This window comes from Hemiscyllium ocellatum, chromosome 13 (genome assembly GCF_020745735.1).
Source record: "Hemiscyllium ocellatum isolate sHemOce1 chromosome 13, sHemOce1.pat.X.cur, whole genome shotgun sequence".
In the NCBI taxonomy this organism is placed as follows: domain Eukaryota; kingdom Metazoa; phylum Chordata; class Chondrichthyes; order Orectolobiformes; family Hemiscylliidae; genus Hemiscyllium; species Hemiscyllium ocellatum.
Window position 1 is genome coordinate 52,410,780 of NC_083413.1, and position 72,089 is coordinate 52,482,868.

Here is a 72,089-nt window from a genome sequence, read left to right on the forward strand (position 1 = left end):
GTTGAATGGCTGAATAATGGAACCATCAAGGCAGTGGTCAAGAATCTTGAGCAAACCTGCAGAAACACCAATTTGTGGGTATACATTAAATGGAGTAGAAGCCCTTGCAGTTTACGACTATTCCATTTGGGTTTCTATTGTATCTCGACCATCATTTAGTGTGCAGTTGATGATGTCTTGCTTGAGAATCCACAGTTACAAACTGAAGCATTCACTTGCTCTAATTGACATCATCACAGGCAGAGTTAATGTAATTATTAACTTTGGCAAACAAACTATCAGTCACCATACAAAAGAAAAAAAATGTATTGCATTCAGTTTGCACCATTCCTGATCTCAAAGTGCTTTATAGCCATCAAGTATTTATGAACAGTTGTTACAGCTGTAATGTAAGAACTACAGCAGTCAATTTGCACAGCAAGTTTCCAGAAAAAGCAATTAGAATGTGACTAGATAATTGTGGATAACTACTCTAAGCATTGTTTTCATGTCTTTGATTTACTCGCTTTCTTACTGAGGCTGGTTTTATACTAAGAATGAGATGTGGTTTACAGTGAGGCTTGGTTTATTATTGTTGAAACACACATATAGTCATGCAAATCTATTAAACCATCTTTCCTTCTAATTTGCTAAATAACCTTACAATCCTTAAATTACTGTGTTCTCAGGCTGGTTTAACATGTGTTTTGAAAGCAGAAGATGGTTAAGAGGTTTTTAAGATCCCGGTTATAGCTGGCTGAACCAAAGCTGAGGCTATTCCCCTCATTCCCAAGGTTCCTTCTTCTTGAGCTGATGTGGTCTCAGGAGCACTATGTCCTTACAATATTGTAAATGCATCTGAGCAGACCCTCGGCAATACCCTCAGCCTCAGCTCTTGAATTCTAGCCTCTCAAACTTAATGCTAACATTACATTTACTTTCCTAACTGCCAACTGAGCTTGCACATTAAACTTAACAGAATCTTGAACTAAGACTCCGAAAGTCCCTTTAAAGTTCAGATTTTCAAAGCCTTTCCCCACTAAGTCTATGCCTCTATTCTTCCGATAATATCGCACCTTCCCACATTGTCTTCCATCTGCTGTTTCTTTGCCAACTCACTAAGCCTGTCCAAGTCCCTCGGCAGCTTCCCTGCTTCTGCATCACGACCTTCCCTCCATCTGTCTTTGTGCATCTGCAGGCTTAGTCACAATGCCGTCAGTTCATTAGCACTGAAGCTCCCCAACAATGTAACTGCACAAGCTGTAGCCAGCTGTGGCCACATGGTCAGCTACCCTAGAAAGTATCCCCATCTGCAGATACACATGTGTCTCTGCAACAGTTTAACTGACTTCCTGCTTCTGTGGAAAGCTAAAGGATTCATCTCAGTAGATGGGAGATCACTACCATCTACACCCCCCGCAAATTTAGTATCAAAATTGATCAAGCCTGTGAATACAGTATGATAAGGTTTAGAAACCTCAACTTAAACATCAGGGTAGACAAATTGGTTAAGGAGAGTGCCCTAGAAGGAGAACCATGACAGTCCTCTATTTAGAAACTAATTGGCACTGTGAGCCAAACCAAGGCTGAAGTTCTGGTCCAGGCTCAGAGCAGCAATGCCCAGGAAGGAATGACGTCTCCTCGTATAGCAAATGGGAGGACAAGTACAGAGGAATACAAGTTCTCAAAAGATGGACAATATGTGGTACCGGTCCAAGATCAAAGTCAAGAAATTTATCAATGCCATAATGCCCAGGACCATCAAGAGGCAAAAGGCAGAATTGACAGAATTAAGGGATTGCTGGTCAAAGCACAGCAGGTTAGGCAGCATCTCAGGAATAGAGAATTCGACGTTTCGAGCATAAGCCCTTCATCAGGAATAAGAGAGAGAGAGCCAAGCCGGCTGAGATAAAAGGTAGGGAGGAGGGACTAGGGGGAGGGGCGATGGAGGTGGGATAGGTGGAAGGAGGTCAAGGTGAGGGTGATAGGCCGGAGTGGGGTGGGGGCGGAGAGGTCAGGAAGAGGATTGCAGGTTAGGAGGGCGGTGCTGAGTTGAGGGAACCGACTGAGACAAGGTGGGGGGAGGGGAAATGAGGAAGCTGGAGAAATCTGAATTCATACCTTGTGGTTGGAGGGTTCCCAGGCGGAAGATGAGGCGCTCCTCCTCCAGCCGTCGTGTAGTTGTGTTCTGCCGGTGGAGGAGTCCAAGGACCTGCATGTCCTCGGTGGAGTGGGAGGGGGAGTTAAAGTGTTGAGCCACGGGGTGATTGGGTTGGTTGGTTCGGGCGGCCCGGAGGTGTTCTCTGAAGCGTTCCGCAAGTAAGCGGCCTGTCTTTCTCTGAAGCGTTCCGCAAGTAAGCGGCCTGTCTCTGAAGTTGATGTGGTTTGATGGTGAGGTTGGGATTGGAGCGGAGGGACATCAACCGACTCAACCTGTCCACCCCTCTCACCCACTCCAACCTCTCACCCTCAGAACGTGCAGCCCTCCACTCCCTCCGCTCCAATCCCAACCTCACCATCAAACCCGCAGACAAGGGAGGCGCGGTGGTAGTTTGGCGCACTGACCTGTACACCGCTGAAGCCAAACGCCAGCTCGCGGACGCCTCCTCTTATCGCCCCCTTGACCACGACCCCACCTCCCACCACCAAACCATCATCTCACAGACCATCCAGGACCTCATCACCTCAGGGGATCTCCCATCCACCGCCTCCAACCTCATAGTCCCACAACCCCGCACCGCCCGTTTCTACCTCCTGCCCAAAATCCACAAACCTGCCTGCCCCGGCCGACCCATTGTCTCAGCCTGCTCCTGCCCCACCGAACTCATCTCCCAATACCTCGACACGGTCCTGTCCCCTTTAGTCCAAGAACTCCCCACCTACGTTCGGGACACCACCCACGCCCTCCACCTCCTCCAGGATTTTCGCTTCCCCGGTCCCCAACGCCTTATTTTCACTATGGACATCCAGTCCCTGTACACCTCCATCCCCCATCACGAAGGACTCAAAGCCCTCCGCTTCTTCCTTTCCCGCCGCACTAACCAGTACCCTTCCACTGACACCCTCCTTCGACTGACTGAACTGGTCCTCACCCTGAATAACTTCTCTTTTCAATCCTCCCACTTCCTCCAAACTAAAGGAGTTGCCATGGGCACCCGCATGGGCCCCAGCTATGCCTGCCTCTTTGTAGGATATGTGGAACAGTCCATCTTCCGCAACTACACTGGCACCACCCCCCACCTTTTCCTCCGCTACATCGATGACTGTATCGGCGCTGCCTCGTGCTCCCACGAGGAGGTTGAACAGTTCATCAACTTTACTAACACCTTCCATCCCGACCTGAAATTCACCTGGACTGTCTCAGACTCCTCCCTCCCCTTCCTAGACCTTTCCATTTCTATCTCGGGCGACCGACTCAACACAGACATCTATTATAAACCGACTGACTCCCACAGCTACCTGGACTACACCTCCTCCCACCCTGCCCCCTGTAAAAACGCCATCCCATATTCCCAATTCCTTCGTCTCCGCCGCATCTGCTCCCAGGAGGACCAATTCCAACACCGCACAACCCAGATGGCCTCCTTCTTCAAGGACCGCAGATTCCCCCCAGACGTGATCGACGATGCCCTCCACCGCATCTCCTCCACTTCCCGCTCCTCCGCCCTTGAGCCCCGCTCCTCCAACCGCCACCAAGACAGAACCCCACTGGTTCTCACCTACCACCCCACCAACCTGCGCATACAACGTATTATCCGCCGCCATTTCCGCCACCTCCAAACGGACCCCACCACCAAGGATATATTTCCCTCCCCTCCCCTATCAGCGTTCCGCAAGGACCACTCCCTTCGTGACTCCCTTGTCAGATCCACACCCCCCACCAACCCAACCTCCACCCCCGGCACCTTCCCCTGCAACCGCAGGAAATGTAAAACTTGCGCCCACACCTCCACACTCACTTCCCTCCAAGGCCCCAAGGGATCCTTCCATATCCGCCACAAGTTCACCTGTACCTCCACACACATCATCTATTGCATCCGCTGCACCCGATGTGGCCTCCTCTATATTGGTGAGACAGGCCGCTTACTTGCGGAACGCTTCAGAGAACACCTCTGGGCCGCCCGAACCAACCAACCCAATCACCCCGTGGCTCAACACTTTAACTCCCCCTCCCACTCCACCGAGGACATGCAGGTCCTTGGACTCCTCCACCGGCAGAACACAACTACACGACGGCTGGAGGAGGAGCGCCTCATCTTCCGCCTGGGAACCCTCCAACCACAAGGTATGAATTCAGATTTCTCCAGCTTCCTCATTTCCCCTCCCCCCACCTTGTCTCAGTCGGTTCCCTCAACTCAGCACCGCCCTCCTAACCTGCAATCCTCTTCCTGACCTCTCCGCCCCCACCCCACTCCGGCCTATCACCCTCACCTTGACCTCCTTCCACCTATCCCACCTCCATCGCCCCTCCCCCTAGTCCCTCCTCCCTACCTTTTATCTCAGCCGGCTTGGCTCTCTCTCTCTTATTCCTGATGAAGGGCTTATGCTCGAAACGTCGAATTCTCTATTCCTGAGATGCTGCCTAACCTGCTGTGCTTTGACCAGCAACACATTTGCAGCTGTGATCTCCAGCATCTGCAGACCTCATTTTTTACTCCAGAATTAAGGGATTGTGTTGGTGCCCAAAAGGGGAAAAACATATTAATCAGTATGTCAAGAATTGTATCATCTGTATCCAGAACAATCCAGACATCTATGCCAATAGAGTTAAAGCTCACTAGGCAAATAGTAGGACTGTGGACTGACCTTCAAATAGACTATGTTGGCCCCCCTACCATCCCATAAAAGGGTGATTTCAGAACACCTTGGCCATCATGTACATTTTTTTCGCAAATGTATAGAGGCATTCCTCACTCAAGCACACTCTATTAAAGTTGCATTAAACATCATAATTTAGCAGTTGTTACTGGATGGGATCTTCCATGCAGTATACAGGTTGTTCTGCTATAACACGACGGTTGTATTCCTCTGCAATCCTGTTCTATAGAAAATTGCGTGATGGAAAACCGCAGTAGAAAATCGCAGTAAAGAAGATCACCGTTGAAAATCGTTATACCTGTTCAATAGAAAGTTTACATTATCAAAACATCATCCACAATTTGTCAATCACATTATATCTGATAAACGTGTGCTATATCAGAATGACCTGTAGAATAGGGTCAGGGAACACATTGCACAGTCAAGGTCACGTTGGTATATTTAGTGTCCGGCAAAGGTTCCACATTACCTATCATCCTCAATTCAGCTAGATTGTAGAGCAGGTGAATCACACCCTCAAGGGAAATCTGTAAGAAGGTCATCCAGCAAATCAACTTGACCCAGAACATAGTTTTACCCTTTGTCTTCACAGTCATAAAATAACTCCCTTTCCAATTCATCTGGATTCACACCTCACGTGGTAATGTCCGGACCCTGCATGAGAGATATCAAACTCTTAACAAGACTGAACTTGACAGAGCCTGAGTTTGAATACATCCCCCATCTGAAAATTCTGTCAGAAAATGTCCAGACTGCACATGAAGCAGCATCCAACAGAATGACGAAAAGAAAAGTGCCGGAGTAAATCAAACTTTGATGGTAGGGCGAACCCCATGTACGAGGTAAGCATAATTACATTCATGAATATATAAACATTAACAGTGGTGGGAAACAGAGTCAGCCTTTCGGACATTAGCCCTTCATCAGGAATGTTCATTACATTCCTGATGAAGGGCTTATGCCCGAAACATCAACTCTCCTGCTCCTCGGATGCTGCTTGACCTGTTGTGCTTTTCCAGAACCACACTATCAACTCTGACCTCCACTTTCTCCTACATTTCATTTCAGATGACAGCCTTTTCCCATTAAGACCCAGTTGGTGGCTGTAACAACCATGGACAGCTTGTGGTTGAGGTTGTTTATGCTCAAACCAATTGCAAAATCCAGGTTTAGTTTCCTTTATACTCTATGTCCACCCTGACTCTCTCTGTTGAGCACCTGCAATTGCCTCTTTGAGGAGATATTAGTTTTGGAATAGCACACCATAATGTGGGACACTCTATCCAAGGAAAACGTTTGATAAAAAATTTCCTGTAATGTATCAGCTTATAAAATCTCTTGCTGGATCACTTAATATTAGCTACCAATCTATTTCACAACTCTTCTTTACATTAATTAATACTGTTTTTGCTTCTTTTTTATATTTCTCATTTATTGGTTCATATCAAAGTTGGTTGCTCAAACTTTTATAAGATTCTGGTAAAAGCCAATTTATTTTCTCCCTTAAGTTTGTCTTCCCTGCTATTCAATTGACACTTAAACTGTGTCATATGTTGGTTTAATGTTGTCCAGTGCCGATCTACTGTTTAATTAACATTTTTCCAAGGAAAATATGCTCTTCATTTTTCTTCAATCTCATCAAGTTAGCTCATTTGCAATTCAACTCATTTTGCCTTTCACAATCCATTTCCAATATGAATGTAATCTAGTTATAATAACAAATGTCTAAAATCTACTCCATTTACTTATTCTGCACGACTACACAAGAATAAAGTTAACAATGAATCTTCCCTTATAGTATCCGAGGATGACAGAAACCTCAATTCTTAAAATCCATCCTCAATTTTGCCCTCAAATTTATACCTTCTCACATTCTATTTGAGAATTAAAGATCACCATTACTACAGATCTAAAAGGCTCACAAATGTCACTTGCAATTTTGTGGTGATCTTCAAGTTAATGGCAAAACAAATTACACATACACTGGTCAAAAGTAACAAAAATTAACTAGACATAAGGAAAATATTCATTTTTCATTCTATAGCAATATTACACAAAACAGGAAAACCCAATAAAATAGGTTTAATAAAAACACAAGTACATCTTTATAAAGCAGGCTACAGGCATGTCATCACCACATCCAGGTAATGTGTGATTTTCTTTCTATTCATTTTGACCAACAGTCAGACAACTATAAAATTTGGCAACATTTTCTCAATTTACATTGCCTATAGATGAAACACTCATGTGGTAACAACGTTGTGAAAACCAATGCTTCTGGATACATAACCCAATGAAAACAAAAGATACTTTTGTCACGAAGAGGCCACTTGGTCTTTTACAGAGTTCAGAATTTAGACCACTGTCAGGGTGAAACCAGTTATTTTTCTCTCTCATGATATTTTATATCAAACATAACTTGGTTTGCACATCTATCATGAAGCTTGTTTTCTTTTAGTTCTGATAAAGCACTTTCATACAAGCCCACCCATCTTCAGTTCAATTGAAACAGCTAATCAAATATTGAATAACTTCTAGGATGGGTTGAAATTAAATAATTTGAATTAGGCTCTTACACAGTACCTTTGCAAATTGAGAACCATATGGTATCAATAGCGATCAATTATATAGCATATATTGTCCTCTGTAATGGTACCCAATCTGTAACCTCCTTCAATATCATGTCCATCATGCATCTTGGTAGGTATCAGACTTGGCTCTGGAGTCAGGTTCCAATTCAGAGACTAACACACGATATTGGCTGATACCTCAGTGCAGATATTAAACCAATTTTGTGGTGATCTTCAAGTTAATGGCAAATAGTATGTTTTCCTGGATCAGTTTGAAAGATCCCATTGCCTTTTTTGATAAAGATGAAGGAAAGGTACCTGTTGTTACTGCACTAAACACAGATTAAAGTCATTATGTCATGGTTGTTTATGAAGTCTTATTAGATGTGCACATTGGCTGCTGCAATTTCTGACATTACAATTGCTAGGCTTCAAAGAATACTTCATTGGCTGTGAAATGCTTGGGCTGTCCTGAAGTTCTATCTAAATGCAAATCCTCCCTTTCAAAGGAGGGCTTGCAAGCTTAGCATTCATGCAGTGCCATCATTCTCCTTCTCCCACTCTCCCTGTTCAACTGAGATGGCTGGTAATTTTCCAACATTTTTCTCAATTCTGGGAAATTGGCAAGCTACAATACCTTGCTTTTGCCATGTGCATGTTTAAACATTGCCTGACATTTCAGTCTTATTTTCAAGCAATTAGTTTCTTATTTAATATAAAATTCTGTCCTTTACTCCAGGTTAAACTTGAACCTACAACATAGTTCTTCTGTTGAATTTCCAATTGTTTCAGTATTCTTCCACAGAATAATAACAGTGCGAGAACCAGCCTGTATGGATTTATTCTGCAATATTCAAAAAGTAAGTATGCAAAAGTGGAGAACAAAAACAAATTCACTTGGAAATCCCATCCTCGGAAATAGTTTCCCAATTTATTCTCTCACTTTCCTTCTGGTAACCGCACTATAGGAACGATGTGTCTGCCCTGGAGCATGTGCATGGTAGATTGACCAGAATGTTGGCTTGGAATGGAATACCTTAGGTAAGAAGAGAGGCTGGATATGCTTGGGTTGTTTTCTTTGGAGAAGACAAGGTTGGCAGTGGCATGTAAGAAGAGTATGAGGGCATGGCCGGGTTGGCTAGAAAGCACTTGTTCCACTTAGTTGAAAGGTCAATAATAAGGGGATACACTTGTGAAGGGGAAAGACAGGAGGTTCAGAGTAGACTTGAGGAAACATTTTTTCACCCAGCAGTATTAGGGGTTTAAAATGAACTGCCTGGGAGGGTGGTTAAGGGGGGGTAACCTTACAACTGTACAGATGAGCACTTGAAGTGTCATAAACATTCAGGATTGTGGGTCCAGTGTAGACTTAGTGTGTTTTTGGCAGTACAGACTCAGATTCACAGAATCCCTGCAGTGTGAAAACAGACCTTTCAACCCATCAAGTCCACACTGACCCTTCAAAGAGCAGATCCAGCTCCCCTACCCTGCAACCTGCATTTCCCAAAACCAATCCCGTACACCTTTGGACTATGGGAGGGAACCAGAGCACCCGAATGAAAGTCACAGAGATACAGGGAGAATATGCAAACTCCACACAGACAGTCATCTGAGGCTGGAATCACATCCAGGTTCCTGTGAGGCAGCAGTGCTAACCACTGAGCCATCATGCCATTCAGTGATCTCAATGCGGCAAAAAGGCATTGTCTAAACTTTACAATTCTATGTTTCCTTGTAAAACTTTTCTCCCAGCACAATGCAAAAAAAAGTATTTTCTTTATATTTTAATCTTCGTTTTCAGTTCAAATGGAACTTATTTTTTGCCACAATGATGAAAATGACAGACCAAGAATTTTACTCTTCTCCAGTTTCAATTATATTACTCTCCTTCCCATTCCTTTTATTTATGCTGGACTGAAACTGTGCACACAAAGGTATACTACGACTTTCTAGGTTCAAACATCCCAGTGTTTCTTGCTGTGGGCCAGGACTGCAGCTGTTTCAGGTCTCAAAAAATTAGGTCTTCCCAGTCATCAAATTCAAAAATTGGAAATTACAAGCCTGATAGTCCTGATTAGATAAAGCATTGACCATGCATCAGCAAATTTCTGGGCCTCTGATTTGAAATACCCACATCTTTTAGATAAGAGCACTGTTTTTTTTTACTTTTCCTTTCAGCATCATGTTTCATCTTAACTATTTCTCAAAAGCTTTTGCAAGTAGTAGTTACACACAATATGTCCCGACTCTGATACTCAAAGGTTTGAGCAGTGAAGGCCAGCATGGTAAATGCCTTCTTAACCACCTATCGGCCTGAGATGCAAATTTCAAACAATTATGTCCCTGAACCCCATTGTCTCTCTGTTCTCCAACACTATCCAGGGCCCTGCTATTAATTGTATATGTCCTATCCTCATTTGTTTTACCAAAATGCAATACCTCACATTTATCAAACTAAATTCTACCTGCCACTCTTTGACCCATCGATCCAATCAATCTTTGTAGTCTGACCTAATATTCATCTCTGTACACTATACCACCAATTTTGGTGTCATCCGCAACCTTACTAACCATGCCTCCTATATTCTCATCCAAATCATTTATATAAATGACAAACAAAATTGGACCCAGCACCGATCCCTGAACAGCACCTTTTGTCACAAGCCTCCAGTCCAAAACCCACCACTACCACCCTCTGTCATCTACCGTAAAGCAGATTTTGTATCCAATTTGCAAGCTCATCTTTCATCCCATGTGACCTAACTTTGCTCACTAATCTACCGTGCAGAACCTTATCAAAGGCTTTACTTAAGTCCATGTAAACAACATCTACTGCTCTGCCCTCATCAATCTATTTGGCTACTTCATTAGAAAACTCAATCAAGTTTGTGAGATATTATTTCCCTCACACAAAACTATGCTGACTATCCCTAATCATCCCTTGCCCATTCAGATTATATAAATTCAGTCTTTCAGAATCACTTACAACAACTTACCCACTAGCAATGTCAGAAGTCCCCAAGCTTCTCCTTACAGCCTTTCTTAAACAAAGGGATAACATTAACCACCCTCCAATACTCTGGCACCTCACCCATGGTTATGGATGATACAAATACTTCTGCTGGAGGCCCCGCAATTTCCTCTCTAATTTCCCACAATGTCCTGGGATACATTTGATCAGGTCCCAGAGATTTATCCAATTTAAGTTTTCTAAGACCTCTTCTGTAATGTGAACTGCTTCAAAACTGTTTCACAATATTTATTTCCCTGAGTTTTCAGCCTCCATTTCTTTCTCCACAGTAAAAACTGACAAAATATTTATTTAATACTTCTCTGGTCTCATGAGGTTCAACACAAAGCCAACCTAATTGATCTTTAAGGGGCCCTACTCTCTCTCTCTCGTTGTTCTTTTACTATATGCACTTGTAGAATCTCTTTGGATTATCCTTATCTGCCAAGGCTATCGCATATCCCTTCTTTGTCTTCCTGATTTCCTTCTTAAGAATACCCTTCACTCTTTGCACTCTTTAAGAGAATCATTTAATCCCAGTTAGTTACACCTAATTTTTTTTATTCTTGTTTAAAATCATAATATCTTTATTCATCCATTGCTTCCTCATCTTACCAGCTTTAACTTTCATTCTGGGAGGAACATAATGCCTCTGAACTCTTGTTATCATTCTTTTAGAACCGTCCACATGTCAGTTGTCCCTTTACCTGCAAACAGTCTATTCCAAGTAACTTTTGAAAATTCATGACTCATAACATTCAAATTTATCTTACTCCAATTAAGAACTTTAACATTTTTGGAAGGCTTATCATTTTCATAACTATTTTAAAACTAATAGAATTACGATCACTATTTCCGATGCATTCTCCTACTTACACTTCAGTCTCTTGCCCTGGCTTATTTCACAAGAGAAAGACAAGTTTTGCTCCTTCTTTAGTAAGAATATTTACATGTTAATAAAGAAAATGTTCTTGAATGCATTTAACAAATTTCTCACCATCCAAACCTTTAGCATGATGGTAGTCTCAGTCAATGTTTAGAAGATTAAAATCCTCTATTACAACTCTATTATTCTTACATATATTGGAGATCTCTCCACATATTTGCTCCTCAATTTCTCTCTGACTATTGGGGGGGAGGGGACTATGGGACAATCCCATCAGCGTAATAATCTCTTTCTTATTTCTAATTTCAACCCATATATTTTGACTGGATGAACCCACAGAAATATCCTCTCTCAGAAGTGCCTCATTAAGAAGGGTACAATTTCTCTATTAAGTTATCTGAATAACTGTGATAAAATGTTCATCAGAAGTCCATCCGATCCCAGAGTTTCTTTTTTCAACAACAGCATGACACCTTGCTGTTAAAAAAGGATGTTCCCATACTAATTGTGATGACAAGTCAACAGATTTGAAATGCTAAATCTACTTTCTTCCCACAGACACTGCCAGACCTATTGAGTTTCTCCAGCAATTTCTGTTTTGTTACCATGTTTATTCTTTCATTCTTAAATTAAATTCTCCACTTCCTGCAAACCACCTCTAATTTGAATCTTCTGCATTGCACATTTCAAAATTAAAAAAAAACAAGTCTGACTTTTCATACCAACAATGAACCTCTCTGTGGTTGTTAAAAAAAAGACAAAAAGTGAAGATAAAATAGAGGGTACGAGGGGTCATACGGGGTGGTGGAGGACATGAGGTTGAATAGATTAGCATGGTTGGGGCATGGGAAATATGTAGGGGCGTGCAATGAGTGCTGGAGGGCAGTTTTTGTGTTGGAAGCTAAGAACAGTAACATATGAGGGAACTGGGATGGCTGGGAGCTGGGATTGATAACGTTCATCTCCTTACTCCATTCAAAGAGAGGATGTCTGAGCTCACGGGAGAGGATCAAGGCCAGTCCTGTAGGTTTGCTTTTCAGCTCACGTCCCAGCAACCAATTCGGATTGATTATACTTAATGACTACAATGAAGTGGGCCTGAACGTACTCAGTGCAAGTCATTCCCTCTCACCTTCTGCAGACACCAGTGACATCCAAACATCCTCGTCATAGAAGAGACCAGCCCCTCCAGCCAACACCTCTGCATGATGAAAAAGGCACAGGCCTCTCACTGGATACAGCTGCAAGATTGTCTCCTGCACCGGTTCAGCTACTCGCACCTTGCTGGGTACTTTATCTAGATTAGAGTCGAGAACACATTCTGTTGAGTGTGTCTTCTTACGGCTGGCTGAGGAAGAAACATCCCTGGTCACTGGCTCAGGGAATAGCCACAGACCCGGCACCTGTTTATCTCCAGACATAAGAGAACCTCATGGTGTCATGCATTCATAACTTTGTTAAAATTCATTTACAAGCACAGAATTATTTATTTGATTTATCATTGGAGGCACTGGGCAAACTGATGAGAATGTTTAATGAGTCAATGAGTTCATTGAACTTTGTCTGTGCTGACTCTGGCAGGTGTGCATCTTGCATCCCACATGGAAGGACTTATGATTGCCATGGAGAGCCAGGTTCATCAGAATGTTCACTGGCTCCCAGAGATGTATGTAGCTTGCATGACAGTGCTGTAATCACTGTTGGTCAACACCAAAGGTAAATCAAAAGGGATGGAGGTATCTCAGCCATCTTCCAGGTTTACTTTGCTTTCAAAGAGACAGGTGGTTACACCAAGCTGGAAAAAACAACATCCAGGGTTCATCAGAGATTAGATTAGATTAGATTAGACTTACAGTGTGGAAACAGGCCCTTTGGCCCAACAAGTCCACACCGACCCGCCGAAGCGCAACCCACCCATACCCCTGCATTTACCCCTTACCTAACACTACGGGCAATTTAGCTTGGCCAATTCACCTGACCCGCACATCTTTGGACTGTGGGAGGAAACCGGAGCACCCGGAGGAAACCCACGCAGACACGGGGAGAACGTGCAAACTCCACACAGTCAGTCGCCTGAGTCGGGAATTGAACCCGGGTCTACAGGCGCTGTGAGGCAGCAGTGCTAACCACTGTGCCACCGTGCCGCCCACAAATCTCCCCTCAGGACACTCCAGAGGTCCCCAGGCCCTGCACCTCCACCCTTCATTCCTGTGGATGCCAAGGAGGGTGAGCCTTTATCTGGCCCAGACATTCTCATGCATGTCTGGGCCCTCTAGTTGGGGAATAGCAGTAATAAAAGCAGCTCCCTTGTGAGGTGATCAGTTAGCAATTGCTGCACACACGTACACAACACTTTACTGTAATCCTAGATACTTTGGGACATGAAGGCCTCTGTAAGAGAGGGACATGGGATGCCTCTAATGGATGTTTTACACAGGAGACTTTATTCAGGTTCATGCTAAACAATCAGGTTGCTCAGATCCAGTAGGATGACATGAATCTTTTCACCCCATGTCTCACATGACCCAAGACAGAAAGGAATGCATTTAAAATCATGGCATGAATTACTTACAGTGCAATGTGTGATCTAAAGCAATTCCATGTCCTGGTGTAGCCTATGAGAGCTGATAGCGTTTTTATGAATTGTAACCCAGGTGACACTGTTAAGGTCATCAGTAACTACTTCTGCTTCACAAAGATTCCACGGATTATTCTAAAAGCATCAATGTTATGGTCAGGATTTCTGCTGCCCAGGACTAATACTCCACTTTGTTGGTCAATGCATGAGGTTGACATACAAAAGTTTGCGATTCTGAGACTTGAATCTAAAATCTGAGAGTGTTTGATCAAAGCAGTTGTGCATTGAAAGGACTCAGCATGAAAAAGTGAATCGTACTCCTGCAGGATGAAGAAAACTAACTTATCTACCAATCTGGGTCTGTTGGCAATCATTGTTCATGTTTGATGTGTATTGGAAATTGGACGGAGATGGAATTAATTAGTGATGGTTCACAGAGAAACAGTTGCAGGCTCTGACTGGTTTTCTAAATGTACAACCCCTAACCTTCACTTTCCCCTCTGCGTTGCACTGCCTGCCATTGCCAATAGGTTTGGACTTCCACTTGTTTCTACCCAATCCTTTTTTCAAAAACGTCAGCTGTCCGCTTTACTTGAAGGCCCATGCCTAATATTTACTAATGTCCAAAATGGCCATGCACTGTCCCCCATCAGAGTGAGGGTGATGGTGATCGCTAACTCCCCACCTTCCAACAATAACCTACATATTCCTGTGCATTATCATCTCCTATCCTTATGTGTTGAGCTGCAATTTGGGGTAAATGTCCCCTCTGCAATCCAACATGCTTCCTCCAGTCTCCACACTTGGCTTCTCCAACACAGCACTGGTCCCTGATGGACATCCCTTCCCTCTTACAGCAGCTCACACTCCTGAGTGACTTGGAATGCCAGCCCTGCTTGATGAGTGACCAGACTATGACTAATCTTTGTGCAACTCCCTGACTGAATAAGTCCCAGAATGGTTGCACTGACCTGCAGAAGTGACAGTGGTCCACTCCCTGTTTTGTAATGAGATGGATGCCCAGACCCTGATAGTACTACACACCCAACTGGCCCTGTCAAATCTCTGTACTGAGATCAAACATTACCTTTGACTGACTGTGATAGGACCCTTTGATTCTCTAAAGAACTACCCTCCCCTCACACTTTCAGAGATTTGGTGGAAGCACTTTGCACTTTTGTCATACAAGCTGCCGGCGCATTGATGAAGGATCATTGACTGATCAGTCTTGTCAAACATGACAAGCTGCTTGCGCTAAAGGCAAAACTAGACAGGACTATGGTTAGCCTCTATTTTTTGAATGAGGCGGGACTGTTTAAAAATGCAGAGATATGAGCACTTTGAGAGCAAGCCAGGAACCCAGACTCCTGAAGGAGGTGTATGCCTGTCTCAGTGTGTAAAGTGGCCTGGCAGAAACATTGCAATGCAAGCTATTGGTGAGCTTCGATGTGCAATATTTGCAGCTGTGCTGTGTTACAAGTGAGTCTGAGATGTCCCGTGATGTGATGAGGCTGATGATTTGCTGATGCCAACCTCTGTGGACAGAGGTTGCAGATCGTTGCTACCAATGGAGTTAGCCCAGAGATGTTGGGAATGTTGGTCAAGACAGAAACTTGAAGAATGTGTAAGTGAGTTGCAGCCACCAGACAACCACTGACATTTCTGGTTGGAACTTGTGCCATATAATTTTTCTCCACTACCTGGGAAAATAGCTACCTCTGTATAAACACAACAAGATTAGGAATAATGAGATATTAATGTATACAAATAAGCCCCTCACTACTCACTCATGATATTCTTATCTAATCTTTAAAACCTTCTGCAGAAAAAAATTGACTTTTCTTTTCTGGCTTTCATTCTTGCTGTATTACCTCACATCCACCATTACCTACATCTTTCTGAAGCTGGGAAAGTTCAGCACAATCGTTCCTCCAGTTTTCGGCATTATTGAGTTGGAAGTGATTGACTCATATCTAATAGTGAGTTGGAGTGACTGTGAAGGTCTCAGTAAAGACGAAGATTCAATTTGCTGCTGATGAGAATTATTTATCTGCCTGTTGGAGGGGGCTGGCTGGACTGTGTGGAGTATATGGATTTCACATGTTCAAACCTTTAGGTCTGGAACCTCATTCTGAAAATTGGAGCATCAAACCTAGCAGAGGCCCACAAGCAAGTGAAAATGCTGGCAAACTACTGACCAATTCAAAGAGATCTGTCAACAAAAGCCACAAAACAGGAGGTAAAGAAACAACTTGAAATGCAATGGTGAGCCATTCAAAGCTGTGGCCATTGTCAGAGTTTTCTCTCATGGAATTGGATGCTGTCTAGGAACCATACCTGAAAGATACAGAGAGATGTGGAAACTGTAAATTAATACTAGATTTTCTTTTCTGCTGCTCCCTGTTACTGCATTTATGGAAATGGCACAGCATACCAGAGGTGATGATGGATGGAACTGCCTTGGCAGAAAAGTTATCTGTCACCTGCTGGATGCCGTGACGAATGCCAACTGGCTTATAAATCGATGTCCCCTGAACCCTTCAGTGATGTAGAAATGAATGCAGTTATTATCTTCACTGAGACAGACATTACAGTAGAGTCACAGGGCTGTGTTTAAAAGGACTTCTCACAGCAGGTAAAGCAACTCTTTGATGACCTCCTGACTAAACCTGAACCATCAGAGAAATGTCACTTCGCACAAAGGTCCATGAATATCCTTCAGGCTCCTCGAATTCACAGATAACTGTGCTGTTAACTTCCTGCTTATATACAGTAACAGGGTGTGAGGTGATTCTGTCCCTTCTTCAGATAGCAAATGCCACAGTGAGATTCCAGTAAGCAGTTTTCCAAGGGAGCCCCACGACAAACAAATCTCATGGGCAAAGTATGAAAGAGTAAACATGTGCAGGCAGAAAGGACAGCTCAGAAAGAAGCCCCTTAGAGAATGCCATGGCCCTACTGCCACAGGGGGAGAGAGTGAGAGAGAGAGAGAGAGAGAGAGAGATAAACTTTACAACAGCCAAGTATTTAAATAACAGATTACTTTGGAGCTCCATCTGTAGTTCAGGCTGCTTTCAGGGACAATCCAAAGTTTATACGATTATAAGTGCAGTTGCATAAAGTCAGCATTTTGCAATCTGTCCTAATAATAGAAAATACAGATTGTTAACCTTTGAATTCCATAAAGCATTTTAATATTTGGGACGTTTACGGGCTGAAAGACTTTGAAAGAGAAACCAAACCATTGGCTTAAAAACCGCAACAGGAATCATCTGACTGATCCAGGTTGATCAAATTTTATGAAACTGATGTGGATTTAACAAAAGACAATCTAAGCTGAAATCTCACTTTATCTAAGCGAATGGAAACCAGCGAAGTCCCCCCAAAGGCGGCATGAAAAAGGTATTTATCTATTTGATTGACACTGTTATTGGAATCATCGCATGGAGGAGAGGAGTCAACTACAATCATTAAACCTGGAAAAATAAACTTCAGCAAATGGAATATGCAAACAAGCTGCCATTTCAAGGTGCTCTGCTTTTGGCAGACAAGGAAAGTTGGGTTTCAGTTTGCAGATTAGGATACAGGCCAGAGAAGCAACCCCCTTGCTCTGTCTCTCAAGAGGAAAATGCCTAAGTGACGGTACAGACTGTATGGAAATACCCAAAAACTGAACTGAAAAAATAACGGCAGTATTTATACTGCTGACAGTCCAAGGAAATCAACTGTTATCTTATGTTAAAACCCTTACCCTCAGACCCCAATGGATATTTATATTCTGTGCTATGCTTATCTTCCTTTTGGGAACTATCCACTTTTAACTTCCTACCGGTGTGAAAATCCCAGAAAGTGCAAGAAGTTTGCAAACGAGATATCTTTTCTTTTTTTTCTCTAGGATTTAGCAGTATTAAATTTGTTCTTTATAAACTCAAAAATGATAACTCTTTTATTGACTATGGTAAAAACAATCAATAATATTTTAATTATGGAGATGGACAGTGTACTGCAGAAAATAACAAACTTTTAAGTGTCATCAATTGAGTTTACAAAGGTGGGAGCATGACCCCTTGCTACCTGGTCGTGACAACTCATCTATAATGTGTGTGGTAACCATAGTGAGAAATGACCACAGGTGCTCTGTGCAGGAGTTCATCGTGCCAGGTATAACATCTTTTAGGCATAGCAGCATGGAGGGACAGACAGCCACTCAGGTTCTGGGCTAGGCCCAAAACCAGAATGGCCAAGTTTTGAACAGTCAGATCAAAGTATCCATTCATAATAAAGACAGGCAAGGACAAGGCCAGAATTGCCATTGGAAATGAGGTAGTTTGTGTAGTGGAGTACAGCAAGCAGATGTGCTGGTGCTGTGTTCTCATCATGACAATGTATGGAAACACACTGGAATATGGACACCAAGGGTAGCCCTAATGCTTTCTATATATGGCATTGATGATCCCTTTGGACACTATGGTCTTAACCTGGAAGGTTGACTGGCTCTGGTTCAGAGAACATTCTGGAAAGATGTAGGAGGGAGGATAAGAAGGAACACTTCATCGTCATTCCCTCAGCCTGGCCCAGCAACAGAGTTCCAACTATCTGGAATTGAGAGAGAGAGAGAGACAAAGTGAGAGCAAGAGTGAGACAGCAGGAGAGACAGTGAACATGCCAATGAGACATCAACCTTCACCAAGTTCATCTGAGCCAATTACACAGTCTAGCCATGTTTAAATGCACAGGTAGTAGCTCATCCTAATCTGGTAGCCATTAATCATTTGGATAAGGATTGCGATTATGGCTTAATATGGTGACTGGTAGAGTAATTAATGTAAGAATCGAGCGTTTTTCACAAAACAGTAGAGTTTTAGGTAATATTTGACTATTTGATCCTTTTCTGTGTCTTCAGTGTACTTTGTAAATAAAATTGTGTTGAACTGCAATTTGACTCTGACCTTTTCATTCATTTCGCGTGCAGAGTACCTGAGTTAAACAGGTTTACATAGAAACTGGTTGAAGTGTCATTTGCATGGACAGCGATGGTCTCTATCACACTTGTATTAGTGGGGAGACCAAAATCACAGAATCTCAAATATTTGCTGCAGTGCATACACAGGCACACACACAGAATGCTTGTCCCTAATCGTTAAGACAGCGGTAGTGATGGTTGAGAGTTGAACAGGTTTTACTCTCTCACAACTGTGCCACAACTGTTCTTTCACTATTCCCTCAAAGCATAGTCTGGATGGAGGATGCCAGGAGAGAGAGACACAGTCTGTTTCAGCAGCTGCTGCAGTCTGCAGCTGGGTCCGCTCAGTTATCCCAATTTCCATCTTCGGGGAAATAATTTACTCTTCTCATAATTCTTTCAAATCCTTTTCAAGTCATATACTCACCTCTATGTCTTAATTCTTTCCTAGTCATTTCCTTGTCTTTAGTTACTCTTCAGTCCCAGTGAAAAATAATTTATGGATTTCCCAAGAGTAATTCGATTGAAAATGTATTGCAGAAGTTAAATGAATATATTTTATCATTGGCATAACTTCAAGCTTGTTCTCACTCTGCTGTGAAACGTTTAGCCTCCAATTGATTGCATTTACATTGCCTGCAGTTCATGTGTGAAACTTGCACTGTCGGGGTTTTACTTCTGCAATGTGTGATAGACAATCGATTGTTGCTGCAGTCTTCGTTTACAACCAGCTTCTGCATTGCAATGAAACAAAACTGCTCACCATGTTATCACAGCTGAGTGGCAAATGTACTTATTGCACAAGGTCAACAATTTGAAGAAACTTGGTGCACTCTGATCAAGAGTAATAGATGCTGCAGGCCTCTGGCACCTATAGTAATGCAGTGGGGCTGACTGTTTACAGTGCAATTTGAAAAAAAAGGATGTGAAGATTGCTGAGTTTATGCAGCTTCTTAAATTAGATTTTCAAAATTTCAATTTTCTTCTCTATGGGTATTGCGAGAGTCCAATGTGATTGCAGGAACATTACAAAATGTGACTGCTTAAGTCACACTCCAAGTGCACATTTAATGTCCGTTGTCATTTCGAATGAATGATGCATAAAGTGACAATGAAAGCAGATTAGAGGAACTGGTTCACAAGTTTCCGGCAGAAATGGGCTTGCTCTGCAGCTATTTATAGTCCACATGGGAATAGCATGAGACTGCTTAGACCATCAAAGACTAACTTGAGTGCTATCCTTCCATTGTTCGATGCATGGAAATGGGCAGTATATGTGGGTTATACACACACAACCAAGTAAAAAGTGGCCTTACTGGGTGATCTCTAAAAGGATCTACTGGGGTTGATCTCAAAAAGGCTATAGATTATCTACTGGAATTTTCATAAGGGTAGGAAGTTCAACAATGCTTCTGGATGGGTCTGCATCCACCAACTTGGTCTTCTCTCTCTCTCTCTGATGTTCGCTAGTCAGCAGTTGAGCCAAAGTTTACTGATAAAGTGTCCTGATATACTGAACGACAAGAGGATGTTGTGCAAGTGACATGATTACTGCACTTGCTTGGTAGCACTTTAAGAGCATTTTTTAAAAAAAATGTTTGACAAAATTGTTCAAAAGTTATTTTATTCCACTTGACCTGCAATTTGAATTATTATTAAAGTTTCCATGAGTTTTGGCTAGAAATATTTAACTTTGCAGTAAACACAGATTTCTCTTTTTGTATATTCAGAATCTGATAGTATAATTTTTTTTGTCTGAGGTATATGATAATGGAAACTCCAAAATAGGAGGTAAAATCGGTCAATGAATCTGATATTATATCCCTACTGAAATAACTCCACAGAGGCTGGTATTTCGTCACCATGTCGCTCTTTATTTACACATGAGAATTCTTGACACTGATTTAGCTCTCTCAGAGCCAGCTCTCAGGCTGAACACTATGTCTGACACTCCTATTCTTATTTATCAGCTAAGCCTCCCTGATTGGGGCAGTTAATATTATCCAATCAGGGAGCTCATATCCTATGAGTTCTGCCAGGCTGATCTTGTTACAATCACTACTCCTACAGTAAGGAATACATTCAGTCCTTTTCATTATACTTTATAAGCTGGGCTAATATATTAAAATTATAGTTATGCTGCTTGCCTCCTGGGTAGTATTTTCATAAAATATATTAATGCATTTTTTATGGAGGTGACTTTTAATAGGAGGGTTAAAGTAATTCTGGGCTAACATTCTGAGTGCAATAATGTTTTGAATTTACTTTTGGAATATTACTGGAGTATAATATGATTATTTTTTCATGTTAATTTATTTAAAATGATGTATCAAAGCTATTATTTCATTAAAACCTATCTTTGTGAGATGATAGTATAATTTTTTTTGTCTGAGATATATGATAATGGAAACTCCAAAATAGGAGGTAAAATCGGTCAATGAAACTTTATTCATAATTCTTAGACTCAATATTGAGCAAATTGTTTTACAACAGTATCATTTTTTGTATTTCTGAAAATCAAGGGTTTGGGGTCTTAAAACAATGGCTCACTTTCAAATGGGAAGCCTGATGCTAGTCTGAAAATACGTCTGGGGTCTTTGCATTTCCTAAACAGGTTACCTTTGCTCTTTGTGTCTTCATTGACAATGCATGTGTATTTCACTGGCTGTAGTAACTGCTGAAGAATCCTAAGTGGAGCAGGTCTTTTTCTCTTTTCAATCTGAACTACTGTAGACTGCAAAATAAAAAATTGCAAATGTTTTGAGCCTAGATTTTCAAAAGACATTTGACAATATTCTGAAAAGGCTGCTTACATAGCTGAACATTTTTGGAAGTCACAGCAAATCCGGAGAGTAGAAAGAAACAGGCAGAAATATAGAAAACAATGAGCCCATGCTAGGATGTTGAGTTGGATAGGCCAAGTATTAGGATTGGAACCAAGATCAGTTATATGGATCAGAAATTCAGTGCCTTCCAGATTCCCACCGCCTATGAAATTCTTCAGTTCCCTCTGAACTTCCGATCTTCACCTTGAATTTATACCCACTTTTAATTGCCCCTTCAAGCAAGAGAAACATCTGCTCCTATCCACTCTGTCTACACTCCTCAATCTTATACATCGCAGTCAGGTCCCCTTTAGCCTTCTCTGCTCTAAAGAAAAAGACGTGAGCCTTTCCAACCTCTCTCCTTTGCTAAAAAGCTCCATTGTAGTCAGCATTCCAGTGGATCACTTCTGCAGCCCCTCCAGTGCAATCACATTCTTCCTATCGTGATCTGACCAGAACTGCACACAGTACTCCAGCTAAGGCTTACCCAAAGTTTAGTCCAACATAAGTTCTCAGGACTGACAGCTGTTTCTGTATGTTGTAATGGCCTACCAAATATAGAACTTAGAACATTACAGCAGAGTACAGGCCCTACGGCTCTCGATGTTATGCCAACCTGTGAAACCAACCTGAAGCCCATCTAACCTATACAATTCCATTATCATCCATATGTTTACCCTATGACCATTTAAATGCCTTTAAAGTTTGTGAGTCCCATACTGTTGCAGGCAGTATATTCCGTGCTCCTACTACTTTCTGGGTAAAGAAACTAACTCTAAAATCTGTCCTATATCTATCACCCCTCAATTTAAAGTTATGTCTCTTCGTGTTAGCCATCACCATCTGAGGAAAAAGGGTCTGACTGTCCACCCTATCTAATCCACTGAACATCATTATGTCTCTATTAGGTTACCTCTCAGCCTTTTTCTCTCTAATGAAAACAGCCTCAAGTCCCTCAGCCTTTCCCCATAAGGCCTTCACTCTATACTAGATAACATTCTGGTATATCGCCTCTGCATCCTTCCATATGCTGCAACATCCTTCCCATAATGCGGCGACCAGAACTGTACACAATACTCTAAGTGTGGCCACATCAGAGTTTTGTACGGCTGACCTCATGGCTCCAAAACTCAATCCCTCTACCAATAAACGTGAACACACCTTCTTAACAACCCTTTCAACCGGAGTGGGAACTTTCAGGGTTTTATGTACATGGACATCAAGTTCTCTCTGCTCATTGACACTATCAAGAATCTTGCCATTAACTCAGTACTCTGTATTCCTGTTGTCCTTCCAAAGTGAATCACCTTCTACATTAAATTCCATTTGCCACCTCTTGGCCCAGCTCTGCAGCTTATCTATACTCCTCTGTAACCTGCAACGTTCTTCCGCACTTTCCACAACTCCACCAACCTTAGTGTCATCTGCAAATTTACTAGCCCATCCTTCGACGTCCTCATCCAAGTCATTTATAAAAACAGTAGTGACCCCAAAACAGATCCTTGAGGTACACCACTAGTAATTTAACTCCAAGATGAACATTTCCCATCAATCACTACCCTCTGTCTTCTTTCAACTAGCAAATTTGTGATCCAACCCGCTAAATCACCCTCAAACCCATGCCTCCATATTTTCTGCAATAGCCTACCATGGGGAATCTTATTAAATTCTCTACTGAAATCTATATACACCATTTCAACTGTTTTACCCTCATCCATCTGTTTGGTCACCTTCTCAAAGAACTCAATAAGGTTCATGAGTCACAACCTACCCTTCACAAAACTGTGTTGACTATCCCTAATCAAGTCATTTCTTTCTAGATGATTGTAAATCCTATCTCTTCTAATCCTTTCCAACACTTTACCCACAACTCAAATAAGGCTCATTGGTCAATAATTATCAGGGTACTCTCACTTCCAGCAGCTACGTTCTGACTCTTTTAGTTGGTACTTGAAACAATGTGAAATAGGCAAGCCTGGATTTTGACCCTGGGTCAGAAATGTTTGAAGTGCGATGAGTCAGCTTGTCTAATCTTGTGATAAAAGGATTCTGTGATTCTAACACAGATAGAGGCCATTCGACCCATCGTATATGTACCAACCCCCCCAGAGAGTATCCCACCCAGATGTTTGGCGTTATACTGGTTGAACATTACATTATTGAAATAAAAAACACTGGTCAGCTGGAGACACATTCCAAGAAATAAAGTTTGAAGGATGTGGAATATTTTAACTAATAAATGCTGCCATTTTGTTTGAAAAATAATTTGGGGCAATTATTTAAAAATAAAAAACAATTAAAACATTTGATGTGCTCAAGGTTAAAGTGTTGGTGAGATATACATTCCATCAGCAAGGGACCAGAAATATGGAAAAACTTTGGGCAAACCAAATTAGTCATTATCAGCAAAATTTGGTTGTGATTAATTTTTTGGTATTTCAACATTTCTGTGAATTCTTTAAAACAAACAACTCCTTTCCTAAATTGTATGTAGGAAACAAAAATCAATGTACTTTGTAGATAGAGTAACAAAACAGAATAGTGTGTTATTTAGGATTTAATTGATAGAATCTTTCCTGCCGATGAGTATTTGAATATATAAAAAATGCTTATATTTTCAAAATATCATTAATCTCTAGTTTCAGAACACTCAATGATCTTCAGGCCCTTCAAATTAAGTGTTTGCTATGCATTTTAGCTCCTTCTGAAAAGTAGCTTTTATATTACAATTTATGCATTTTACAAAAGCAAAATTCACTGGAGATTTGGGCATTTATCTTTTACAGTACTGTATTTAGAAATTGTTTTTCCAATGGTATTCCCCAGTCACCAATGAAAAAACTCAACTCTACTGCATTTGTCATTATGATGCTCTATGGATAATGTATTTAATTATGCAATGTCAAAAGGCTAAACTACACCAAAATTTTATTTTTCTTGGCTCTACACCCAGAACCATCTGGGCATAGAAGTGCAATGGACCAAAATTAATGTTCAATGACTTCCTGGGATACTGTCCATCCCCAAAATTCAGTGCAAAATTCTATTACTATTGACACAAGCACTTGAAAATGCTGCGAACACTTCTGTAAGAGTCATCCTTTAATAATTTGCTTCTCGAGGGTAGGGGGAAGAAAAAGATGGAAAGGTGTTAGAGGTGAAGTGTGCCAAGAGAGGCAAGGAAAAAGAAGGTAGAGACAGCAGCAGAAAGTGTGAAAGTGAAGGAAGAAATTAAAAGGGAGAAATGACAGAAAGAATGGGATGGATTTAGGACTCGAAGAGGACAAGAGAGAAAGAAGGGAGAATTGAGAAATCATAATGCTATAGAGAATATAAGCACATAAGACATACAAGTAAAATAGAATATTATAGAAACCGCCAAAGCTGGGTTGCAGGTGCAGGAAACCTAGAGGCAAGTCAGCAAGAAGCACCGCAAATGTGCAGTGAGAAAGCCTGAAGGTATAAAGAATTCAAATTGTAAATGCACATCCAAAGACTTGAAATGTACATTTAAAGTCTGGACTTTAAGTGCTGAAAAATAACATCTTATAGCAGAATCAGCAGAATTTGATGCCTGATGTGTGAACGCTGTTATAATGGTATGAGGCCTGCAAGTGGGTCAGCATGGGAACCATGGAAGCACAGCAGGATAGCATGAAGCTAGAAAATCAAACCTTCAAAACTAAAAATAGCACAAAGCAAACTAAACATTGCAGCTACGGGAATAGACAGCAACACAGCTCAAGATTTTAAAAACTGCTTAATGCTTTACATTAGCTTTTTTTTGAAAAAAGGAGGGCGAGGGACTAAAGCAGAACAAATGGAAGCTGAACTAAGCAACTCTAATAGGTCCCCGATTTACCAACGACTGACTCATGAATGTTCGTACTTACGAATATGATCCAACACAGGGGTTTAATTTTACATGTCAGCCATACTAACAATTCATGTATTTATGACTGGCTGCTTTATATTGTCTTGCATTATGTTCTGAATTGCATACAAAAATCAACTTACAAGTAGACTTAGGAATGGAACCTGTTCACAAGTAAGCAACTGCCTGTAATTTAACATTAAAGAAATTCCTTTCTGAAATATTTACATTGTAACTTGTGGTGTGCTAGTATTTCTGTTTTGGTCACTGTCGACAACTGCATCAGTGAAATGAAGTGAGTCGTAGGCCTGCAGTAAATGTTTCTCTTTTTTATGAGATTGAAAATGCTGTTGTAAAAGTGAAAAGAAGGCCTAGGTACCAGTTACATGAGATAAGATTAGATTAGATTCCCTACAGTGTGAAAACAGGTCCTTTGGCCCAACCAGTCCACACCAACCCTCCAAAGAGCAACCCACCCAGACCCATTTCCTTCTGACTAATGCACCTACCACTATGGGCAATTTAGCATGGCCGATTAGGGAGGAATGTTGTCACCCAACATTCTTCTTACGCTCACTTAATAGTTTTCTAGCAGTCCAGAGCAAGAGGATGATCCATAAAGTTGTGTCACTAGAATAGGCTCTTTCTTCAGATAACAGGATGCAGTTTATTATCTGTCAGTAACTAGATATAGATTATACTAGCTCTTAGGCATATTAACGATGATTAACAAGTGATTCATAAGACTATGTCTCCTTGGGAAGACCAGGGCATGTTCCTGTCTGCCCAAATCATACCCAACTGCTAAATGTCTGAACTGCTTTCAACTGACCAATGCCCCATCCAGTGACTGTGTTATATAGACTAGCTTGAGCTTCAGTTTAGCACATTAATTCATATCCATTACCTTTCACAACAAAATATGTAGCCTCCAATGAGATGGTGGCAGAGTGGAAGTCTGGAAGCCTCCTTGGGAAGAGACCCAGAGTTTTTGAACAGTTGGCAAAAGGTAAAGAGGTGACCAATAATGGGGTCTATACAATCAAACATGCAGAGGTGGAACAGGTCTTTCCTCCTGGAGTTGACACTCCTCATATGGGTTTTGTTGCTGGATTTCCCCAAGTACCAGGAAACACAACCCAACTTTGATGTTGTTCAATGAATTTTCTGAAAACTTCAAGCAATAAATTTCCTGTTAATTCTTGCTAACTGTTTGCATGAAAAACATATTACTAAGACTATATGGGACTGGTTCTCTCACTTCAGATGCTTAGAGGGACAACTGTAAAAATGTTCCTGACTGAAACATTCCACTCTGACATATGTTTTAGCTCCTATTCCAATATACAAACATATTTGTTAGAGAAAATAATAATGCATCGACTAATGCATCTTCCAAATCATTGACAATTTTCTTCAATTACCCATTTTAGTTATAAATTTCATGCCGATCTTTTATTTTGTGTATTTTTTAAAATGTTCATCTTATCATTCTGATGGTAAGATCCATCTGGAAATTTGGCCTTTCTTGTTTAATGGTTAGTTGGCACATTGCACAGGTAATACTGCTTCAGATGTTGCAGGAGGCAAATTACTGTTGTGAACTGTGTGTCCTTTGACATTGATGTTTTCTGGCGATTTTAGTCTTTTTTTATGGGCCAAAAGGCCTCTGTTTTGTGCTATGTAATTAAGATTGAAACCATCACAAAAGCACATGATCTTGGTGTCCTGGCTTCAACAAGGACTTTTACTCGGGTCCATGTTTTAGTATTGGATTCTGTACATGAACAGGCCATTTGTGGATCAGTGTCAAGAGTGTGATGCTGAAAAGATTCCTGATGAAGGGCGTATGACTGAAACGTCAACTCTCCTTCTCCTCGGATGTTGCCTGACCTGCTGTGCGTTTCTAGCACTACACGCTCGACTCTGAACTTCAGCATCTGCAGTCCTCACTTTCTCCTATTTGTGGATCACTGTTTGAAAGAACATCTGCAACTCCACATCTATACTGCCCTCTTATCTATTTTGACTTGATTGCAATGATATTACATTGACTAGAAAGTGATTTTTTTTTGTATTTTCAATCTCCAGATCTTTGTGGTAACACATGAGGCAGGGTACTTATCAGCATTGTTTCTCTTCCTAGCTTGTATTTCATGATTAAAGAGAATACTCCGAATCCTCAAGAATTCGGTGGGCGGCACGGTGGTGTGGGCGGCACGGTGGCACAGTGGTTAGCACTGCTGCCTCACAGCGCCTGTAGACCCGGGTTCAATTCCCGACTCAGGCGACTGACTGTGTGGAGTTTGCACGTTTTCCCCGTGTCTGCGTGGGTTTCCTCCGGGTGCTCCGGTTTCCTCCCACAGTCCAAAGATGTGCGGGTCAGGTGAATTGGCCAAGCTAAATTGCCCATAGTGTTAGGTAAGGGGTAAATGTAGGGGTATGGGTGGGTTGCGCTTCGGCGGGTCGGTGTGGACTTGTTGGGCCGAAGGGCCTGTTTCCACACTAAGTAATCTAATCTAATCTAAATAACTTCTATAGTCTTGCTAAGAAATAAATGGGAGGGGGTGAGGCATGGCTACCCTTTTGGCCTGAAGAATCCTTCAAATTCTCCCACATCCTTCAGACCAAAGGGGAAGCCATGTACACCTACGTGGGACCAAGTTATGGCTGCCTCTTCATCAGATATGTGGAACAATCTATCTTACGTAGTTACACTGGCACCATCCCCCACTTCTTCCTCCGCAACATTGATTACTGTTTTGACACCACCTCATGCTCCCAAGAGGAGGTTGAACAGTACATCAATTTCACATACACCACCTACCACGACCTCAAGTTCATGTGGACCCTCTTGAACAGCTTCCCCCCCCACCTTCCTGGACCTCTCTATCTCCATTTCTGGTGACTGACTCAACATGGGCATCTACTTTAAATGCACCAACTCCCACAGCTACTTGGACTACACCTCCTCCCACACTTCCTTCTGTAAAAATGCTATGCTTACACCCAATTCCTCCGCCTCCACCTTATCTGTTTCCAGGAGGAGCAATTCCACTCCAGAACATTTCACATGGCCTCCTATTTCAAGGACCACAATTTCCCCACCCACGTGGCGATCAATACCCTCCACTTCCTACACCTCCGCCCTTAAACACCATATCTCCAAACATAACAAGGATAGAACCCCCGGTCCTCACCTTCCACCCCACCAATCTCTGGATACCACACATCATCCTCAGCCATTCTTGTCACCTACAATCACACCCCACCAGAGATATATTTCCCTCTCCACCCCTATCTGCATACCACAGAGACCATTCACTCCGTGACTCCCTCGTCAGGTCCACGCCCCCACCAACCCACCCTTGATTCCCAGCACCTTCCAAGAAGTATAAAACCTGGACTCAAACCTCCTTTTCACCTCCATTCAAGGCCCCAATGGATCCTTCCACATCCAGCAGAGATTTTTCTGCACATTCAAATACCTCATCTCTTGTGTCCATTGCTCTCCACGTGGTCTCCTCTACTTTGGGGAGACAGGACATCAACTTTTGGAATGGTTCAGAGAACATTTCTGGGACACATGCAACCAACAATCCACCCCACTGTCCCGTGACTGAACACTTCAACTACCCCTCCCAATCAGCCAAGGACATGCAAGAGCTGGGCCTCTTCTACTGCTAAATCAGCATGGGCGGCACAGTGGCTCAGTGGTTAGCACAGCTGCCTCACGACACCAGGGTCCTGGGTTCGATTCCTGCCTGTCTGTGTGGAGTTTGCATGTTCTCCCTGTGTCTGCATGGGTTTCCTCCCACAATCCAAAGATGTGCAGGTCAGATGAATTGACCATGCTAAATTGCCCAGAGTGTTAGGTGTGTTAGTCAGGGCTAAATATAGTCTAACGGAATGGGTTTGGGTCAGTTTCTCTTCAGAGGGACGATGTGAACATGTTGGGCTGAAGGGCTTGTTTCCCCACTGTAGAGAATCTAATCTAAAAAATTCAAGCCACCTGACACCTGGAGGACCCTCCAACCACGTGGCATCAATATCTATTTAACCAGTTTCTTCATCTCCCCTCCCCACACCTTATCCCAGATCCAACCTTCCAACTTGGCACCACCTTGTTGAACTATCCTAACTATCCATCTTCCTTCCCATCTATCAGCTCCAACCTCCACTCTGACCTATCACCATCACCCCTCCGTCTTCATCTACCAGCCCTAACCCCTCCCATGTATCTCTCTGTCCCTTTCACATTCCTGATGAAGGGTTTATGCTCGAACTCTCCTGCTCCTCGGATGCTGCTTAACTGGCTGTGCATTTTCAGCACAACACTTTTTTGATTCTAATCTCCACCTATCTGCAGTCCGTACTTTCTCCTTCGCTGTTATAGTATGATAAACTTGTCTGTTGACATATTACCTTTAAGTTCATTGAAACCCCTTTCATGACTCTGACCATTGGTGCATTGCTACATCCTATTTCACTAGTTGCTGCAAGTTTGCTATGTGTTCTGACTTACCCGGTATGGAGGAGTTTGAGCATTGGATCAAGCCAAGGAAACTCAGTTCACCCAAGTTGGTTTCAATTGTTTCTGACTCAATTTGACACCATCAGGTGTGAATACCTTTTAAAAAATAGTATTTGTCATTTTCACAATGTATTTGTCTGCATTAGTTTGATCACAGCTCTCCTGGTTTTCTTCATGGCTTCACTGATGTCAAGTTTTCTACACAAAAAGTCTGGATGTCATCTGTTATATTGACTGCCCCTTTGCACGTATCAGCTTTTTTCTGTTTGAACACATACCCGCTCACTCTAAAGGGCCAAAAAATGTAAACACAGGAATTTATGCCACCAAAAAGACAGCAATGAATGTTGTCATCAGCAAAGGTTGGGTGTTACTTTCACAAGTTAGATAACTGGGAGCTTGCTGAAAGGCACTGTCAGTGCTAGTGTGATCATGTCCTCTTTTAGAATGGGAAGTTTTCATTTTGGTTTGATTGAGATCTTTGGGATCCAGGTAAATGTTAATTTGTCAATTTGACATCTCTGACCACTCTTCCAAGCTTTCCCTTCAGTTCTATTAATTTGTTGTAAGGAGTGGGGTACTGGTAGTGGTTGTGGTGTGAAACACTGATTTCAGTGCTGGATCAATTGTGATGTGATACCTTAAATTTCTCAAGCATTCAACTGTTTAATCAAAACACTAGGGTACCTTTGTACCTTGGTAGGTGTTTTTCAATAGGTGTATTCTATATGATCCTCAGTGGTATCTTCTTCATTACTTAGTTTACAGAGATAATCTGCAGCTCTTTGCTGTTTATATTTATTTTTTTTGGGATAACCATTTTCTTCCACATTTTCAGAAAAGCTCTTCCGATCCAGTCTCAGTGTTATCTTTGCATTTCTGTAAAGAATCTTCACCTTCAGGTTTACCATGGGTTGGTTTTCTTGTTTTTTTTTGCCTGATCTGAATTGTCATCTCAATTTTATTTTAAGGATCTGTCATATCTAGCCATTTCATGTCATCCTTTGGTTATATCCATTCTGTTCTCATCTGCTGTCATCTTCTCAGAAATGGGTGGTTTGGTTTCTTCATTTGTCTATTTGTCTTGTTCTTCGAGATCTAGTGGCAGAATTTCTTGTATATTATTATGTTTCTGTTTTACTACATCAATCCTGTTGTCTATTTCTTGGCTTATCTGAAGCTAGCTATCTGAGCAGTCAATGTCTTCCTTTATCAGTTTGTGGCCTAATGTGCTCTGACAGTGTCCATAGCCTGCAAAATCGTGAACTCTTCCTTTCCGATTAGTGATTTCTGCATTTCAGGGTGTGTAGCACTCCAAATTTGTTGACAGTCAGGTTTTCATCTGTCCACTTAAATATACATTCACTGGCTGCATTTTCAATTTTATTACACAATCATGTACAGTTTCTCCAGTATGCTGCTTGAGGCCTTGAAATTCATATCGGTACATCTGGTGATTCGATTTTGCTGCAGAGTGATGCTGAACCTTTCAAGAGTCACTTCTGGGTTTTTGTTATTCAGTTCCCAGTTGTTAAATAAACTTAATCCTAGCTTCCGTACACAGTACACTATAGCTGGCTCTTGCTTCGTTATTAGTGTGTTTTAGGCAGCTACTGAAAGTCAATTTACATTTTTGCTTCAGTTTGACAAATGCCTTTATGATATCAGCTACCCCCCCTGCCCCACCCACCCCCGCCCTAATCATTTTGGATTGAAGCACAGCAAAATAGTATGAATCTAGAAACTGAATCTTCAGAAATAATAAAAAGTAGAAAACAAATAGAACAAGGCAGCTGTGCATTCATTGCTATGCTGGTGGACATTTCAGTTTATTTTTTCATAGAATTCACTCATCTTCCTCTGGTGCTCTCATGGGTCAGTTTTGTTTTAAATCAGCAGTAAATTCAATTCAACATTCTTTTGGTTTACTCACAGACATGCACAGCAACCATGGTATATTGTTATAGGTTCTCTAATGCCGAGAGAGAAAAAAAAACATCGCAGTTCAAAGAATAAGCATGCAGTCTGAATATTCTGAATGTTTATTCTGCAGGGTGAATACCAAAGAGAGCACACTAATTAGCTGACTGCACCAGATATTATGTCCTGATTCTTTCATACCATGCTTAAATGTAGTTATGAAGGTGTCCCTGACTGAAATATTCCACTCAGATATAACTTCAAATCCAAGTTCTTACATGGAAAAAACATAATATTTAACATCAATCATCCACTATTAAATTCAATATCAATCTGCTTTGCTAGCTGTTTATCACCCACTTGCTTCCATTAAAACCAGAATGTGTTGGTGGAAGGTTGTTGTTGGAGTGAGAATTCAGATGTTAACTTCTCACCAGATTTAATTATTCACTTTTCACATCTGGCTGGATGCAAATCTCCATACTGACCCCAGATGCTGCACAGAGACCTGGGACACTTGCAGCAACTTGTCATGCAAATGGTCACAGAATGTAAACACTAAAGGGCAAGTCGAAATAATAGAAAACAATGGGTAATATGGTGGCTCAGTGGTTAGCACTGCTGCCTCGTGCCTCCTGGGTTCGATTCCAGCCTCGGGCGACTGTCTGTGTGGAGTTTTGCACATTCTCCCGGTGTCTGCGTGGGTTTTCTCCCACAGTCCAAAGATGTGTGGGTTAGGTGAATTGGCCATGCTAAATTGCCCATAGTGTTAGGTGCATTAGTCAGAGGGAAATGAGTCTGGGTGGGTTACTCTTTGGAGGGTCAGTGTGGATTGGTTGGGCTGTAGGGCCTGTTTCCACACTGTAGGGAATCTAATGTAATATTTGTTCACAGGTTACAGTCAAGCCTGACTTCAAATGTTGTAATGACACAATCTGACTACTTTGTACTTGGTCTGAAAGTTATTACTATGCATTTCTAGAATATAGTCTATGCAGTCATGTTAGATTTTCTACAATATATTTTCTGCTTTCTAATTTGGTAAGCTTGATTTTGTAATTGCTCGATTTTCATTTTCTTGATTTTGGTCCTGTTGAGAATTTTTATTGTTGTACCTAGAAATACTATTGTGCTTGCTCCACTTTCATAGGTATTATTTAGTACTCACAGTTATGAGGCACAGTTTAAGATGCACATTTTATCCAACCGTGAATGCAGAAGAATTTTTTTACATGTAGAAAAATAATTGAAATCATTAAAAGAACTAGCATTTTGTGCCCTACAGTGAAAACCAAGCTCTATCGTATCCCAGAAAATAGTTAAATTGGATCCACCGATAATGTTCCTACACCCTGTGGACATCTATCAGCTAAAAGGACACACTAAAATTGCACATTAGTATTAGACTTCTAATTTCCTACTCCATTAAGGCTCCTGTATTCCAAAGCACATCAACCCCAAACCCCAAATATGCAAAATGATGTTATAAATGCATCTTCCCAGAATCAATCAAGACATTCAGCATAACTTCATAAATCAATTTATTCAGGAAACTTGTTCCTCATTGACTGAATTTTTAAACTGTGTGGGAAGTGAATTCACCCATTGAGCTTATACTTCCATGTCATTTCTTTCAATTAATTCCACTTACTTTGCTTTGGAACTCCTCCCATTCTAGTGAGAAAGTTTTGAGGAAATAACCTTTTCTTTTGTTAATTAAATATTCAAGCATCGTTCTCGTCTGACACAGAATGTCAGCATCATCTGTTCAATATGCAGAGAAAAGACTTGTAAAAAGGTCTCCAGAACTAGTCAGAGCAGAGTATGATTACAGCCAACACTGAAGTAAAGTATTTTCAGGCTCACATCAAAAATATGTAATGGGTTTTCCGTTAACCAATGTTGAAAAAAATAAGGCCTGGGGAATCTTCACATGCTAAAAAGCTTTGTCTGAGCTATAAAAAGTTCCTTTGATGAAAGTAAAACTTTCAAAAAGCTGAAGTTGAATAGCTTGTTGTTTGCAATGTCTTTTGGACAAACAGTAAATAGACCTTGAAACTGCAACTCCCTAAAAACCGTCAGCTTACCTTATAAAATATCTCTGTGCAGACTGTGCACACTCAGCTGTGGGAGAGAGTAATGTCTGGCTGATTGGTTCTGACTGCCTTGAGTCCTAACCTCTAACCAATCAGATTGGTTCTAACAGCCTTCCGTTCTACCTACTACCCTATCTAATTAAGTCTGACAGCCTCTAGCCCTACCTTTCCACTGCTCTGATTGATTGGTACTAACAATCTGCAATTCCAGTGAGGAGGTAATTTGTTGAGCAGAGGCTTGAGGCAGACAAGATTCTTCACTGCTAGTGCTTGCTCAGAAAGTTACCTTATTTCAGCTTAAAATGCTGTCAATTGCAATGTATGGTTGAGCATCATGCCCCAGCAAGATTTGTTTTGGCATTTCGCTCAGTGCAATTTCTGATACTTTAAAGCCTGCTGTAGTCCTGCAGAGGCAGCCAAAAGGATTTTTTTGTTAAAATTATGAATCTAGAATTAATGAAAGATATTTCAATGTAATTTTACAGTATTCACTTTTTTTCATCATATTAATTTGTGAATAGAAACCTTTTACAACCAGCTCTTGGCAGCGTCAGTGCATTTTACATTCATAAAACACATTTTTGTTCCCTATAACATTTGTCTCTGTCCCAGATTTATTGAAGCACAAAGGCATGTGAAGCATAAGATTGCCTGGATTGTGGAGATTTATATTAAATAGATCATAGCTATTTTTATACAGCTTCAGAAGAGATATGGGCAGCCAAAAGCAAAAAAAAATGCTGGTAACACTTTGAGAGTCAGGGGCACATGTGAGGAGAGAAACAAAAAGTTAAAGTTTTGTGAGAATGTTGGGCAATACCAGAAATATTGAAGATCACTTTTCTCGATACAGAACATGACACGTAGCTTATACTGCTTAGGTTCAGATTTCTAATATCTGCTGTGTTTTGTTCTTTGTTTCAATCACTTCATTGTTAAAATACTAGATAGAGGGCAAGGTCACCCAAATACATTAAAGCCATAACATTTTGTTGATGTATATTTTGTTCCAGAAATCAGGATGACAGAAGTTTCAATACAACAGTAGGTATTTTATTATCGGACAGCCGGCGAGAGATTCTCAATGTCCCCCAAAGTAGTCGTGCGTCCAGTTGTGGTGACAATTCTCCATGAATCTCTGCTCTACACACAAAGGCAGTATTTTTTATAGGAATAATACAAAAGGTCGATAAGTCTCATGGTTGATTGTTGTTACATTGTTTAAGATGGGCAATTATAATTATAACGAGTGAATTGATTACAGCACTGATTATCCTATTCTTCATGATCATGTGAGGATGAGTAGAGATTAAACAGAATGGTTTTGCCTGTTCTCAGTGGGGGATTCACGTACCTATGCTAATATGGAGGGGAAGCAAGATAATGGGAGCAGCAGGCAGTTTAACAGGGTTGTGGCCATGGCTATCAATCTGGTCTGGGGAGGATAAATACTTTTGCCTGAGGCTGCAGAGAAATCTAGATGTGTGGCTCTAATGGATTCCTTCTCTCGGATTCAGTCAGCCTCCTCTCTACTGAGATGTTCTGTCTATTCTATAAGAGGACAGACATGCAATTGATACTGCAGTGAGTCTCTTTGGTAGTGGAATGTTTAACCCTTGAGTCCCCAGTATGCATTGAAAGAAAAGTAAAACATGGAACTGATCCCTTTGTGGCTTTCTAACTTCCTCAATGTTGGCTAAGTAAAAGAAAAAGTTAGCCAGTACATTCAGACAATTTTCCTACTCATTTTCAAATGATCTTCCAGAACATTTAATTGTCCATGAAGACAATTAGGACATCTGATGGAGAAATGTCACTTGATATATTAACCTCTAGCTACAGATTGCAAATTAGGAACATTGAAGCTGCTAGAGGTTAATATATTAGGTGACATTTCTCCATACTCATCATCATGAACAATTAAAAGTTCTGTAATGTTATTTGAAAATGAGGAGGGAAATTGTCTCTATATACTGGCGAGCATTCTGTAATTCAATAGCAGCACCAGCGGAGAATAATGGCTGCTGCTGGGATCATAGGCAGTGCCACCACCCCAAGGAACGAAATGAAGCCCAGGAATGGGACTCTTGCCAAGTTCAAGTGGCTAGGAAGAGGAATAAAGTGTGGGGAATGATGAAATTTTGGGACTTGCCTCCAATGGTTCAAGGAAATTTGCAAGGGAGGATCCATGATCCATTGTTCAACTCTAGTCCACACTGAAAAAAAACTGCTGGACCTCTAGCACACCAAATGTTTCATTAATGATGGTGATCTACCAATCATTACTCATCAGGGATTTGATAATCTGAGGGTTAGTTTATTTAGAAAGCAAAAACAACAAGTTATTACAGCATTTTAATAAATTTCTGTATGCAGCCTGGTAACTCAAAGCAGACTGACTGCTTCAAATTGTTGTGTCAGTGTGTACACAACATGGAGTCCTGAAATTTGATTTCTTTGAACAGCAAAGTACATATATTCATGCTTTTCAAAAGAAAATTTAACCATTTACAATGACAAGTGAGCCTTTGAGTCTTGAAAACATACAGGAAATTTACTGATTGTATGGTACAATGGTAACTGTGTCAGGATATGTCATTGATTGTCCACAGTAATCCATGACATTGTCAGTCATTTCTATTTTGGTTTGGATTTTGTACATGACATAACAAGACTGACAAGCTGTTGCAAAACTTGAACAGACATGATTTGTCCTCTGTTCTCACTCATCATTGTGCTGTCAAGAGCATGGACATCAGAGGATCATAGTCTTGTCACCTTGGCTAGCTGCCAAGTAGTTTTGTGTGGCCGTCAATGGAAACCTCTTATCCCACTTGTAATTTTGGCAATTCCGAACTGGCAATTTTATTGATCATTTTCTCTTGTAAATTTACAAGTTGCTCGCAAGTCTCACAAAGAGCCCTTTGCATACAAGTCATAACTCCATGTATACTGGTTTGTCACACATGAAGTCCATTAACGATAGAATGATTTCACTCAGAGATTTTGCTCTCTAGTATAGATTGCAATGTGTAGATCTTACTTGGCCTGTCGACATTTAAGGATTATATTTTGACAGATGCTTTCAGCTCAACCTTTGTTCCTGGGATGATGTGGAGAGAAGTAGTATGATTGGTACTCTAGTTCTCACAAATCTTGGAATGGCTTATCAACATATTGTCCATAAATGATCTCTCTAGGGATGCTGAATAAACTAAAAAAAAAGAAGCTTAGGGTGAGCAAGGCAGTTTGCTTGACATGTTGTAGAATTGAGAAATGATGGTGTATTTGGCAAAGTGATCAGCAATAATCATGCAGTCATTTCCATTAAGATTAAAGAGGCTGGATGAAATTTTGGACCATGGATAGGCAAGAGCACCATGCAGTATCAATGATCCGTGGGGATAATTTGCAGTTGGTGTACCTCACAGTTCTTACCAAGAATTTCAAAATCAAGGCTGATGCCTAGTCTATATACTGATCTACCTATGAGTCTTCTCATCTGATTCATATCTATGTATGAGTGATGAATTTGTTGAAAATTATCAGCTGATGAAGAATCTGGTACGATGACCTACTTTCTTTGGAAATAACTGCCTAGGAGGTCATCCCAGAATAATCAGTGTGATCTTGCATGTTCGTGGGCGATGCTAAATTGAACTAGGCCATCCTTCTATAGTTCCTCAAAAGTGAAATTTAGAGTAATCGAGGCATGCAGCACCCAATTTGGTCCTTTAGTCCACATTGCCTATGTTGACCAACATTCACCAATATACGTTGAAAAGTGTAATGCTGGTAAAACACAGCAGGTCAGGCAACATCTGAGGAGCAGGAGAATCGATGTTTCTGGTATAAGTCCTTCATCAGGAATGGGCTTATGCCCAAAACGTCGATTCTCCTGTTCCTCAGATGCTGCCTGACCCACTATGCTTTTCCAGCACCTCACATTTCAACTCTGATCTCCAACATCTGCAGTCCTCACTTTCTCCTATTCACCAATGTACACTAATCCCATTTACCTGCACTTAGTCATTGTCTGCTATGCCTTGGCACTTTAAGTGCTGATCCAGATACTTTTCAAATGTTGCAAGAGTACCTGCCTCTACCACCCTCTAAGACAGCAAATTCCATTTTTTTGCCACTCTCTGATTGAATTTATTTTCCTTCAGACAACTTCCAAAACACTTACTCCTTCCTTTAAACTTGTGTTGTTTGGACTTAAACACATCTGCCATGGGAAATAGATTTTCACAATTTACCTAGTCTATGCCTCTCAATTTTCAATACCCAAATTAGATCACTCCTCAATCTCCTCTATTTAAAGGAAAACAAACACAGTCTATCCAATCCCTCCCCATACCTGAGACTTTTCATTCCTTGATGATGTCCTCTGCATCTTCTCCAGTGCAGTCATCTCCTTCTGCTGTTTCTTGTAGTTGCTGGGATTTGTTCTGTGAAATGTACCAGGTCAGTTTGAAAGACAACTTCAAGTTGAGAGGCCATATTTTTAGGCTGAGTGGTGGCAAATTTAAAATCATTATGAGGAAGAATTACTTCCCCCCAAGAGTCGTGAATCTGTGGAATTCAACACCCCTGAGTGTGATTGATACCAGAACACTGAGGAGAAAGTGAGGACTGCAGATGCTGGAGATCAGAGCTGAAAATGTGTTGCTGGAAAAGTGCAGCAGGTCGGGCAGCATCCAAGGAACAGGAGAATCGACGTTTCGGGCATGAGCCCTGAAGAAGGGCTCATGCCCAAAACGTCGATTCTCCTGCTCCTTGGATGCTGCCTGACTTGCTGTGCTATTCCAAATTCACATTTTCAGATCAGAACACTGAGTAAATTTCAGGAGATACAGATGTTTAATTAGTGATGAGTTAAAGGCAGGAAAGTGGAGTTGAGGCAGAAATGAGATCAACCTTGATCACATTAAATGGTAAAGCAGATTCGAGGAACTGAATTATCTTGTCCTGTACCTTGTTCTTATGTTTATATGTAATGTCAATGAAATCAACTTGGAGATCCAAGGATATAGCTTTGGTTCTCACTAAGTTGGGTAGTCTGTTAAGTGCATCCAATGTGACCATCATGTCACTTAGCTCGTACCTAATCTCATAGTTATTAACCCTGGATCTTTATGAAAAGACACTGCAAACTGAGCAATGCACTTCTGTATGGTACCAATCAAATCATGGCAATGATGTTTGGGCAGTCTATATCACAAATCTTTTATTGAATGGATTGATACTGAAATGCATAACTCTAAAACAGAAGTTAATTTACTTAATGTTCATTTGGTTGTACCCTGCAATGGACAGAGATTTGGAAGCAAATGCCAATGGTTTTCCTTTTTGTAGTAGGCATGCTTCTAGACCTTTCTGTGAGGCACTAATTCCAGGAAACTTGTTGACCTAGCGCTGTAAAATTGCAAGCTTTATGCTTCAGATTGAGATTGGTCCAGTGCTTAAAATGTTGTTCACTCATGTATTTTGGAGTTTGTGCCACAGATGGCCTAATTATTAAGAATTATTGAGATTGCGTCAGTTGGCCAGATCTCCCTGGTACAATATTATTGATCAAAAAAGCCCGGCAAATAACCTTTTACACATCCGTGTTTGTGGCAAGTAACTTATCTCCTGATTTCCCATAGCATTTTAATCATCTAAAAATCGCAAATCTGCAATGAGATGGAATAATATGCCTGGATGAGGGCATCCCAAATATTGGCATCACCTGCACCAAAGCAAGCAACATGACTGGCATTCTGTCTGCCACCTTAAATAGTTATCCCCTGTACACTATCAATGCACAATGGCAGCAGTATGTACTATTTATAGGATGTACTGCAAAAGCTAGCAAAAATATCTTTGACAGCACCTCTCAACTTGTATATCAATTGCCTAGAAAGACAATGTCGCAGGCCCACGCAAGTATCATCCCACTATGTTCCCCTTCAAATAACTCAACTTTCCCCCTCCCCCACCACCAACTTGGAAATGTCACCATTACTTGAATGTCACAGGGGAAAATCGTGGTCAGTATGATGTATATTAATTATTACACTGTCTTGTAACTGGTACAATCTGTAATCTAAACTCACAGCAGAATTGCCACTGTGTCCGATATGGACAGCCTATTTCTGTTGAAGATGCATCCCCGGAATGGAGAGAAGTTGAAGGTGAAGATAATGATGATTAGGAGTGTGAGGAAATGGGTGAAATGCCCAACCTGCTAAGGAGCAAGGGTCTTTTGAGAGAAGCCTTACCCTCATAATCATATGTACAGGTGACTAGTTTACAGGTGAAACAGAAAACATGCCTGAGGAAACTTCACGTTTCACAAGACACAACAACATTTTTTTGTGACGTGATCACACCCGATCACTGAGTCATGTAACCTCACAGTGGTTCTATTTCATTACAGAGTCAACCGAGACAGCATATTGAGCTCTAAATGACGTAACCTAGCCTGAAGCACAGCACTGCTTAAAGGAGTTTACAAAAACACTTTTAGCTATGCCAAACAATTTATTTCCTTCTCCAAGGTGAATAATACCCAGTTAGAAAGAGCCAGTGGGTTTGTTAGTGCAGAAATCTTTCAAAGGATGGTCAGCTGCTATGTTGCTCCTATGTGGACATCCAGCCTCCAACAGAGCAATCAGAAACCTTTGCTGTCAGGAAAAAGAAGCATTCAATTAACATTCAGATTGGCTGAGACCACTGCTATGCAGATGCACTATACAGGTGTGTGCAAGATCACTGAGATACTCACATGCTCCAGGAAAGTTTTGTGGACCCAGATACATTGGACAGGGACTGCTGGATGATAAAGGCTACCCTTTGAAGAAATAACATCTGTCTGACATCCAAGACCTGTTCGCAAGTATTGATTCAATGGGAGATTGGATGGCTTAAAATGAAATTTGATTGCCTTTAGCACTCTGATGGATCTCTCCAGGAGGCACCTTGCAGAGTCTTCCTTATGGTAGCTGTTTCTTTTTTCCCTATATTCCACAACTTTGTGTTGTTCAGCAGAGAGGAACTATGTGAGGAAGAGTCACAGGAAACCATCCATTCCTCTGATAAGCATCTAAGAGGAGGGGCAACGGGATGGATATGAGACAAGAGAGACTCTAATCCTGTTAACATTTCAGTAGCTTGATAATTCAAAACACTTCAGAATTTGTTTCCTTCTCCTTTCTTTCATCACCAGTTCATCATCGCTGAAAATAACAAATATTCAAACTGTGTAATTGCTCTGATTACAATTTAAGTCACATTCAAATAAGACTGATTTGGAGATGCTGGTGTTGGACTGGGGTGTACAAAGTTAAAAATCATACAACACAACGTTATAGTCCAACAGGTTTATTTGGAAGCATATAAGTTTATTCTCCATAACCACCTGATGAGGGAACAATGCTCCGCAAGCTAGTGCTTCCAAAAGATCTGTTCACAAAATGCATCTCAATACATTTACACATAGTAAACGAGCCAGTGAACTTCTCCAGGATGTTCAAATAAGGCATATTTTAAATACACAGATTCTTATTGATGAGTTCAAGTAATAGAAATTAAAAATTGACCATATACATCAAAAAGTGACTACTGTGGATGTAGTCTTCCCTACCTCAGTGCTGGCTGAGGTGTCAACGATCCTTGTTTGTGAAGGCTTTAGCAATTTGCCTCCATTTGCAGGAGATTGTAAGGATAACAGCATTAAAGGTGTCTCCTACAGAAAGACAAGGGGATGATCTATACGTGTGACAAGAAAAGTCATCACTTCCCAAAGACAAATGGGTGGAGGAGAGGATGTCCCCAACAGAAGCTTCACAGAAGTGGCATGGGCTGCTGGTCCACGGAGTCCAGTTGGACCTCCCCACTTTCCTCACAGGACCAGAGTCGAGATGCAAAGCAAGAGTCCTCCATAAGACCAAAAGAGAACAAGGTGGCAGAGCAGAAGTAAACCATTCAGATCATCAGTCGAAAGTGTGGTGCTGGAAAAGCACATCAAGTCAGGCAGCATCTGAGGAGCAGGAGAGTTGACGTTTCTGGCAAAAGCCCTTCATCAGGAATGAGGCTGTGAGCCAAGTGGATGGTGAGATAAATAGGGGGCAGGAAGGTAGCTGAGAGTGGGAAAGGTAGATGGAGGTGGAGGTAATGGTGATAGATCGGAGAGGAGGGTGGAGTGGATAGATGGGAAGGAAGATAAGACAGGTAGGACAGGTCATGAGGGCGGTGCTGTGTTAGAAGTTTGGATCTGGGATAAGGTGGGGGGAGGGGAAATGAGGAAACTGGTGAAATCCACATTGATGCCATGGGGTTGGAGGGTCCCAAGGCGGAAGATGAGGCGTTCTTCCTCCAGGCATCGGGTGGTTAGGGAGTGGTGATGGAGGAGGCCCAGGACTTGTATGTCCTTGGCAGAGTGGGAGGGGAAGTTGATGTGTTCAGCCACGAGGCGATGGGGTTAGGTGGAGTGGGTGACCTGGAAATGCTCTCTGAAGCTGTCTGCAAGTAGGTGTCCTGTCTTTCCAATGTAGAGGAAAGCACATTGGAAGCAATGGATACAGTAAATGATATGTATGGAAGTGCAGGTGAAACTTTGATGGATGTGGAAGACTCCTTTGGGGCCTTGGACAGAGATAAGGGGGGAGGTGTGGGTGCAGGTTTTGCAATTCCTGTGGTGGCAGTGAAAGGTGACAGGAGGGGAGGGTGTGTTGGTGAACCTGATGATGCAGTTGCAGAGGGAATGGCCTTTAAGGAAAGCAGCTAATTGTGGGGAGGGAAATATCACCAGAGGTCTATTTGTAATTCGTAGACATGGCGGAGCATGATGGAGGTCAGTGAGGTGGAAGGTGAGGTCTGTCCTTGCTTCGGTTGGAGGGGTGGGGTTTGAGGGTGGAGGTGCAGGAAGTGAATGAGATACACTGGCGGGTATCATCAACAATGTGGGAGGGACAATTGTGGTCTTTACAGAAAGAGGCCATTTAGTGTGTTCTGTGATGGAATGGTCCTTCTGGGAGCAGATACAGTGGAGGCGGAGGAATTGGGAATAAGGAATAGACAGAGAGGGAGGTGGCGTAGTCCATGCAGCTGGGGAGTTTGTGAGTTTGTAGAAGATGTTAGTGTTGAGTTGGTCACTGTTGATGGAAGTGGAGAGGTTGGGGAAGGGGAGGTAGGTGTCTGAGATGGTCCAGGTCAATTTTAGGCTAACACATTGCTCCCAGGAGGACCCGTTTCACCACAACTGAGGAAGATTGCCTCATCTTCCATTCTGGAACCCTCCAACCCCATGGCAATGTGGATTTCACCAGTTTCCTCATTTCCCTTCCTTTCTTATCCCAGATCCATCTGTCCAACTTGGCACTGCCTTCATGACTTGTCCTACCTGTCCATCTTCCTTCCCATGTATCCGCTCCACCCTCCTCTCCAACCTATCACTATTACCGCCACCTCCATCCACCTATCGCACTCTCAGCTACCTGTCCCCAAGCCCACCCCCTCCCATTTATCTCACCATCCCCGAGCCTGCCAGCCTTATTCCTGATGAAAGGCTTTTGCCTGAAATATTGACTGTCTTGCTCCTCAGATGCTGCCTGACTTGCTATGCTTTTCCAGCACCACACTCTTGACTCTAATCTCCAGTATCTGCAGCCCTCACTTTCTCCATTCAGATCAAGTCAATTCTGTCATTCAATGAAGTCATGGCTAATTTGATAATCCTCAACTCTACTTTCTTGTCTTATCTCCATAACCCTTCATTCTTCGAAAAATTACAAATCTGCAAATCTGTCTTGGAGATATTTAGTACTCAACACCTAAACCCCACCAGGGTAAAGAATTCCACAGGTTCACTACTCTCTGAGAAAATAAGTTCTTATCTCTGGCTTAAAAGCATGAACTCTTACTGTGAGATTATTCTGTCTGGTCATAGGCTCTCCCACAAGGAGAAAAAACAATTTCCTTGTTTCTCTGACCTTGGGCCTCTGAGATCACAGGCAGTGCAGTACAAAGTCAGAATGCATAGCCATGACTGCTTCAGTAATCTGGGTTTGATCTGGTGAGAAAGTCTCCAACCTGTCAATGGAGAAAACCTTACGGTATGTCATCTGGGTGATCTCAGTGCTTCCTGGTTTGGATGGGTACCTCCAATGTCAATGCCAGAATATGGAACCTTTCTGCCATTACTCACCATACCTTATTATTGAGTTTCAACAGTTGCCTCATTATGAATGAAATACTGCAAGTATTGTAACACGTTACACTTTATATGGATTTCACACCTTTCAATAAGCAGTCAAACTTACTCGCCAGTGCATGAGAGCCATCAAAATCATAAACCACCTGTACTTCATTCCTAACAGCATGCTAGAAATCATTCACACTCTCCGCAGTGCTTACTATCCAAAGGATTTCTTCCTATTTTGCCTCTGCTAATGGACCAGCTCCACTCATTCGCAGCAAGCTCCAACACCTCATTCACTGTGCATGTGACGAGGGCAAGGTTTGGTACCTCTGCTTCTTTCTTTGGTATTGTGAGCTCTCTTCTCATGCAATTCAAATACAACATTATAATCATTTTGAATCCCATGGACAATCATTCCTTCGCACTAATGGCCTATGGGAACTCCGCTTCTATAATCAGCATGTCAATTGGAGCTCATTAACCGATGTGCCTTTTAAAGTCAGCCCACTCCATCTGCCATACATACAGCGAGGCCATTTACAGTGGCATTTTTTGTATCTTGCTACCTCACAACTTCAAGTGGTGCACAGGACAAAACCAAACAGAATGTTTGCAAAACTGTCTGTTTATATACATCTCCTCTCACCCTGGTGGATCTTAAAAGGTCTTTGATGCATTTTTGGCACACAATCTAGATTTACCGATGGCCTGAAAACTGTTGGCCTCCGCTACAACATCCATTTAGGCTGCTTTAGTCAGGCTAGGAGGTGTCTGCTTTCTGACACAGTCAATGAGAATCTGTGCACACACAGTGTCATTATTGATGCTTGGACCACTCATGGCCTTTTAGCCTCCTCATCCCTTCTCTCCACCTGGAGACACAGAGACTTAGGAATGCTTGACCAGGGATAGCAAGCCAAACCAAATCAACCTTAATTTGCACAGCAGTGAAATTAAAATGTTCAATGACCTTCAAAATTGCCCAATTGTTCCTAACCAGTTTATGAATAACAGAAGTTGGATACCAAGTTTATAATTTAAACAAAAATTAACAATTTATTTTTAGTACTGTACATTTAGTTGACAAAGCCAAATGACAAAGTAACCTAATTAATATCTACAGAGTCAAACAGCACAGAAACAGACCCTTTGATCCAATCAGTCGAGGCAAAACATAATTCCAAACTAAACTCATCCCACCTGCCTGCTGCTGGCCCATATCCCTTTCCTATTCATGTACTTATCCAAATGTCTTTTAAACATTGTAATTGTGCACACATCCACCACTTCCTCAGGAGGTTCATTCCACACATGTGCCACTCTGTGTAAAATAACTTACCCCTCATGGAGTTTTAAACTTTTTCCCACTCATCTTAAAAAAATAGCCCCTCGTCTTTAAATCCCCTATCCCAGGGGGTAAAAAACACCTACCATTAACTCTATTCTACCCCTTATGACTTTATAAACTTCTATAAGACCATGTCTCAACACCTCCCATGCTCCATTGAAAAAAATCCAGCCTTTCTTTATAATTCAAACCTTCCTTACCTGGCAACATCCTTGTAGATTTCTTTTGAACCCTTTCTAACTTTATAATAGCCTTCCTAAAAGTATTCAATCAAAACTGGACATAGTATTCCAGAAAAAGGCTCACTAACATCCTGTACAACCTCAACATGATGTCCAAACTCCTGCACTCGAAGATCTGAGTAATGAAGGCAAGTGTGCTAAACACTCTTTAACCACACTGCCTGTAAGTGACGCAGACCCAATCTTCTTTGATTACACCCCACATTCATACAGAGACAGACACAGTAAAAAAGATGAATTATAAAGAAAATAAAATAACTCTAATTTTCCAGTTAAATTAAAACATTTTCAAATGATGGCTAGCAGGCCTTCATGCAATCTTTGGACATGAAGTTGTTCACAAACACATAAATGAGTATTTAATTTCAAAGTCACCAGTGAACATAAACATTTCAATAGATTTCCAGAGTTGTTTACTTATTTCTTACCAAATTCTGGGATTTTTACCCAGAACATTCAACAATTCTTTAACTGGACAGAAAATGAGAGAGATTAAAACACAGCAGCCTACCCTGAAGCTTCCAAAATCACTGTGCACTTGCCAAAACCCAGCAGAACAAGTTGACTCTGTCCCTTTCTTTTTTTGATCAATATTCTCTGTAGTTGGCTGATGGTCATCCTTTGATTGACCAACTCAATATCCAATCAGCTGCCATCCCTGGGCATGGCAACACCTGGTGTCGAATTGTCCACAGTGTTCCTTAGTTTATGTTGCATTATATTCCAAGCCAGTCACCAACAGCAAACATCTGTGGTTGATTATGACCCTTTTTGAAACATTCAGCTGTTCAAAGTTCAACTAATCCTAATCTTTACTCACAGGCCCACCAAAAGTGAGAAAAACAATGAGGGTCTCTAAAACAACTCCTCATGTCGCCTTATAAATTCACCACTGTTATGTTTTGAATGTATTCTATTGTTTTGCCTTCCCTGCCAAAGGCTATGAAATCTTGTCCTCGGTAAAACAAGATAGAATGTTGTGAGGGAATATACTTTGGAGAGACAAACAAAGAAAGGAATTATATTATGCAGCATAGGACCCTGGAAAGTACTGAAGATTAGAGAGCCCTCTATGTGCACAGGCAGACGCATTAATTTTATTTCTGGGTTTCATGAAATAAAACTCTCAATCTCACCCCTTTCCCACTCCCAACATCTCTCTGAGGAAACAACAGATACTTTAGATTTAAATATACAATTTAAACAGGCCACAAGGCATAGTATTCAGTTTGATTCAACTGAATAAAATATAACAAGGAGCATGTCAATATGATAAACCTTTGTTACTGACAAATTCAGTGAAATTGGTTTTGATATGCAAACCATAGATCTACAGTAGATATATATAAAGGCATTGTTTTACATCAACCATCAGGGAAAGAAACCTGAATCTTTGTGTGTTTGTGCAGTGAGGCAGATGATAATATACACACACTCTCTCTTTTAAGTAAATCCATTTCAAAATAGAAATTCTTCTTTGTTGTGATCCAAATAGAAAGCAGGGTTTGTCCTTGCCATCCTTACAGAGGTCAGCAGCTAATTTAACATGCTTGGCATCACGCTTTAAATATTTCAAAACTGCAACCATTTTGATTGACTCCTGTAGCACTTTATTACAGTGAAACCTGAACAAAGCCCTCAAACCTTTCAATTCTTTAAGGCTTACAAGCAATTTTATTTTGACCAGAAAATTTAAGTTGACATAACAATGACTTTTTAAAAATGTTAATCAATACATCGATACAGTAATGAAGACTTCAAATATTTCCATGGTATAATTAAATCTTGAAGAATTAAAATGTTAATTGTAAAACTAAATGGTGGATTTCTTTCACCAGTCCTGCATTACGGTTCTATTCAGGACAATCGACACTTAATCCCTCTGGCTTGATCTAAATTTTTACTTGCCTAGTTTCTATGCAGCTTGTAACGAATGACTTTCAGAATCAAACAAAACACTGGTGTCAGTATTTTGGTGAATGGATTTAGCTGCATTTGTATTACCTCTTAATCTTATTGTGCCTTCATCTGCTCTTCTTCCCCTTCAGAGACAGGGCAGGCATCACCAAAGGTAGTTCAGCAGGTCCCAAGAAGGATCATTGTGCCACATTCATGGATTCATGGCAAGAAAAACACCAAAGGTGTAAGCAGGTCAGGAGAGGCAAGTAGACCCCATTAGACCAAATATAGGAGAATAGACCCTTCAACCTACTCCTCCATGCCAATGAGGTTTCCTGCATTTGGCCATATCCCAAACGTTTCCTATTGATATACCTGTTTTTTTTAAATGCTGTAATTGTACCTGCCTCAACCACTTCCACTAGCAGCTCATTCCAAATATGCAACACCCTCCAGCTCCCTTTTAAATCTTCCCCTTTCAGCTTAAACCTATACCCTCTAGTTTTGGACTCCCTTACCTTGGGAAAAGAATTTGGCTATTCACCTTGTTTATACCCCTCATAATTTTATAAACCACTATAAAGGTCATTCTTCAGCACCCTATGCAGGAAAGAAAAAAAACATAGCCTGTCCAGCTCTCCTTATATCTATTAAATTGCCATGCAGAAGCAATGATAAGCTCCAGATTTTGAACTGAGATTTTACCCTAGATTAAACTCTAGATTTTAATCTAGATTTAGGGTGGCTCAGTGGTTAGCACTGCTGCCTCAGTGCTAGGGATCCAAGTTCAATTCCAGTCTCAGATGACTGTCTGTGTGGAATTTGTTCTCTCTGTGTGGGTTTCCTCCCACATGCCAAAGGATGTGCAGGTCAGATGAGTTGGCCATGCTAAATTGCCCATAGTGTTAGGTGCATGAGTAGGATGGGTTACTTTTCAGAGGGTTGGTGTGGATTTGTTCTTAATCTCACTTTAATGAATGAAAAGGTTAATGATCCTTTTAAAGAGGATCCAAAGTAATGAATAATTGCATCTGTTTTCAAAGCAAGAATTAAAATTGGGCAACAAAGTGTGTGTGTGTGTGTTAAGAATGCTGGGTTATTTACTCCTCATGGGAAACAGATTATAACTATAATCCAGGCTCCAATGCATCAGCCTTCAGGTTTCACGAACATTGGTTTGGCTGTATAAGAGCAACCTGTTTGTGAATGTCAGCACTATCATTAGCACAGGTGGATGAGCAAGGAAGACATCATTAAGGTGATAATTGGATGCAAGTGAAGGCCTTTTCACAGTAATTTAACTTTCTTTTGGATCTAACACTTCCAGCACAGGTTTCTCAGAAGGAGCCAAATTTCAGTTGCACTATCAAATGCAAATTGTTTGAAATGAGTAAACACCCAGTCCTTACAGTTCCTTTGCCAGTTCTGTCTTGCAAGCATTTATTCAGGAGTTCTCATCACAATACATTGATAAAGGATGTTCCAAGACTTTTCGAGATCAGCAGGATGGAAAAAACATTGGATGTTTTTAATAGTACATCAGAAGAGGAAGTCATTATTAATTCCAGCCATGACAGCACATTCTGGTAGAATTGGCAGGAACACAGAATGTAAGCAAGTTCTTTAAGGTAATAGTTTTGAAAGGGAAGATGTTCGAGACTGAATGAAGCTCCATCCAATCTGTTGATGGCATATGGGAGATGATGAGTCAGAACATCTTGTGGACTGCAGACATGTATCTACAGGTCTCCTCAAAGTCTTCATAATAATGTATGTCTTGAAAATGTCATTTGTACCAGATTGCTATCATGCAATAAGCTATATTAGGGCAGCACAGTGGTTCTGTGGTTAATATTGCTGCCTCACATTGCAAAGAAACTCAGGTTGGATTCCAGTCTTGGGTGATGGTTTGTATAGAGTTTGTACATTCACCTTATGTCTGCATGGGTTTCTGCCAGGTGCTCTGATTTCCTCCCATGGTACAAAGAGGTACAGATTAGGTGTACTTGCCATGTTAAATTGTCCCATGGTGTTCAGGGTTCTGCAGGCTCAGTGGATAATCAGTGGCAAATGCAGGGTTATAGGGATAGGATGGGATGTTTTTTACAGAGGGTAAGTATAAACTTAATAAGCTGAATGGCCTCTGTCCACACTGTAGGGTTTCTATGATTATATAACGCATCTTGTTTAAGGCAACAGCCTCATTTTGTTAAGATTCACAAGCGGTTATTCCACTACCGTTGTAAGTCAAACAGGCCCTTAGGCTGAGTTAAAGAAAGAGCAATGATGGCAGTATCCTTCTCCCCACATTTTTACACGGGAGATAAGAGAAAGATGTACAAGAATGAGGGGCACAGGAGGGAGGAATACAGAAAAGAGATTGAGGTTAAAGGAGGTTCTGCTTCCTTTCCTAACTTCTTTGAGGTGCAATGTTTCTGTAGTTGTCGTTGCTATGTTATGTTGTTGCAAACAATTGCAGCAGCCTGATAAACTAAACGTTCCTTCTGTTCTGGTGGCTACACAAATTGCACTTGGCTGTGATAATGATGACTTGCCTCATTCATTTTTCACTCTGGCTCCTTTTCGGGTCACTGTTGGAAACATATCAAAGATCTCACAAATGCACAGGCAGGTCATGGATGAATTTATTCCAGGGATATTTTCTATCAGCAGATGCAATGAAAGGCTTTTTATCTTCAACAGGGTACTTGTATCTGATGAGGAAATACCTATATTAATTCCCATGATACAATTATAAAATGTGGGTAACGTAATACTGAAAGACTGAATTAATGTTTATTACAACTCCTGATAGTTGTATATATTATAATCACAAGCACTGCCCTGTCGAGGCTAGTACTGAGGAATTTGATTACAAATGGTAGCACACTTCTCTCAGCATGTGATGCCCAAGTGACCGAGGTAAGATGGGCCTAGAGACTTCTATAATAACAGGTCACGTCATCATAAGGTGACAATATTATGAGCATGTTTCTTAAGCATACATCACACAAAGCTAGGAGTTATGTAAATTTACCCCGTGATGCCAGTTGCCACCATGATAATTCATCTCTAGTTGGCTTCCTATAGATGTCAACTGTCAACGATTGGATACATATTGCAACAGAGGGTCACTATGGCAACTAGGAATTTTTATGAACCACAGCAATATTGTCTATCAATAAACTGCTACTGTGCTGTCAGAAGATATAGATCACCCATCAGTTATCATGATTAGAGTCATAGAGCATAGAGACGTACAGCACGGAAACAGACCCTTCGTTCAACTCATCCATGCCGACCAGATATCCCAACACATCTAGTCCCACTGCCAGCACCTGGTTATATCTCTCCAAACCCTTCATATTCATATACCCATCCAGATGCCTTTTAAATGTTGCAATTGTACTAGTCTCCACCACTTCCTCAAGCAGCTCGTTCCACACACGTACCACGCTCTACCTAAAAAAGTTGCCCTTTTCATTTCTTTCACATCTTTCCCCTCTCACCCTAAACCTATGCTCTCTAGTTCTGGACTCCCCCACCTCAGGGAAAGCACTTTGTCTATTTATCCTATCCATGCCACCCATGGTTTTATAAAACTCTATAAAGTCATCCCTCAGCCTCCGACACTCCAGGGAAAACAGCCCTAACCTATCCAACCTCTCCCCATAGCTCAAATCCTGCAACTCTGACAACATCCTTGTAAATTCTTTCTGAACCCTTTCAAGTTTCACAACATCTTTCCGATAGGAAGGAGACCAGAATTGCACACAATATTCTAACAGTGACCTAACCAATGTTCTGTACAGCCACAACATGACCTCCCAACTCATGTACTCAATACTCTGACCAACAAAGGAAAGCATATCAAATGCCTTCTTCACTATCTTATCTACCTGCGACTCCACTTTCAAGGTGCTATGAATCTGCACTCCAAGGTCTCTTTGTTCAGCAACATTCTCTAGGACCTTACCATTAAATGTATAAGTGCTGCTAAGATTTGCTTTCCCAAAGATTTGGGATTTGGGCGGCATGGTGGCACAGTGGTTAGTACTGCTGCCTCACAGCGCCTGAGACCCAGGTTCAATTCCCGACTCAGGTGACTGACTGTGTGGAGTTTGCACGTTCTCCCCGTGTCTGTGTGGGTTTCCTCCGGGTGCTCCGGTTTCCTCCCACAGTCCAAAGATGTGCGGGTCGGGTGAATTGGCCATGCTAAATTGCCCGTAGTGTTAGGCAAGGGGTAAATGTAGGGGTATGGGTGGGTCGCGCTTCGGCGGGTCGGTGTGGACTTGTTGGGCCGAAGGGCCTGTTTCCACACTGTAAGTAATCTAATCTAATCTAAAAAATGCAGTACCTCACATTTTTCTAAATTAAACTTCATCTGCCACTTCTCAGTCCATTAGCCCATCTGATCAAAATCCTGTGTAATTTGAGGTAACCTTCTTCATTGTCCATTACACCTCCAATGTTGGTGTCATCTGCAAACTTACTAGCTATACCTCTTACGCTCACATCCAAATCAATTATGTAAATGACAAAAAGTAGAGGACCCAGTACCGATCCTTGCGGCGCTTCACTGGTCACAAGATTCCAATCTGAATAACAACCCTCCACCAGCACCCTCTGTCCTCTGCCTTTGTGCCAGTTCGGTGTCCAAATGGTTAGTTCTCTCTGTATTCCATGAGATCTAACCTTGCTACCAGTTTCCCATGGGGAACCTTGTCAAACACCTTACTGAAGTTCATACTGAAACAGTTCACCATTTTCCTAGACCTGCTCATTTCAGGAAACAAACTTGAAATGAAAGACAAAGAACATCCTTTTCAGTTAGCTCATAATAACAGTGAGAAACCGCACCAGTGAGGTATACAAAAGAACTAAATGAGCAACCTGAGCACCAGAAGTGTCAAGAACCAAGTCAATGGAATACTGAAACTAAAATTCAGGTGCCAATATAGCTCAGTTTCAGTATTCAATCATTGCCAATGGCAGGATCCACAGTTATAGTACTGTAAGGTGTTCCTCAGAGATCATTGAAGGTCAAGGAAGATGGAGACACTCAAAAGTAATTTTCAAGTGAGCAAAATAATTGAATAGAGAGAGGTCTATGAAAATTATATATCATTGACAGACTGGCTACATTCAGTGCTGCTCAGAATGTCAGGATGCCTTAACACTGTGAAAGTTAAGGATAATACCACAAATATCATCTTCCAATTTTAATCCATTACTGTAATGGTTTCCCATCAGAGGAAATGAGCTTCTCTGTGAGGAAACAAATCATATTTGCTATGATTGAAAAGGCTTGGAAGACAAAGAAAACTGAGATGTGACCACAGAAGTGTCTACTATTCCCCTTCTAATTGAATACGCTACTAATGTAGCCTTCCTACACATATTTCTTCTCTTCAACATAGCAAAGTCATAGGGCAACAAATATGGATGTTGCTACTTATCTCTGAGACGCCATTCCCCTCAAGTGTATCCATAGTTTGATATCTGTTTTGTGGAATGGCAAAGTGTCTACTGGAGCTGGCAAGATTGGGAAGAGTGCCTTGCAATCAGCATCACAGTAAAGCAGTCTGGGAACAGTGTCTCGCAGTCAACATCGTGATGAAGCCATTCCGAGTGGCAGTGGAAATGGAGTGTGTGTCTTGTACACTGTCCTGTACTATCTGCTGAGCCCTCTTACTCTGCCTGATGGTCATCCTTTCCCTCCCTGCCTGTGGAGTCTTAACTTGCGGAGTGACAACCTTCCTGTATGTGCTACCCAATGGACTCTTAACCTCGCGATGTTCCACTGCACAGCCTTCTCTCCAGCTACAAAACTTGACACTTCCTGCACAGGTTCTGGTCCTGAATGCTCGAACTGTGACCATATAGAGCAGGAGCACACCATCGCTTGGAACTTCCCTTCCATGTCATCCTGTTAAATTAAACCTTTCGATTGCCCTTTAATTTAAATTATATTAGTCACTTTATGGCCCTTCTTTTTTGTCTGCTGCACTGTTACCCTTACGAACTGAAATAACTCGATGGAGGCTGGTATCCCATCACCAAGTCACACTTTATTAATACGTGCCCGATATGTGAACTCTGATCACCCAGCTCAAAGCCAGTCCCTAGAGTAAGGACAGTTTCTGATTCACCTGTTTCTATCTGTCAGCCAGGGCTCCCTGATTAGTCCAGGTTAACAACCTTGATCAAGAATCGCAGAGTCAATGAGACCCATCTGGCCCTTGTTCCTACTACTACACAAACCATAAACTCAAAATAAAGACTTTAAACTCACCTAAACATATTCACCCAATCAGCTGCTTCCTCTTGCTCCTGATCAAGGAATGAAGGTACAAGAGAATTTTGCTGAAAATGTGTTGCTGGTTAAAGCGCAGAGGTCAGGCAGCATCCAAGGAATGGATGCTGCCTGACCTGCTGCGCTTTAACCAGCAACACATTTTCAGCTCTGATCTCCAGCATCTGCAGACCTCACTTTTTACTACAAGAGAACTTTGGCAAGAATTTCCAAAACAATTCAATGATTTAGGCAATTTGAACCAGGAGTATCAGAATACTCTCCCAGGAAAATTCCTCTGATAGCAACAGCAAAATCTCAGCTCGACAGCATGATTGAAAGTTGGATCATAGTGCCAGTGGCAGAACTGACAATATGGTTCAAGGCGAGTAACAGTTCTCCAATTGCCTTGGGAACAAAGATTATGTGTTGATTTCATTCTGTTAAACAAAGGAGTAAGAAGGAAAATCTATCCTATTTTATAAGTCAATGCTGGTTTGGCAAAATCAGCAGCAAACTTTTTTTAAGAACATAGATGCTGTTGATGAGATCTTGCAGTTACCTTTATACCAAAAGTCAAGATTGCTGACAGCATTTATTACTCCATTCAGGTATATTGCTTGAACAATCACCTCTGCATCATGATTTTATGAAGGACAACGTCTGTAACACTGGAAAGAGAACAGAGAACCATCAGATGCATAGGACTTTAACCGAAACAGTGGAAGGAGTGGGTTCAGTTGCATGGAAAATTATGGGAAAAATTAAGGTAGAGGAAGGGTACGATGTAGCTTATTAAAGTTTCCAGAAGAAGTAACAGGTTAGAGATTATGGAAAGTATCAGGAATTGAAGTTCAGGCAAAGCAGATAAGGGGACAAATATATGAAGCGAGTACAAAACACAGGACTGGGGGTGTTGTATTTAAATGCATGCGGTATGCAAAACAAGGTAAATGAGTTTCTAGTGCAGATTGAAATTGGCAGGTACAATGATGAGGAATGTGAGGAATAAAAGGATGACTAAGGTAGGAATAGAGCCAGTCAAAGACAGAAGTGGGAAGTTGTGTGTAGACCTTGTGGAGATCAGAGAGGTGCTAAATGAATATTTCTCATCGTTTTCACTCAGGAAATGGAGAAGAATGAGATACGAGATATTAGACTAGAAAGGATCGAGGTTAGTAAGGAAGAGGTGTTATCAATTTTAGAAGGAGTGAAAGTAGACATGTCCCCTGGGCTGGATGGGATTTATCCCAGGATTCTCTGGGAAGCTAGGGAGGTGGTGTTGAAGCCTTTGGCTTTGATCTTTGAGTCATCATTATCTACAGGTTTAGTACCAGACGACTGGAGGATTGCAAATGTTGTGCCCTTGTTCAAGAAGGGCGGTAGAGATGATCCAGGTAATTATAGACCAGTCAGCCTTACATCTGTGATAGAAAATTTTTTGGAAAGGATTATAAGAGATAGGATTTATAATCATATTGCAAGCAACAATTTGATTGCAGATAGTCAACATGGTTTTGTCAAGGGCAGGTCATGTCTCACAAACCTCATTGAGTTTTTTGAGAAGGTGACCAAGCATGTGGATGAAGGTAGGGTAGTTTATGTGGTGTAGCTGGATTTCAATAAGGCCTTTGATAAGGTTCCACGTGGTAGGTTATTGGAGGAAATGCAGAGGCATGGGATTAAGGGTTCTTTAGCAGTTTGGATTAGAAACTGGCTTTCTGTAAGAAGGCAGTGAGTGGTGGTTGATGGAAAATATTCAGCCTGGAGTCGTTACTAGGGGTGTGCCACAAGGATCTGTTTTTGGACCACTGCTGTTTGTCATTTTTATAAATGACTTAGACACAGGCATAGGTGGATGGGTTAATAAGTTTGCAGATGACACTAAAGTCGGTGGAGTAGTGGTCAGTGTGGAAGAATGTTTCAGGTTACAGGACGACAAGGTAAACTGCAGAACTGGGCTGAGAGGTGGCAAATGGAGCTCAATGCAGATAAATGTGAGATGCTTCAATCTAGGAAGAATAACAGGAAGGCAGAGTACTGGGTCAATGGAGAGATTCCTGGTAGTGTGGATGCACAGAGGGATTTTGGAGTTCATGTACATAGATCCCTGAAAGTTGCCACCCAGGTTGCTAGTGTTGTTAAGAAGGTATACAGTGTGTTAGATTTTATTGGTAGAGGGGTTTAGTTCCAACGTATAATGTCACGCTGCAGCTATACAAAATGCTAGTACGGCCCCACTTGGAATATTGTGAACAGTTTTGGTCATCCCATTACAGGAAGGATGTGGAAGCATTGGAAAAGGTTAGAGGAGATTTACCAAGATAGAACATAGAACATAGAACAGTACACACAGAACAGGCCCTTCAGCCCACAATGTTGTGCCGACCACTGATCCTCATGTATGCACCCTCAAATTTCTGTGATCATATGCATGTCCAGTAGTCTCTTAAATGTCCACAATGCTTCCACAGCTGCTGCTGGCAATGCATTCCATGCTCTCACAACTCTCTGTGTAAAGAACCTGCCTCTGACACCCCCTCTATACTTTCCTCCAACCAGCATAAAACTATGACCCCTCGTGTTAGTCATTTCTGCCCTAGGAAATAGTCTCTGGCTATCGACTCTACCTATGCCTCTCATTATCTTGTATACTTCAATTAGGTTCCCTCTCGTCCTCCTTTTCTCCAATGAAAAATGTCCGAGCTCAGTCAACCTCTCTTCACAAGATAAGCCCTCCAGTCCAGACAGCATCCTGGTAAACCTCCTCTGAACCCTCTCCAAAGCATCCACATCTTTCCTATAATAGGGCGACCAGAACTGGACGCAGTATTCCAAGTGCGGTCTAACCAAAGTTTTATAGAGCTGCAACAAGATCTCACGATTTTTAAACTCAATCCCCCTGTTAATGAAAGCCAAAACACCATATGCTTTCTTAACAAACCTGTCCACTTGGGTGGCCATTTTAAGGGATCTAAGTACCTGCACACCAAGATCCCTCTGTTCTTCCACACTGTCAAGGATGTCGGCTGGTCTGGATTTAAGAGATGTCAGAGGCAGGTTCTTTACTCAGAGAGTGGTAAGGGTATGGACTGCCCTGCCTGCCAATGTAGTTAACTCAGCAACATTAGTGAGATTTAAACAATCCTTGGATAAGTACATGGGTGATGGTGAGATAGTGGAGAGGAATGGGCTTAGATTAGTTCACAGATTGGTGCAACATCAAGGGCCAAAGGTCCTGTTCTGTGATGTATTGTTCTATGTTGTAAGGGGAGGAAGAGGCAACCATGGCTGATAAAGGAAAGTCAGGGACAGCATAAAAGCAAAAGAAAGAACATATAATATGGTGAAGATTAGTGGGAAGCCAAAAGATTGAGAAGTTTTAAAATATCAGCAGAAGGTAACCAAAGGAGCAATAAGGGGGGAGAAGATGAAACGTGAGAGTAAGCTAGCAAGTAATGTAAAAGTAATGCAACCATGCTTTTCCCATATATAAAAGAGAGAGAGGTAAGAATAGACATTGGACCACTGGAAAATGAGACTGGAGAAGTAGTAATGCAGAATGAAGAAATGGCAGAGGAACTGAATACTTCTTTGCATGACTTTTAACACTGGAAGATATCAGCAGCATGCCAGAACTTCAAAAAGTTAAGGGCACGGGTGTAGTGACCATCATTAAGGAGAAAGTTCTGGAAAAGCTGAAAGGTCTGAAGGTGGATAAGTTACCCGGACCAGATGGACTACATCCCAAACTTCTGAAAGAGATAGCTGAAGTGATTGTAGGAGCACTACTGGTGATCTTTTGAGAATCACTGGAGTCAGGGAGGAGCGCAGAGGACTGGAAAATAGCTAATGAAATAGCCCTGTTTAAGAAGGAAGGGAGGAATAAGATAGGGAACTATAGAGTGATTAGCCTGATCTCAATTGTTGATAAAATTTTATGAGTCCATTATTAAGGATGAGATTTTAAATGGTAAAATAGGGCTGACTCAACACAGCTTCAGGATTAGTGGTGCTGGAAAAGCACAGCAGTTCAGGCAGCATCCAAGGAGCAGTGAAATCAATGTTTCAGGCAAAAGCCCTTCATCAGGAATAAAGGGGAGGTCATGCCTGTCAACTGTTTTCTATCTTCAGATGTTGCCAGACCTGTTGAACTTTTCCAGTAATTTCTGTCTTTGTTTCCAATTCCAGCATCCACAGTTTTTTTTCACTTTTTCTTAGCTGAAACCTTGCAATGGGATCTACTGCAAGCCCCAAGAAAAATTTCACTTGCCCCTCCCTCCATGTCTGTATGACTAGGACGCCTGTACATGGTGGTGGCCTGGATTTACTTTTGCAGTGCTGCTGGCAGTTCTAACACAGTCTCTACCTTGACATTTACCACAAGACACAAAATTGGCTCATCTATGTCCCCAGTCTTGGAGTTCCTTAATGGCATATATCATACCCTGTTTTATACCTACTGCAAGTCATAACATCTACTATTTTACCCACTTGGCCAATTCAACTTTTCCTGTTGCTTTCTGCAGTCTTTGCTTTGGTCTTTTGTAATGGTGCTGTCACTTTAAAATGGTCTTTTGTCCTGGGTTTTTTTGAAGAGAGATTGTAAAGACAGAAGTGTCAAACTGACTACTGAAAACAGCTTAAGTGAATAACTTAGGGCATTTTCGTTTTTTTCAAACACTTGTAACAATGGAAGGGGAGTGGCCAGCTCTCACAGACCAGGCTTTCTTGTTTCTTTTTCAGCTTTTGTAGTCACAAGCTGTTTGAGATTCTCAAAGAGGTGAAAGTTGCAGCAAACAATTCCTAGCCATTACTTTCTCTGAAATCTCTCTTCAGGTTATTTCCTCTTGGATTAGAGAACTGCATGTAAGAATCTGTATCTGAATTTACCTTTTTGCCAAGGGATGTGATATTGGGATTTTACTATATTGGAACAGCTAATTACTACAAGGTGCTATATCTATTATTCAGTTAAAATTTCTAATCGTTAAGTTATTCTAGTTCCTCCTTTTTTTTGTTTGCACTTTAACTGCAGTATTTAAATAAATTTGTGTTTTGCTTAAGGTTAAGTAATTTGACCAGTCACATCACATCTGGAACACACACTTCACATCTACCTTTAAAATAAGAAAAAAATAGGCTCCAGGCTACTTTTAAAAAATATTTTAAGGTGGTCTAGTCTGAGCCTTAACACTTTTAATTACATTTGTTTGCTTTTGTGTGAGCTTTTTCTCTCTTCATTCCAGTACCTAGGTGCGTCTTGAAATTTATTGCTAATTGCATATGAGCCTAAAGATGGTAAGGATTGCAAGATCTTGTGGAAAGCTTATTGGCCATCAATTCAGTTAAAAGTTGCACTAACCTGATTTCATGAAGCTGTACCTGTTGTCGGGTAACATAGCATCCACAATTTTGCCAATATTAAATGGACTAATTTATTTCTTTAAAATTTAGATTAGTTACACATTGAAAGCTATTGTAATCTGCTCAGAGAAGTTACATATGATGTGGACTATATGTTCTGCATTGGAGTTAATTGTTGTCTCAAGGAAGGTCCTAGATAGCAATCACTTAATCAGACTATTGTAAATTCCTTGGGCATGCAGAATTAAACAAGTCTTTTTGCTGCTGTTACCATCACCTCCACATCGGTTTGGTTAATAATTGGACTCTTTTGCAGATATCTGCTTAGATCCTGATGTCAATTGTTCGTGGTATGGTTAAGTTTCCTTCCACTTCATTATTTCTATTTGCATATTAACTGGCCAAAGGAGTGTAGCAATAAACATTCTTTATATTTTTGACTGGATTTTCATATCAATAGACAATAGACAATAGACAATAAGTGCAGGAGTAGACCATTCAGCCCTTCGAGCCTGCACCACCATTCAATATGATCATGGTTGATCATTCCTAATTAGTATCCTCTTCCTGCCTTATCTCCATAACCCTTGATTCCACTATCTTTGAGAGCTCTATCCAACTCTTTCTTCAATGAATCCAGAGACTGGGCCTCCACTGCTCTCTGGGGCAGAGCATTCCAGACAGCCACCACTCTCTGAGTGAAGAAGTTTCTCCTCATCTCTGTCCTAAATGGTCTACCCCGTATTTTTAAGCTGTGTCCTCTGTTTCGGCACGGGAGATCAGAGCTGAAAAATATATTGCTGGAAAAGTGCAGCAGGTCGGGCAGCATCCAAAGAGCAGCAGAATCGACGTTTCGGTCATAAGCCCTTCTTCAGGAATTCCTGAAGAAGGGCTTATGCCCGAAACGTCGATTTTCCTGCTCCTTGGATGTCACCTGACCTGCTGCACTTTTCCAGCAACACATTTTTCAGCTCTGAATTAACTCACAGCATGACAAGGAAGTAAAATATACAAGATATTAAGGATGCAAAGAAATACTTGCCATAATCAGTATTACTTTTGTTCACCCAGTATTATACAAATGAAGAACATGTATAAATGAGATCACTTCTGGGGAATCATCTAATGCAACGTAAAAGCATAACTTCTCTATTCTTTCCTCCCATGTGGCAAAGTGACTCATAATGACTCCTTCATTGCCTTCTGCTGCTTGACTTTTAGTATCTAATTTTATTTTATAAAGCTCGAGAGACATCAGAAAAAGCTTCCAACACCATGTGAGATGTCACTGAATAACTGGGCATGAATATTGAATTCCTGTTATTTGGGTTTTAGTGTTGTTTCTTCCAATTTTTTAGAATATTCATCTGTCTACCAATCCACAATTCAGCACTGGGCCATCTTAGGAGACTAATTCATTTCAAGCAAACCTTTTCCTATTGAAAAGAAACACAGTTTTGCATAATTGACCTTCATGTACTTCCTTGAAAAAAATAATTAAAGTGTGCAGTCTCATTTTACACCGCTTTCATCATACCACCTATAGTTTCCAAGGTATGTGAAATGAAACAAAACAGAAATTGTTGGAGCAATTCAGCAGGTCTGGGGAGAAAACACAGAGTTAATGTTTCAAGTACGGTCACTCTATATTGTGGTTTTACCTGAAACAAGATTTGGGAGAGGTTTGAGTTTGAAGAAGGACATTATGGCACAATGCCATTCTCTGGAAATCTCACAGTCTCGATCTTCTACTTATTTCTTCAACCATTGCCGAAGATCAGTACATTGACAAAGCTTTTCATAATTTCTCTGAACTCTTCAATAGCTGTTCAATGTTAGATTTTGGGACTCAGTCCACAGTTTCCTAATATCGGCAGTCAACCATTTGAAAGTAATTTTCAGACAGTTTATTAAATGTACATGGGAGCAGCCGTTTAAATATGATACTTTATTTAATTGGATGAAAAAATACACAACCTATCACAATTGAAAAGGATTCATGGATGTTAAAGGACAAACAGGCAGTTTGCACAGGATTCATTAATCTCATTAAAGTTGTAAAGGCAACATCCTGCTATTTAGCTAATGTCTTAGGAAACTTTTCATTGGGCTTTCCCACTCCTCCTACGTTCCATTTTGGATTTAAAAAAGACAACTGCATGGTGAGTGCTGTCTGCTGAAGAGGACTGCTGCCTGATGAAGTTTGCCCCTGACTCTGGGTACTTGTTGATATACCCCATTTCTGAGGGCTGTTAGTTTATGCTGCATTAATAGGAACGTAAGAACTAGGAGCAGGAGTATGCTGTCTGGCCCTTCGAGCCTGCTCTACCATTCAATAAGATCATGGCTAATCTTTTTGTGGACTCAGATCCACTTGCCTGTGCTCTCAGCATAATTACTCTTAATTACGTTATTATTCAAAAATAAACTACCTTAGCTATAAAAATATTTATTGAAGTAGCGTAAACTACTTCACTGAGCAAGGAATTTCATAGATTAACAACTCTCTGGGTGAAGAAGGTTCTTCTCAATTCTTTCCTAAATCTGCTCACTCTAATCTTGAGAATATGCCATCTTGTCCTATCCTCACCTGCCAGTGGAAGCATCCTCTCCACTTCTATCTTGTCTATTCCCTTCATAATTTTATATGTTTCTGTAAGATCTCCGCTCATTCTTCGAAATTGTAATGCATATATCACAATCTGTTCAGCCTCTCCTCATAAGCCAACCCCCTCAACTCCGGAATCAACGTAGCGAACCTCCTCTTCATTCCCTCCAGTGCCAGTCCATCCTTTCTCAAGTAAGGAGACTAAAACTGCACACAGTATTCCAGGTGTGGCTCCACGAGCACCTTGTACAACTGCAACATAATGTCCTTGCTCTTAAACTCAATCCCTTTAGCAATGAAGGACAAAATTCCATTTGCCTTCCTAATTACATGGTGCGATTCATGCACAAGGACACAGGTGTTCACACAGGTTAATAAATGTTCACACTTATTAACATTGTATTCCACCTGCTAGACCTTTGCCCACTCACTCAATGTATTTATGTTCCTCTGCAAAGTTTCACAGTCCTCTGCACACTTGGCTCTGATACTCAGTTTAATGTCACCTGCAAGTATTGACACCCCACATGTGGTCCCCAACTCCAAATTATCAATATAAATTGTAAATAATTGTGGTCCTAAAACCGATCCCTGAGGCACACCACTAGTCACTGATTGCCAGCCAGAATAGCACTCGTTTATCCCCACTCTTTGCTTCCTGCAATCCTCTATCCATGCCAATACTTTACCAGTAATGCCATGCATCCTTAAATTATGCAGCAGTCTCTGATCCGGCACCTAGTCGAAGGCCTTTTGGAAATCTCGGTATGCTGCATTCACTGGGTCCCCATTGTCCACCTTGCTTGGAACATCCTTATAGAAATCAAAAAGATTTGTTAAGCATGACCTGCGCTACATGAACCTATACTGCATCTGCCCAATGGGAAAAGTTCTGTCGATGCGCCATGCTCTTTCTTCCTTTTTAATAGACTCAAGCATCTCCCCCACTACATAGGTTAAATTCATTGAATTAAAATCTCCATCTTTTGTCCACGTCCCTTTTTAAACAGTGGTGCCACATTTGCTGTTTTCCAATCTACCGGGACTGCTCAGTGTAGAGTGAATTTTGGAAAATTACCACCAGTGCACTTGCTATTTTTTCCGCCATTTCTTTTGGTACCCTGGAATGTATTCCATCAGGGCCAGGAGACTTATCTATCCTTAGGTCCATTAGCTTGTCTGACGTTACCTTTTCTGTAATAATGATTGTTACCAGATCCTCACCATCGATGACTGTATCGGTACACTGTCACCAACCCCCACCTTTTCCTCCGCTACATCGATGATTGTATCGGTGCTGCCTCATGTTCCCACAAGGAGGTTGAACAGTTCATCCACTTTACTAACACCTTCCACCCCGACCTCAAATTTACCTGGATCATCTCAGACTCCTCCCTCCCCTTCCTCGACCTCTCCATTTCTATCTCGGGCGACCGAATCAACACGGACATTTACTATAAACCGACCGACTCCCACAGCTACCTAGACTACACCTCCTCCCACCCTGCCCCCTGTAAAAATGCCATCCCATATTCCCAATTCCTTTGTCTCTGCTGCATCTGCTCCCAGGAGGACCAGTTCCAATACTGAACAACCTAGATGGCCTCTTTCTTCAAAGACCGCAACTTCCCCCCAGACATGGTCGACGATGCTCTCCACCGCATCTCCTCCACTTCCCGCTCCTCCACCCTTGAGCCCTGCCCCTCCAATCGCCACCAGGACAGAACCCCACTGGTCCTCACCTACCACCCCACCAACCTCCATACACATCGTATCATCCGTCGTCATTTCCGCCATCTTCAAACAGACGCCACCACCAGGGATATACTTCCCTCCCCTCCCCTATCAAAGTACAAAGTTAAAACTCACAACACCGAGTTATAGTCTAACAGATTTATTTGGACACACTAGCTTTCGGAGCGCTGCTTCTTCATCAGGTGGCAACTACCTGAAAACTAGTGCTTCCAAATGAACCTGTTGGACTATAATTTGGTGAATGATTTTTAAATTTTTACAGGCATTAGTTATTTCTTTGTTTATTGCCCATACCAATATGACGTTATTATTTGGTGGCCTATAAACTACACCTATCAGTGACATTTTCTTCTTAGAATTTCTAATTTCCAGCCAAATAGATTCAACCTTATTCTCCAGAGAACCTATATCGTCTATCAGCACTGCCCTGATGTCATTCTTGAATATCAGAGCAACACCACCTCCCTTACGTTCCTGTCTGTCCTTCCAAATATTCTGATACCCCTAGATATTTAACTCCCGGTCCTGACCATCCTGTATCCATGTCTCCGTAATGGCTACCAAATTATAATCATTGACGATGATTTGTGCCATTAACTCATCAACCTTGTTACGAATGCTACCGGCATTCAGGTAAAGTGTCTTTATGCTAGCTTTCTTACCCTCATGATTTCCAATATCTCTAATAATTTCTCCTTAGTTATTGTTCCTTGTTATTTATTTCATAGACTGCCTTGAACTTAAACCGTCCTGCACACATGTTAACCTGCTGCTTACCTTTTTGTTTACCATCACACTTCCTGTTGTTTTCCCTTTCCCTTCCCCGCCCCCCCCATCCTCAACTCACTACTTTAAAGTCTTAGTGACCACCCTATATATCCTTTCCGCTAGAACACTGGTTCCAGATCAGTGGAGGTGGTGACCGTGCCATTGATATAGACCCCCTCGGTTCCAAAACTGATGCCAATGATTCATGAAATGGAACCCCTCTTTCCCACACCACTCTCTTAGCCACATGTTTACTTCCCTATTTTTCTTATCACTAAGGACGTGGGCCTTGGGCAGTAATACAGAAATTATGGCCCATTAATCATCCATTTCAATCCTTCAAGTTAATGGACATAGGACAACTACTCACAATGTCAGGATAACTGTTAGCCCCTTTCCCACCTGCATGTGAAAGTTAGTTTTAATCTTTTCTAAGAAAAAAACATTCATTTTTCAAACACTGAATTTTTAATAGGGTAACAATAGTACCAGATCGTTCTTTGATGTCACTTAATGGGGTAAAGTGGCTTGGTGATTCATGTGATCTTTATTGTCACCTTCCTTTTGTCCTTGTTTGTTAACAATTGTTTATGTTTGGGAAATGAAGTAGCGCTGTAGCAGTAGTTACATTAAATCTCAGGGAAAATATTTGGAAAATTAAATTTAAAGGGTACCCCAATTTCTAAAATCAAATGTCCTCTGATTTGCGAAGTGTTACATTAAATGTGTGATATAAATGCAATTTGTTTGTTTAAAAAAATGTGAATGATTGAATCAAAATTACTATTTTATTAAGAATGGTCATGCATAGTGTATGCCATTATTCCACATTTGGAATATTGTATGCAGTTTTGGGCTCCATATCTCAGGAAGGATGTACTGACCCTGGAGTGTATTCAGAGAATGTTCACAAGAGCAGTCCCAGGAATGAAAAGCTTAACATATGAGGAACGTTTGAGAACTCTGGGTCTATACTTGAAGGAGTTTAGAAGGATGACAGGGGACCTAATTGAAACTTACAGAATACTGAATGGCTTGGACAGAGTAGATGTTGGGAAGATGTTTCCATTGGTAGGAGAGACTAGGACCTGAGGCCATAGCCTTCAAGGGAAGATCTTTTAGAATGGAGATAAGGAGAAACCTCTTTAGCCAGAGAGTGGTAAGTCTATGGAATTCATTGCCACAGAAGACTATGGAGGCCAGGTCATTTAGTACATATAAGACTGAGATAGATAGACTCTTGAGTATCAAGGAGAACAAGAGTTATAGGGAGAAAGTGGGAAAATGAGGTTGAGAAACTTATCAGCCATGATTGAATGGTGCAGCAGACTCAATGGGCTGAATGGCATAATTTCTGCTCCTTTGTCTTACGGCCTATGGTCTATTCCATAACATGGACCTTAAAACATAACTGAGTAGAAAAGGAAGAAAACCATTGAAATGCAAATAGTTCCAGCATTAGACCACTGTCAGGTGTGACTTTTGCATAAAAATCACTTACACTTCCCACATAAGTTAACAATGGGTGCAAATATCCATGTTTACACATCTTCCTGTGAAAATACCAGTAATCTCAGCCTGTGACTGACACCCGCCAATAAGTATTCAGGCTTCATATATGTACTTCATGTTGAGCTGATACAAATTTACAGACCCTTTCAACTTCTTGACAAACATTCTAACCACACAGAAGCCTCACAGTATTGCTTTCTTTACATTGTGCGTTCTGGATTTTACTGGTAATAATCTGTTGACAAAACGTCACCCAGATGTAGAAACCCTGGATAGTTGTGTTTTACCCTGTGTCCCTGTACTGCAGTGATGCTGAGCTTTTTTTTCCCAAAGAATGTATCAGGAATATAATGTACTCTGCACATATCTAGAAATCATGTAGACACGTACATTTAGAAGATAGCACAAGGACACTAAATCAGGAACAGCTGCAATAACTACGTAAGCACAAAATGTAGGCCAGGTGTCTTGTATTCTGCAGCTTGCAGATCAATACGTTTTTCTGTTTTGCTAATTGACATAAAGAAAAGATAAATGCCAAAACCTCAAAGCCTGTGGGATTTGAAAAAGAAAACAAATTTGATCAAACACAGCATTCCCTGCATTTTACTTAATGTCAGAATTTTACTGGGTAAATTTTATTCTCAGTTCATAATTCCCTGAAACACTGTTTTATGTATAAAAGGACCTTACTCTGCTTATCCATTGGGACAATTCTCAGTCATGAAGGAAATGACTGAAGTTTAAATGTAATAAAACCCAATATAGAATTTATTCAATTTAAAAAGATAAATTAGATCAACTGTAAGAACCATTAAATGAAGATATTAAACCCATTCATATTCTTGATGCATTAGCAATGATCACCCTTCCCTGAAATAAAATTTATGTTATGTAGGGAATGAGAATAATAAATGACAATCTATAGACTAAATACAGAGGAGCAGGAATGATTAAGAGGATAGCAGGTAAGTAACACAGTTCGATCCTAACACTAATAGCAGAGACTGACTTATTAGAAGTGTGCAAACATCCTGTTTGTTCACATTACATGTTTACAAAGCTACAATGAAATATATCTTCCCAGTCCTTTGGAGAAAGTGAGGACTGCTGATGTAGAGATCAGAGTTGAAAAGTGTACCGTTGGAAAAGCACAGCGGGTCAGGCAGCATCCAAGGAGCAGGAGGGTCGACATCTTGGGCATCAGCCCTTCCCAACATCAATTCCCCTGCTCCTCGGATGCTGCCTGACCTGCTGTGTTTTTCCAGTGCCACAACTTTTGACCCTAGTCCTTCGGAGTCAAGGTAAACAGAGAGGAAGCCATGTCAGGATAGTTTCCCAGTACACTTCTGCATTCAGGGGAATTTACCAGAGTCAGCAGGGAAGAAAATCAGCAACCCATTATATAAAGACCAAATTAGGAGTCACATTTCATGAGAGAAAGAATCATTTGCTGCTCAAGGGAACCCCTACTATGCATAGAGCTGCCAACTCTTTGGACTCCTGAGGAGTCATTTGACAAAGGAGTGGAGGAGATAGGAATTAGGAGCAGGAGTAGACAATTCAACTCTTCGAGTCCACTCAGCCATTTAACATGATAATGGCTGATCTTATCCTGGTTTCAGCTCCATTTACTTGCCTGGTTCCCATAGCGTTTATCACACTTTTCATCAGAAACCTCTCTTTTTTTCTTGAATCTGTTGATCTCTTCGGCCTCCCTTGCACTCTGGGACAGTGAATCCCACAGATTCACAACCCTCTGAGAGAAGTTGTTTCTCTTCATCTGAGTTTTGAACCTACCTCCTCTCATTCTATATCTTTGGGCTCTTATTTGAGACTGTCCTACAAGGGAGAACATGTATTATATAATGGACTAGGCCACACACTCAAAACATTCTTAGGCAGAAAGCCGAGACCATAACTTTGCAATTTGTTTTGTGAAGTGTACAGTGAAAATTACCCGGAATAAGTTAGCGAGGTTGACTACTAGATTTTAAAACAGACAAAAATTTATTCACAAAATTACACAATGAAACACAAAGATCAGAATAAAGAACCTCTACAGAACTTAGTCTATCCAAACTATCCAAACTGGTTTATTAACCCTCTGAAAAATATCAAGGACACAGCATCCTTGAGCCAAGGAACAACGTTTGGGGAAAAAAAGGACTAGCTTTGTGACACCAACCCCTTAAAAAAAAGAACCATCAATACCAAAAGATGGCTTCATTTTTACCCTTCTAAACCCAGTTAGTAGTCTAAACACACAAATACACTATACTAACAATACACATGCAATCATGCACAACCCCTTGCAAATTCAGGCGACGGTTCACCAACCACCGTACACCACCTTATCTCATTCGCGTCTCGATAAAACATTGGCAATCACGGTTTCACGACTTGTCACACATACAATTGTCAAATTGAATGGCTGCAACAACAAGCTCCATCTAAACAGTCTGGCATTTTGTCCTAAATTTTTCCACAAATGTCAATGGGGTGTGATTAGTATACACGACTGTCTCAGATGCATTGCTGTTAATATAAACACTGAAATGTTGTAATGCCAACACCAAGCTTCAAGTCTATTTCTCCACCATTGAATATTTCTGTTGATGAATGTTCAACTTCCTGGAAAAATACTCAATGGGTCTTTCTATTCCCTCGTCATCCTCCTGCAGGAGCACTACACCAACACCCATATAGGCTTTGTGTAATCCAGTGTAGCTAACACTGGGGCAGTGGTTAGCACAGTTTTTAGGCTGTCAAATGCCTTTTGACAGTCCACTGTCCACTGAAACTTCTTGCCCTTTTTTAACAATTCGGTGAGTGGAGCTACCACACTGCTAAAGTTCAGTACAAACTTTCGATAAAATCCACTCAACCCCAGAAACCATAGTGCTGCTTTTTTCGTTGATGGTATGGGAAATTCTCTAATTATTTTCATTTTTGCATCTTGTGGGGCCATTTGTCCATGTCCAGTAGCATGGCCCAAGAAGGTGACTTGGAATTTGGCAAATTCACCTTTAGCTAGGTTTACCACAAGCCTACCTTCCAAAGTCGATGGAACAAGTCCGAAAAATGTAAATGTTCCTTCCATCACCAGGTCATCAATGTAAATGACACAATTGGATAACCTGGCAATGACCTTATTAGTCAGTCTCTGAAATGTGGCTGGAGCGTTTTTCATACCAAATGGCATGACTTTGTACTGATATAAATAATAACATACAGGAATGCATTCACTTTCCTTCTCTGTAAATGCCTTTTGATATAACTGTTTGAACTGAACACCTTTCTGCTGTAACTCAATCAGCTTAGTAGAGCTAAAGATACTTTCATGTTTACCTATTTGCTCCTTCTCTGTCCCACTTATCTGATCGAAGTAAGTTTCTGATAAAGTTATGTCAGCTTCCTTATCTGTGCCTTTTGATCTCTCCTACTTCAGCTTGTGCCTCTGTGATCTTGTGATCACACAATCAGGGAAAATTCCTGGACAAACATTCTTTATGTCTTCAGTTGCCTGTGTCTCCACTGGCTTTTCAACTAGAGTAGGCAGCACACCTACTGCTGAATCAGCTATATCATTTACAAGGACAAATTGTATTCCTGGAGCTGTCCAGGAACAGTTTGTGTCCAGTACCCCAACCACAAATTCTCCATTCTTCTCTGGACTCTCTAGCCTCACTTTACATAACTGAGCACTTTTTTGTCTCACTATGAAATCCTGTTTCCAGTACTTTTTCTGTCAATAGTCCCTCAGGAGTACATATCTCCTCATCCTTCAGCATTATAGACTGAGAAGATCCTGTGTCCCTCAATATTGTCACCTCCTTACCTACTCCTGCTCTATGTGAATAAACTTTACCCTTGCATGTATATTTTTTAAGCAGATCTGGCACGTCCTCCTTTATAAATCTCTGATCATCTTGTGGACTCTGAAGCAGTTGTTGAACTTCCCTTGTGCTCTTTGTTACTAGTGCAACAAAACTCCCAGGCTTGTCTGGTTTTCCTACATCTGGTTTTCTCCTAGCCCACCAACACTATGATTTTGTGTGGCCCACTTCATTACAAAAAAAACACCAGGCTTTATAACTTCTTTGTCCCCCTCAAGGGTTTTTTTTTAACCCTGTGGTAAATTATCCTTATGATCTTCACTGAGATCTACCTTTTCCTTTCCACATAAGGATTTCTCTTTGCCCAATTTCTATCCCTCATGGATTGAAATAGATTCTGGAAGCCAAACCATGTTTTATGGACCAGCTCATAATCATCAGCCACTTCAGCTGCTAACCTTGCTGTTTTAACTCTCTGCTCTTCCACATGAGGTTGCATTACTTCAGGCAGTAAATTTTTGAATTCCTCCAAAATAATTACCTCTCTAAGGGCATCATATGTTTGGTCTATTTTTAAAGCTCTTATCCATCTATCGAAATTACTCTGTTTGATCTTTTCAAACTCAATGTAGGTTTGACCAAGGTCTGTCCTTAGTTTCCTGAAATGTTGTCTCTGGGCTTCTGGTTCAAGATCATGTGCACTTAAAATGGTTTTTTTTCATCTCCTCATACTCCCCAGATAACTCCTCTGATAGTGATGTGAATACCTCACTAGCCCCTACCTGCAAGTTTCGTTTAGATCAACAAAACCCACATTGCCACTGGCCACTGCGTTTTTTTAGTCAGCTTTTCAAATGAGATGAAAAAGGCTTCCACATCCTTCTCATCAAATGTAGGCAATGCTTGAAGATACTTAAATGGTTTCTCACTAGGCTCTGATGACCAGGGGCTTGCTCATCCTCACTCTCTTCCTCACTCAGCCTACCCTCAACTTTTATCTTCAGCTTTTTATGTTGACTTTCCTTTTCAAGTGTCAGTTTTTGAAGTTCAAAAGCCCTCATCTTCTCTTCCTCTTCTATTTCTAATCATAACGCAAACTGTTTCATTTCTGCTGCCCTTCCCTTATCTCTGGCCTTGAATTCAAGCTGCTTCATTTGCAATTGGATTCTTGCCATCTTTATAGATTCTGATTGTTTGCCCAGCAAGTTTAAATGCTGAGCTACTGCTGTAATTATCTCTTGTTTCCTCACAGAAACAGGCAGTTCCAATTCCAGCTTATCTGCTAATTCCTGCAACTTGGTCTTATTCACTTTTTGCAAAACTTCCAAAGTCATTGTATCCATTCCTGTCCCAAGCTTTGCCGACCCAACCAAACCAACACCCGAAATAAAAACACAGCAGTGACCACTCAATGTTTAAGATCCCGCATAGAGCCCCCCAATCTGTTATGGACTAGGCCAGACCACTCAGAACATTTTTAAGCAGGCAGCACCAGATCATAACTTTGCAATTTGTTTTGGTATGTGTACAGTGAAAATTACTTGGAATTAGTTAGCTAGGTTGACTACTAGATTTTAAAACAGACAAAAATTTATTCACAAAATGACACAATGAAACACAAAGAACAGAATAAAGGACCCCTACAAGAACTCAGTTTATCCAAACTAGACTTAAGTATGCTGTTCCGAATATACCCAACAGTCCCAATAAGCAAAGCCCCTTTAAAAACCAGTATAACTGGAACACATGCTTACAGGTTGAAGTTGAGGGCAAAAAAGAGAGAGAGAAAGAGAGAGAGAGAGAGAGAGAGAGAGAGTTTCCACACCAGCTCCCTGTTGAGCTCCCAACCAAATCAGGACTTAACTAAAACTGCTCAGCTAGAGAGCTAACCATTCTCCTTTCACTAAACAGGTCATTTCTAAAACATGACCACTTTGGCCTGAAATCTCATCTGTTGACATATAAACAAAAGACCTCTCAAAATCCTCTCATCTCTGTACCAAACCATGCTGATTACAGCCCAGCCTGATTTACTACTCCTGTGAAAAAATCAAGGACAGAGCAACCTTGAGCCAAGGAACAGCCTTTAATAAAAAAAGGGACTAGATTTGTGACCATTAAATGTCCACCTTATCAATCACATTTGGAATTTTATACATCTCAATCAGATCCCTCCCCATCCTCATTCTTCTGAACTCCAGCAAGTACAAGCCCAAG